Source organism: Odontesthes bonariensis, chromosome 2 (genome assembly GCF_027942865.1).
Source record: "Odontesthes bonariensis isolate fOdoBon6 chromosome 2, fOdoBon6.hap1, whole genome shotgun sequence".
Taxonomy (NCBI): Eukaryota; Metazoa; Chordata; class Actinopteri; order Atheriniformes; family Atherinopsidae; genus Odontesthes; species Odontesthes bonariensis.
The window spans coordinates 43,456,582-43,528,670 of NC_134507.1; the positions used below are offsets into that span (position 1 = coordinate 43,456,582).

At 41.2% G+C, this 72,089-nt stretch overlaps 2 protein-coding genes across 2 annotated transcripts in view; both read right to left on the reverse strand.

The window, feature by feature from the left end:
* Window positions 1-2,770: 2,770 nt before the first annotated feature.
* On the reverse strand, window positions 2,771-49,011 carry atp6v1ba (ATPase, H+ transporting, lysosomal, V1 subunit B, member a). The gene is made up of 14 exons (XM_075482055.1): window positions 48,789-49,011; window positions 27,526-27,581; window positions 27,186-27,284; window positions 25,319-25,412; window positions 24,641-24,718; window positions 23,769-23,908; window positions 17,023-17,124; window positions 15,337-15,434; window positions 14,822-14,945; window positions 10,128-10,278; window positions 7,211-7,293; window positions 6,961-7,065; window positions 6,745-6,874; window positions 2,771-3,756 (listed from the first exon to the last, which is right to left on the reverse strand). The coding sequence occupies exons 1-14, from the start codon at window positions 48,895-48,897 to the stop codon at window positions 3,614-3,616; spliced, it is 1,512 nt and encodes a 503-aa protein (XP_075338170.1). The 5' UTR covers window positions 48,898-49,011; the 3' UTR covers window positions 2,771-3,613.
* Window positions 49,012-66,128: 17,117 nt separating this feature from the next.
* Window positions 66,129-72,089, reverse strand: part of vax1 (ventral anterior homeobox 1) — a 9,155-nt gene continuing 3,194 nt past the window's right edge. Inside the window, exon 3 of the mRNA XM_075482067.1 lies at window positions 66,129-69,584. Coding sequence (XP_075338182.1) covers window positions 69,045-69,584 — 540 coding nt within the window. The 3' untranslated portion in view covers window positions 66,129-69,044. The remainder of the gene's footprint in view (window positions 69,585-72,089) is intronic.

Consider the following 72,089-nt stretch of genomic DNA (forward strand, 5'->3'; position numbering starts at 1 on the left):
CAACATCTGCATTAACATGTTAAATATCTTCTACAAGTGTGCGTTGGAAAGGCAATCTACTTTGCAGCCATCTGTTGGGGCAGCAACATCTGAACCAAAGAAACTCAACAAACTGATAAAGAAGGCTGGTTCTGTTCTTAACTCGTTATTATCGTGTTGATTATTTAACGTCGAATAACTATTTTATCGTGCATTAACGCAGTTTTTATTAATGGATAGGAAAGTTCAGAGAGACAGGAAGCAGGGGGCAGAGAGAGGGGGAACAACATGCAGCACAGGGCCGTCCGATACGGGGACTAGAACTGGGGCCACCTGCAGCGAGGACTATAGCCTCTTGTACGTGGGGTGCCTGCTCAACCCACTACGCCACGGACCACCCCTGTTTTATCATTTATTTTATTATTATAAAAAAAAATTATTTTGTAAAAGTCTGCTGCTGTCTGCTGCGAAACCGCAAAAGAAAGTAATCGGCGGATCCACCAAACATGGAGAAGGGTACGGAACTTTTACTCGGCCATTTTCATTTTAAAGTTCTTCCAGACGGCGGAGTCGACAGAACCAAAGTCATCTGTAAACACTGTCAAGTTGAATTGTCTTCTCAGCGTAGTAGTTCCAGTCTAAAATATCACTTAAAGGCAAAACACACAACTGATAGCAGCAAGTCATTCAAGGAAACAGACAGTGGAGCGAGGCTTCTACATAAAAACTACAGAAAGATGCTGATGTTAAAAGTGTGTTTGCACAACAAATGTTATGGCACTTTCATTCATATGGCAGCACATTTAAAATAAAGCTAAATGCTAAAAGCTATACACTACTTTTGAATTCATTTTTGGATTTTGCGTACAAATGCAATTAATCGTGATTAATCAGGGAAATCATGTGATTAATTAGATTAAAAAATTAATCACATGATTTCCCTGATGTAAAAAGATGGTTGTTGTGGTGTGAGGAGCAGATCTATATAGGGAGTATAGGGAATTACTCACTGAGTCTGGTCCTTTATTTTATTATTTATTTTTTCGTTAGCACAAGTTTCTTGTGTTTACCTTGAATAGGGATGGCTCAGGTAATCCTGAAACATCCCATAGTTAAGCTGCTATAGGCCTAGACTGCTGGGGGGCCTCATCTGTCACACCTTTCCTTACTTTACTCTCTTTATGTATATGTGATATTATTGTGGTCATTAACTCGTGTTTCCCTGTTCCAACAGATATCCTTTGAATGGTGTTACAGTGCCGCCGCTGCTGCGGTCCTCCCCCCCCCCCCCCCCCTTTCTGTCTTCTCAAACCCCAGCTGGTCGAGGCGGATGGCCACCCTTCCTGAGTCTGGTTCTGCCAGAGGTTTCTTCCTGTTAAAAGGGAGTCGTTTCTCTCCACAGTCGCCTCAGGCACGCTCAGGACGGGAGATTGGACCGAAAAACAAAAAGTTTTCAGTGCAATCTGTTGGTTTTCTTAGCTAGGAAATTGTTTTTGAATTGGCTCTATATGAACGAATTGGATTATTTTATGAATTATGATTATTAATTAATTGAATTCCAATTGGCTTGAATTGGACTTACTATCTAAGTGCCTTGAGATGACATTTGTTGTATTTGGCGCTATATAAATAAAAATGAATTGAATTGAATTGAATTAAAAATTTTAATCGTTGCCCAGCCCTCGTAACAAATTGTGCTGAAATTAAATGAGCACATAACGATGATTTATCTGGGGGATACTGCAAAGAAAATCTACAACTTATGTGAACTCAAACATGGTCAAACATGGATAAAGATACAAGAAAAATATCTAATGAGACAATATTTCAACCTGGAAACTGGATGTGTGACTGGATAATGTAGTGGTAAGATTGCTGCCCGGCGCTCATATCCTGACCCCCCCCCCCACATGAAAGGTACTAACTCCAGTTGGGTTCCTTGGGCAAGATCCCTTTACGCTGCCTGCCTACCTGGGATACGAGTGTAAATTGCTTTGGATGAAAAGTCTGCTAAACATTAACAACAAGGTGTGAAAGCCACGAGGCCCCGAATCGTTTAACTCGGTCTTTAAGCCTTCCTCCCCCCCCCCCCCCCCCCGTAGCCACGCCCCTGAAGGGATGTCATACAGCTTCATGTCAAAAGAGGCGAACTATCCCTTTAAGGTGAGTTTTCTGAGAGTCGTTCGTTTTAACTTTCGTTACGTCACCACGGCATCAATTCTAATTTGTGGAACAATAGTTTTAATACGTCTTAACCTTAAAACTATATCCTGGTTTTTGGTTAAATATCTAACTTGACTCCAGCTGAGCTCTTCAGGAAACAGCATTCCGGAAGCAGGGAAACATTTTCAGGGAGCAAACAAACACAACAGAGGATTTAGGAATTACCTTGGTTCGACAGGTCTGCAATGACATTCATTTTGCCCAGCTCTTCAGCAGCCATGGCGAGAAAATCTGGATCCAAAGTTCAACAGGAAGTGCCGTCTCGCGACACACCTGCCACATGCCGACTCCTTCGCGAGCGAGATAAGCCTACAGGTGTCTCATAAAGGCACCAAAATGTCAGCTGAAACCACATCCAGCTGGCCTACCGCTTATATTAGAGCAGCTAAATATATTGGAGTATTTGGACGAACTATAGAAAATCACCCCCGGACTGATGAAACTCGATCGAAGACGCTTTATTGCAATAACTTTGGGAACTCAAGCATATAAAGCATAAACACTGCAAAGTCAATCTGGAGGGGGATAAAGACTCCATCAAGTTATAATTAAGAAGAGAACAGAAACGTTTTCACATTTAATTTAATTTATTCATAGACACATACACCCCAAAACTACCATGGCTGCATGGAATGTTTAATACATATTCATCTTTTTTTTTTTCTTTAAATCAACAAAACACAAACACTGTAAACTTATGCTCTGAGAGGATGCAAGAGGGCCCAACTGAAAGAAGAAGAAAAATGAAGGAAGTACTCATGTCCTGTAAGAAAACACGAAGCAGCTTAAAAATCATTCGGAGGCCTCTGAGTTCAACAAAACATTGAGAATGAAAATTAAGAATAGATGAAAATAAAATCCCCTTCAGCTAATACCAGTATGGTAACATATGGGAAACTGTACTTTGTCTCATAATTTTGAAATTTGCTCAAATTGTTCTTTAAAATCTCCTTTACTGGGGATGGTATATTGAGTTTATTAAAAAGAAAAATAATAAAAAAAAAAAAAAGATGAGGGAGATCAATCAGTAACACACCCCAATAAATAAAGACTGGTCGTAAGTTATTATGTGTTCACTTTGTTTCAATCAAAAGTGGCTACTAGAACAACAGACAATTTCCATAAATGACTTCAGAACACAGATACACAACAGAACATCTATATAATGGGGGAGATGTTTGCCCTGTTCTACTTTAGGGTAGGGGGGAAATTGTACACTAATGTTGGGTGGGTGGATTGATGGGAAAGAGATGGAGAAAAGTTGCACAAGAAAACATGTCTGTGTTGGGTGAAAGCCCAATAACATCACCTTCCAAATCCTGCAAACGAAGGGCTATAGGGTGAGGTGCAAGGAAAAACATGAAGGGGTATGAAGGTGGCGGGTTAGAACAAGAACATCCCAAAGTTTGACTCAGTGGCGAGCAGCGGATTCCCTGGGGTAGAACTCTGCCAGGGTGCTCTGAGGAATCCTCTTGAGCATCTCCTTGGGGAAGATTCGCAGGAGCTGCCAGCCAATGTCCAGGGTTTCATACACTGTCCTGTTATCATATGGACCTGGGGGAGACAGAGGGGCCACAGAACATCCCATTAACTGTGGTGGTCTGGTGCACACATATCCTGTACATCACATCAAATCATGGAGAAATATTTTGAAAGAGGCAAGAGGGAGGGTAACTATGAAAGAATTATGCAAGCAACAGGCAATTCTAAACTCAGTTTAATCCAACACAGAAATAGAACTGTATCAATCATTTCCATCAGATAGGGGAAAATCTAACTGGAAAAATATTCATTTTTCAGAATAATAGAATAAGCACACAAGGTGAAACTAAGTAATGTCTTGATAAGTAAATCAACTTTTTGAATGGCAGAGATTCATCAATAAATTCATGTTTGATTCAGAAGTGCACAAACAGCTCCAAGTTAGACTAAAAGTAAAATGAGAACTTGACTACAAAGATTCAGACAAGGATGCTGCTTTTTACTTGAATTCTTTGCTATTCTTAATCGAGTCCTTGGCTCAGGCAGTCCATCAAAACAAAGAACTTCGAAGGTTCGGAATGGAATGCTTCGAGCACAAAATTGGACTTCTCGCTGATGGTGAGAAAACTTTCCTTGAACAACTAAATTTTCTGTACTAAATTATCAAAATAAATGTGCTCCCCCAGATTTCTCTATCAGTTGCAAGGATAACCTGTAAAGGTCCCTTAAAGCAAATTCAGTTGCCATTAGATGCCATCATACAAATGAACTCCAGCTGAATACTATTTAAGTTTATTCAGAAAAGCTCAGCTGCAGGAGCTGAACTCTGCAACACCAGTATTACTAAATGCTGCTGAACTTTAAAAATGATGTTTCAAACAGTTAATAAACTTAGTGACCCTGGCATTAGTTCAGACTTAGTGAAAAAAATAATTACTAAACATGACTAAAGTTTTACTAATCAAAACTGAAATTGTTGCAGCCTTTCATCGGATTCTGAATTTCTCAACGGAGGTCCGGGTTGCCCCTGCTCTGGGCCAGGCTTCGGCTCTAATTAAGGTCGCTCTATTTAAAGTCTGATGTGTTGGAAGGATCTCCAAATCCGAGACCATGGTCTTCGGCCGGAAAAGGGTGGAATGCCCTCTCCGGGTCGGGAATGAGATCCTTCCCCAAGTGGAGGAGTTCAAGTATCTCGGGGTCTTGTTCACGAGTGAGGGACGAATGGAGCAGGAGATTGACAGGTGGATCGGTGCGGCGTCTGCAGTGATGCGGGCTCTGGACCGGCCCGTCGTGGTGAAGAAGGAGCTGAGCCAGAAGGCCAAGCTCTCGATTTACCGCTCAATCTATGTTCCTACCCTCACCTATGGTCACAAGCTGTGGGTAGTGACCGAAAGAACGAGATCGCGAATACAAGCGGCCGAAATGAGTTTCCTCCGCAGGGTGTCTGGGCTCTCCCTTAGAGATAGGGTGAGAAGCTCGGTAATACGGGAGGGGCTCAGAGTAGAACCGCTGCTCCTCCGCATCCAGAGGAGTCAGATGAGGTGGCTCGGGCATCTGGTTAGGATGCCTCCTGGATGCCTCCCTGGTGAGGTGTTCCGGGCCCGTACCACTGGGAGGAGGCCCCGGGGAAGACCCAGGACACGTTAGAGAGACTATGTTTCTCGGCTGGCCTGGGAACGCCTCGGGGTCCCCCCAGAAGAGCTGGAGGAAGTGGCCGGGGACAGGGACGTCTGGGTTTCTCTGCTCAAGCTGCTGCCCCCGCGACCCGATCCCCGGACCAGCGGAAGATGATGGATGGATGGATGGGTGTTGGAAGGAAAAAGAAAATTATTTGTATTTTCATTTCCCATTTTGTCTCGCTGTGATGACTTTTTTTCCATGGAATCAAAAAGAGGAAATTCAACTTTGTATGTGTAATGTTTGTCAAGATTAAATGGTTTCGAGACTTTGTTTAGTCATTCAGAGGAAGAATAAAAAGAGACATATTTTCACAGACCAATAGTTTCCAGGGACAAGTTTAAACTCAAAAATACGACGTGAATTCCACCACAACCACGTTTTTATCAAAGCAATGTACTGTAATAGAGGCAACGACATGTTCAAAAGCTAAAGGGATTTCACACAGCATATATACTCACCTTATTTCTATAAGTTAATTAAAAAATGTGTGTCATGCACAACATTTGGTAAATGTTTGTTCTTTTTTTCCCCAACTCTGAGGGCTACAACATCCACAGAATTAACATGAGTTTCATAGAAGCTGCAGAGGTAGCAGATATGATCGCGTTGCTAAGCTAAACTTGTAGAAGACACAATTCAGCTGCTATATTTTTTGTGATTCAATACACTTAATTACAAAGATATCTGGCTATCCAAACAGATTTCTTTTTAAATCGAAAAGACAAATAACAACATGAAGGATTTTGATTTTGAAGTTGTTATTCTTCATAATCCCCCGCGTAAATTTACACATTCTAGTTTGACGAAATCCGTAGTAAACGCATTTCAAATTTCACGGGCTTCATGGCAGGGAGAGGAAAGCAGCTAACCGTTACATTTGAAGCTGCACTCAGGGACATTTTGCTACTTTTGCTTGAATCATCATCTTATAGAATAGAATAAAAAAATACTTTATTCATCCTCCAATGGGGGAAATTCAAATTAGTCAAGTCGCTCAAAAAAATTATTAATATTTACAAACAGCAATAATAATACCAATTGTAATAAAAAAATACTACTACTAACTAATAATAATAATAAATGACAAAAAAAACAAACAAACAAAAAATTTAAGAAGAACTCAGCAGTCCCTGTTAAAAGCCTTCTGGTTGTGGGGACAAAGGCCCTCCTGAACCTCTCAGTCCTGCCACGATGCTGTGGAGAGGATGTTTATTATTCTCCAAAACAGAATACAATTTCCTCCTCATCCGTTGCTCCACCATATGCAAAACAAGGAAGGAATGACGGTTTCGTGGAGAGGCAAAGCAAACTATGAACATCCCTTTATACCGTTATGGAGATATAGATGTTCAGAGAATTGTTGCTTTAGTTTCTTCTCACCCTGAGCAATGAAATTCTTCTCAAACTTCTGCAAGAACTCCAGGTAGAGCAGATCATCAGAAGTGAGGGCTTCTTCTCCCACAACAGCCTTCATGGCCTGGACATCCTTACCAATGGCGTAACAGGCATACTGAAGACAGGGACAGGCAGGCATGTTACTGACAATGATAGCTGGGGATCACGGCCTAAACCATTGCAGAGGGTGGGATCGGTTACCAGTTGGTTGGACACATCAGCGTGGTCCTTCCTGGTCATCCCTTCACCAATGGCAGATTTCATCAGACGGGACAGTGAGGGCAACACATTGATAGGTGGGTAGATCTGAAAACAACACAAAACAGAGTGATCGGTTTTCTTTCTCTTTTTGGTAAGCAAGCTGAAGAAGTACAAAACATGTTGAAAAGTAAGCCACAGAGAATGAGTTTGTTGTTTTAAAGGAGCACATTTAAGTGGAGATGAATAATACCTGTCTGTTGTGCAGCTGCCTGTCAACGTAGACCTGACCCTCTGTGATGTATCCAGTAAGATCAGGAATAGGGTGGGTGATGTCTGTTAGACACAAAAAACACTATTTCTGTATTTCTGTATTTACACAGCATCCCAACGTTTGTGGGATGATCCAAAATGAAGACAGCGTTCAGGTCGCTCGCTGATTTCTGAGTATTGAAACAATGTCACATGCAGAACTCAAGTAGAAGAGGGTCTGTGAGCGTTCCATTATAAAGACATTTCTTTTGAAATCAGTCAGCTGGGAACACGATCAATGTTCCCTCTACTTTTTCATGTGTCTGGGCATACACACCAGCCCTGAGCACACTGAGGACCACTGTGAGCAACATCAGATGTGCACGCTGTGGCCACACACCAGCATCACACCTGTTCAACACCTTGGATCAGAGCAAGTTACATGGCTTATTAAAAGAATCAAATCACAGCAGCAATTTTCATTAGTTTACTTTTAATATAAGTGATTTGGCCCACTTAAAATGAAAAAGACAAAAATCTTGTTGTTCATGAGATGTGTAGTGTGTTATCTGTGAGAGTCATGCATGCAGCCTGCATGTTTTGCAGAGTAGACCTTTGTCACTCGAAAAGGAAAAACTCTCCCCCAGTTTCAGCGCTTGTTCTTCTATTTGCACTCAGACAGCCATTCCATCCTAAAAGAACCGCATTTCTTTTTTACTTTGGCTTGTTGAGTGGATATGTCGCTGAGTCTCTTAACTCCTAACTCCGCCGCACTGTTGTAAGCTAGCTAGCTAACCTGTATGGGCAGGGCTCATATGAAAGCACTATCAATGCTCTGATGCTCAAGTAAACCGTATCGTATCATTGGCTGAACACCGGTCACTCACTGCGTTATATTGAAAAATGGTACAGAAAAACACATTATTGGTCTAATTAATTAGATTAGGTCTAGTATTAGATATTAATTAATACGTTTATGGTGATTTTTATTTTATGCGCCGCATAGATTTTCTTGTGCGCTGAGAATGTGCGGGCAGCTCAGAGGGAACATTGAACACAATAGCTTCCCTTTAACACAGTAATAGGAGAATATTGTTCAACGAGAGGGATAGTCATATATGTTGCCATGGCAACCGCAAACATTCAAAATTCCTTATACAGGTGCTGGTCAACGAATTAGAATAATTTGAAATAGTGCAATCATTAAATTCTTTGAATGCATTTTTTGTGCAGAAAGCAAATCAGGTGTTCACCGCACCTGTCCTACTCGTTAGACTAATCACAGAACTCGTTACCTGTAAAAAATTTGCTCAGCTGAGCTTTCCAAAAGGCCCATTTAGGCCATTTAACTGTGACACTGTTGTTTTATTGAATTAGAATAATGGAGAACCCGTTTCATTGAATTAGAATAAATGCTCGAATGTTTGTTTTCTGTGAAGAGTGTTCACTGTGCAGTATAAAGTCAGGGTTGAGTAGAATTTCTAAGTTGTAAAATAAATCATGGGTAAGCAGCGCGACCTCTCAACCGGAATAGTGGCTCAAATTCAAGCCCTTCGCCAACAAGGCTTGACCCAAACTAAAATTGCTGAGCAGCTCGGCATCAGCCAGTCTTCCGTCTGCAAAGCTCTCAAGAAAAACTGCAGCAAGCGCACCAACTGTTCCGGCGTCCGAAAAACTTCTGCTCGCGACAACAAGCAGCTGAGAAAGATCGCAGTCAGCAACCGGTTCAAGTCCACTTCCGAGCTCACCGACTTGTGGAACAAGCAGACCGGCGCTGACGTCTCCAGATCAACCACTTACCGTCGTCTGCGCGAACTCGGCTTCAAATCTCGCGTTCCAGCAGTAAAACCGATGCTGAACAAGAAACAAATGGTGAAACGGCTGAAGTGGGCCAAAGAACACGGCGAGTGGACTGCTGAAGACTGGCAGAAAGTGGTCTTCAGTGACGAATCACGCTTCTGCATCTCCTTCGGTGACCAAGGTCCTCGTGTCTGGCGTCGTGGTGGCGAAACCTACAACCACGAGTGCGTGAAAAGATCCGTCAAGTTTCCCCAGAGCGTTATGGTCTGGGGATGCATGTCCGCTCGAGGTGTAGGGAAACTCTGCTTCCTCAAGAAGACTGTCAATGCTGCCGTACTGTATATCAAGATGTTCTGGAAACGTTCCTGATTCCGACTGTTGAGGAACAGTTCGGCGAAGAAGACTTCATATTTCAACAGGATCTTGCACCGGCTCATGCGGCAAAGTCGACCAAAGATTGGTTCACTAAAAAACAGCTTGAAGTTTTGGCATGGCCGGCCAACTCGCCTGACCTCAATGTCATTGAAAACCTTTGGGCCATCGTCAAGCGGAAAATTCGCGACAGAAAGCCTACTACGCTGGACCAACTGAAGCAGAACATCGCCACTGCCTGGGAAGCTGTGAGTGCGGAAACTTGCGACAAGCTGGTCAAATCGATGCCGCGGAGACTTCAGGCAGTCATACAAGCCAAGGGGGCAGCCACAAAATACTGAGAAAGTGATGATTCTAATTATAATAAAAATTATTCTAATTCAATGAAACGGTTTCTCCATTATTCTAATTCAATAAAACAACAGTGTCACAGTTAAATGGCCTAAATGGGCCTTTTGGAAAGATCAGCTGAGCAAATTTTTTACAGGTAACGAGTTCTGTGATTAGTCTAACGAGTAGGACAGGTGCGGTGAACACCTGATTTGCTTTCTGCACAAAAAATGCATTCAAAGAATTTAATGATTGCACTATTTCAAATTATTCTAATTCGTTGACCAGCACCTGTACACATGCTCACAGATTATAGATGGAGCCTACAAGGATGACAGTTGTGAAATTGTCCTTTTAGTTTAGAACCAACTTAATGCTAAGAAAGCCGTTGGCTGTTTGGGTGCAGCTGTTCTCACCGTCATTGGGCATTGTGAGAATTGGAATCTGGGTGATGGAGCCGTTTCTGCCCTCCACTCGGCCGGCACGCTCGTAGATGGTGGCCAGATCAGTGTACATGTAGCCTGGAAAGCCTCGACGGCCGGGCACCTCCTCTCGGGCAGCAGAGACCTGGAGGGGTGGAGTTGATGGGTGGGGGGATGTAAGAGGGTAAGAAACAGCTTCACAACACAGGATCATGAACAGTGTTTCCATCCAAATCAAGTTTAGAGTTTCTGCAGGGTGAAAAATAAAAGACTTGGGTCAAGTTAAGTTTCCAAGCATTTCTGACACTTTTGAAAAGAAGCCCTTGACAGAGTGGGATAAAAGAGATAAAACATCATAAATTCTGTTTTCAGGGGAAGTCAGGGTTTTCAATCTTTTAAGTGTGCACGGTGTCATTTGAGTGAAGAACTGGCCTGAATTGTATTATCCTTGTTTTGTATGCAAAACTGAATCAAAAATTCAAGTGAAATATTAAAATGTATGAATGGCATTGCAAACAAACAATATTAAGTGCTAAATATTGTCAAACCTGGAGTGTAAAACATTTATTTTCCCTCTCTGGCCACTGAAGTACATTAACTCAGGTCACACCATGTTTAACGCTGGCTAATCCACATCACAAAAGGCCCTTTACTTAAATAAAAATATACATGATCGTGGGCTATTTTTTATGCTTTTTCTGTAATATTAACAATGCAGCTGATGTTACAGTATGTAGCCATTCATTTAAAACCTAGAAGCATTGATCTTTCCAAACAGACCCAAGGTACAGGGGTTGTAAAACGTAGAATGACCCCATGACTAAAACGTCAAACAACTGTTCATAAACAGAGAAAAATCTACAGAAATTTTTCCCCGTTTGAGAGTCAAGTGAGGCCAATTCCTTCATTATGCTTCAGAAGAGGAAAACAGATGGTTGGAAATGTGGCTATTCTGTTTTCAGATCCTTTATAGAAATTACCAAAAGTAAAAACCTCAGAGCAAGAGGAAAATAAAGTGTATTTAATTCATCTGTGGATTGAAAGGTTGGTGGGCAGGCCACATACTTGTGATCAACAGATTCAATGCATAACTCAACCTTCACATGTGAATGAGAACAGAAGAAAAATGGTAATGTCCTGGCTCTTTAGAAGGGCTGAATCCCATCAAGTTTCCTGGGTCTCGAACGACTTCAGTTGCAGTCACACATGTGCCAAGGTTATTGACAGAAAATACAGGCAGACTAACCCCACATGAACCATTGGAAAACTTGCACTGTGCTGCTAACATATTGAGAAGGCTAACTGTACAACATTAAAAGGATTGTTACAGAGACACAGTGGAGTGAGAGCAGACAGACTTTTCACCGCTAACGGTGCGTTCAGACCGTTACTCGCGCGAGTTTTGCCGCAGGTGTAGTTGAATTTACTCGCGTTATTCGCGCGAGTAAACAACGAGCGAATTTTCGCTCAAGGGGCTATCCATTTCATTCTCTCATCAACCATGGCTGATATAAGTACCATTGCGTCCTTGTACCTGCTGTGGCAGTCCGAGATTCGTCGGAAACGCACACGCCGTCGTGTCTGGGTCAGTGACATCATCCGGAGGCGCACTCAGCTCGGAGAATTTCACCGCCTTCTCCAGGAGTTGCGTCTGCATGACGGCCGCTTCCAGCGGTATTTCAGGCTCACCAGGACCCAGTTTGATGAACCCAGTTTGATCAGTGCCGTGATCTCTCGGCAGGACACCAACTACAGGCGCTCCATTTCAGCTGCGGAGCGCCTGTCCATCTGTCTCCGGTGAGAGGCAGATAAATCAATTAAAAAGATCCCGGGACGCATGACATCACTGTCGTCCGAATCTCAACGCTGATAGGCTGTCGTGACGCGAATATTTCGGCAAAGTTGGATTTTCTGAACGCGAATTCGCATCTTGACATTCGCGCGGCGGTATTCGCTTCATTCGCGCAGCCGGCTCGAATTCGCGTCTTTGCATTGACTTTGTATGTAATCACGTCACGCGAAAAATTCGCACCGCGCCCGGTCTGAACGCACCGTCAGAGAAAGGACAACAAGTGGGTGAGGGGCCGGATGACGGGCCATAACCTTTCCAAGTCAAGCAGACAAGAATAAAGTTAATAAACCCTTCGTAGAGAAATGAAAGACAGATTATCCTCTCTCTCGGCATGGTTCACGTTCTGGTGACAAACTCATGATCATATATGGTGTCTAAGCATTTCAGTTTGTACAAGCCATCCAACACACAGCTATCATGCACCAGCCAGGATTTAGGAACATGTTATTGGGATTAAAGGAAGTGTATTAGGCTGGTTTAAAAGTGAAATATTCTTGGAAAATCCCTTCTTTCTCTTCCTGGGAGCATATATCAGGGTGCCTGAAATCACCAGCAAGTGCAAAACTCCCAAAAACACAACCCTGGTATTTTTTTTGTTTTTTTTAGTTTCCCTTCGTTTTCAAATTCCTCACTTCAAGTACGTCATGCATCTTCCATCTACAAGCAGCCTCAGAGGATATCAGAGCCCAGTGGATAAATTATATCTGAGGCTAATGTTCCAGAGAGTTAGCTAAAGACTGGATCCAGTTCAACGCAGGACTGAAGAAACTGAGCCACAAAGAGAGTTGTAAAGGCCAATACCCGGCGTTTTGACGCAGGGAGATGGCCGTGTAAGGCTCAGGGTTAAGATCCATATCAAGCACTGTTGCAAGTGTGTCAAAAAATTTGGCGAAAAAAGCCAGTGAGGTTAACATTAAAGGATTCGTTGTAGGCATTAACCAAATATGTAGTGTTATTAGGTTTGAGTATGCTTTGTAGAATTCTACCACAAACCCATCTGGGCCGGGGGATTTGCCGTTCTGCAGCTGCCCAATCGCCTCCTGTACTTCCGCTACTGCGATCGGAGCGCCTAATTTATCAGCCAGATTACTATAAACTTTAGGATATGAGATCATCTCCAGGGGATTGTGGTTCTTCCAGATTTCAGGGGGCTACTCTGTGATGTACAGGTCGGAATAGAAATTCAAAATCATTTAACAATTTGGGGTCGGTGACCACTGACCCCAAATTGTGAGTTATGCGATGTACATCTCTGTCTTGGTCCATTAGAGCTGATCACATAGTGTTGTTTAGTAGCATTTATGGCTAACTTACAGTCACTCAGCTAAATTATTTCTTTCTCAAGTTGATGGGGAGTGCACATGCTAAGTCTCCACCCGGAAAACACTGTTCAAGATTCACTGTGCTTAAATCAACGAGTGCTTTGACCAAAACATGTCTTGTGTCTCAATGGGACCTCAGAAAATGTTTTCAATTGTTAAAAAGGGCATATTGTGATACCTTTAAGTCATATTCATCTGATAAATTTCAGTTTTTTCATGTAAACAAAGAATCTTCCTTGCACACCAGATTAAGTCATGGAGTTCCTCAGGGTTCTGTGCTTGGATCGATTCTTTTCACTTTATACATGCTTCCATAAGGTAACATTATTAGACAGCATGGCAAGAAATTTCGATTCCCATGTAAATGATACTCAGCTGTACTTTTCCATGAAGCCACATGACACCAATCAGTTGGTCAGACTACAAGCATGTCTTAAAGACATAAAGACCTGGATGACTCTGAATTTTCTGCTTCTAAATTCAAAGAAAATGGACGTTGTAGTATTTGGACTTGAGCACCTCCAGAAGACATTGGTTAGTCTTGTTGGCATTTCATTGACTTCCTGCACGAACATGAGAAATCTTGAAACTAATTTTGACTAGGATCTGTCTTTTCACTTGCATGCAAAACATTTTTCGAGAACTACCTTCTTTCACCTTGGTAATATTGCCAAAATGAGAAACATAGTGTCTCAGAGTGATGCAGAAAAACTGGTCCATGCGTTTGTTACTTCAAGATTAGACGATTGCAATTCTGCAATACAATATTTTCCAGACAAGAGCAATTCAGTCACAGAAAGCAGCTTTACAGGTGGTTTCTAAAAGCAGAGCCTTCAGTTATCAGGCCCCTCTCTGTGGAAACAGCTGCCAGTTTGGGAGGCAGAGCCTTCAGTTATCAGGCCCCTCTCTGTGGAACCAGTCTGGGAAGCAGACCAGCTCTCTATCTTTAAGACTAGGCTAAAAACTTTCCTCTTTGATAAAGCTTATAGTTAGGGATGGCTCAGGTGATCCTGAAACATCCCATAGTTAAGCTGCTATAGGCCTAGTCTGCTGGGGGGGGCTTCCCATGATGCACCTGTCCTCCCTTTGCTCTCTTTACTCCCCATGTACATATGACATTATTGTTGTTATTAACTTGTGTTTCTCTCTCTCAGCAGGTATCCCTGGCCTGGTGTTATGGTGCTTGTTGTCCCCTCTTTCCTGTCCTCTCAAACCCCAGCTGATTGAGGCAGAGATGATATGCAAAGCACAGTATGGAAGTGATCTCACCATAAGAAGACCATTACATCAGGTTCTGTTAACTGAGATATATATTAAAAAAAATAAAATAAAAACAAAAAGAATGTTGTCATTTCTGACAAGGGCTTCATTTACCAAATTACACAAACAACTGCAAAGTTTCTTTCCTGCTTTCAATTTCAGGCTCTGTCACCCAAAACAGACAAAGGTGTCGATGTTTCATGTGAAAATGCAAACAGTGAACACAAAATGCCAAAATCTGTAAGTAGTTGTACCTCTCTGAGAGCCTCAGCATATGAACTCATGTCAGTGAGGATGACAAGGACATGCTTCTCACACTGGTAGGCCAGGTACTCTGCTGTGGTCAGTGCCAGGCGAGGTGTAATGATACGCTCAATGCTGATTGGGCATAGAAAGGGAAAAAAAAAAAAAAAAAGAAAGAAGCGTTATAGTAGTGCACACATGAAAACCTTGAAATTAGAGTACCTAAAAGTACCAGCCAGTTACAAAATTAACAGAAATGATTCTTACGTCACATTAAAGATTTTCTTAATGAAGGCAAACTGAATGTATTTATTGCATTCAGAGATTTTACAGGGGCAAAATTCAAGTGTACATGGAGACTGTTTGCTCAAATCCTATGGTTCAACCATAAGTTTATTACTTGTTAAAGCAAACATTGCACTACTACCTTTTTGTTTGTATGTAGACTGGAACTCAAAATCAATGAGTAAACAAACAATACAATTACTATGGTTAATTGTTGAGATCATTTCCAAATGTATCTTACGTGGGGTCATTGGCCAGGTTCAGGAAAAGGCAGACGTTGTCCATGGAGCCATTTTCTTCAAAGTCGGACTTGAAGAAGCGAGCAGTTTCCATGTTGACCTGAAACACCAATGATACAACATCATGAAGCATTTTCAAACTTTTCAGACATTATCGCTCAAAATGGCTGGCTACAAAAAAACTGAGTGGACCTATAGCACCTATTTGTATAGAAACTATTTGTTACCAGTATATTAAAAGGAAAATTGAGTGTGTCAAACTTTGTGACTTAATCAAGAATTGTGTATAATTTCCAAAAAGTGCTTGGTGGATAGAGGCAGTGCTCAGAACAGTGGTAAATTGGTGCAGTGTTCCTTCTTCCTCATCGACTGCTTCACTGATGGATCTTAAAACTTTACAAAGCCTGAAATAATAACTAATACTATTTGGGACACTACCTTCCTCCAAGAGTGTTTTCACACCAGAGTTGCTTGGTCCACGTTCAATGGACCAGAGTTCGTTTGCTCGGACAGTTCGCTTCGTTTGGGAAGGTGTGAAAGCTCATCCAAATTCTGGTGCGGCCCAAACAAATACAGTAAATACAGAAACCCCAAGACTGTATAAATTTGGTGTTGCTTCAATGTTTGTTCTTGTGGCGAACAAGCATTTATTTTTCTTAGTCTAGCTGACTACCCAAATAGTCCTATTACAATACAGCGCTATTATAATACAAGAAACAATCCCCACGTATATACACCAATGGACACGCCGGTGGCAATGACGGGTTCAGTGTTTTGCCCAAGGACACTCAGGCAAAGCATGTCACCTGGGTAAGTCAGGGATTGAACCAGAAACCCTCTAAATGACAGATGACTGCCGTTTCCTCTGAGCTACTGCTGCCTCCCTGCTGTCATGCCTTTCAACTAAAACTGACTCAAATGTGTGGTAAAATGAAAATGTTTCAGGTGCCACTTCTACAAGGAGCAAAAATACCTCAAACAGTGGGATGTTTGCTATTTTTATTTTCAATGTGTAATGATTAATTGCTAAAATGTCCTTATTAATCAATTACATTTAAAAATCATTTGAAACACTCAACCTGACCAAAAGGAACACACAAAAAAAGAAAAACACTTTCAACATGCACTCTGCCGGGCTGCATAAAAACAGTGTGTATCAACCTTTTCCCCCATTAAGCAGATGCATTGCTCTTACTGCATGTGTTGTGCGCTTTTAAAAAAAATGCATATCCTTGTTTTTATCCCTATTCATACTACTGCTGAACTCTACAGCCAGATTAACCCCAAACGGGATGTAAACTGGTGGGAAGTGGAAGAGGGGTGGATTAGCATTTAGCAAGTGAAGCAAGTGGTGGTGTGTGTGTGTATATGTGTGTGTTTGGTGGAGTTCAAGCTGTCACAATCAAGGCATTACAGCAGACAGGAGGAGCAGCTGAGGAGCAGAGAACTTGATACTGCATGGCTGACAGTGTTAAAAGGTCTGTTGAATTAGTAACCTGTCAACATGGCTGGGGGATATGCTCACAAGTGCAGAAGTAACAAGGGGGACTTAAAGGTTAAATCACCTGGTGAATAACAGAAAGCAAGGCGGGAGAGAGGGGACACGGTGTCACCTCAGGGTTAAGAGGGCGATTAGCGCCACAAATGGGTGGGGGTTTGAAAAACTTCATGCTGTAGGATGCACTTACCCCCATAGCTGCAAAAACAATGGCAAAGTTCTCTGCGCTATAGTCCATTACGTCCTTGGACTTCTGCACGAGACCGGCCTGGCGACAGATCTGAGCGGCTATCTGGAAGCATTAAAACATAAACTGGATTTAGACAGTGAAGAGCTCTCCAAAAGATTGATAACCAGTGTTATCATTTATGAGTTAAGAAGTAAAACAAATTTAGGTATGGCTATGAAAGCAACTAGACCTGACCTGAGGTAGGATTAGCAGAAAAACGTAGAGATTCGTTTGGAAAATCTGGTTAATTGGCCAAAATCACAGAGGAGGGTATCCAAAATCCAACCCTATATGTATGAGGTCAATGACTAAAACTTCTTTAAATGATCCTCAAAACAATGGGCCTCATGCAAGAACATTTTCGTATTTTTATTCTACATTTCTCTCACTTTTTTCGTATGAAGGTCTCGTACGATCACGCCGCGTCAGATTCAACAAACGCTCTTAACTTCGGAAAAAGTGTGTAAACGATCTGCGTAAATGATGAATGCCACCTGTGCGTATTTAAGTGCACGTGCATGAGGATAGTAGATTTGTATACTCCACGCCCAAAATAATACCATATAAGAAGGAAGTCTTGAGTCATGAGAACGGCATCAAGGCGCAAAAAGAACAACTTTAGGGGCTCTGAGACTGAAGTTCTGCTTTCAGAGATCCAAAAAGGAAAATCTGTCATTTTTAGCAATGTCAGCAGTGGAATTACGGGACCTGCTAAAGCCAAGAAATGGGAAGTTATCACGAGTGCTGTTAATTCCGTGTCACCTGTAGTTCGTCAGCTCAGTGCGCTCCACAACAGCACGGGTGCTTTAATGCGTATATGTGTGCAGTCTATTGCTCCGATTATGATCGGCAGTCCAGCCACGGCATGAAAGTCCCTCTTAATTTGTACTTGTTGGACAGCGGTGTATGGGAATCTGATGTACCATGGGTGATAAACTGATGAGAGTTTTGATGACCAAGGGGAGCGCATGACTCCAATCTCACTCTGAAAGGTTCCCGTGGCCAAAAATCCAAGGGTGGTGAGGACCTGGACCTGTGGTGGAATTGGGTTTGATCGGCATGTTTCTCTCTGGAGTTGTGGCTCCAGCAAGCTGCATATTTGCAGCAGCACAGTCCTTGCCAATCTAAATCGCGATGTTAGCCATTTGTCTGTCTCCATAGGATATCTACACGGTCTCAGAACACACGCTCTCTTCCAAGAGCCTGACGCGCTAAGGCATCCAAAAGTAACAAGTCAGCCGCTGGTTACACTTCCCATTGACATTGTTATATACAGAATCAAATTAACCTCCAATGATATTGTGGGAAACTCATTGTCAGAGTAAATAGTCTCAATGCAGTAATAAGAATTACATCTCTGCTACACTTATCAGTCATAACATTATGACCACCTGCCTAATGTTGAGTGTTTCCCCTTCATGCAACCAAAAGAGATCTGACCATCCAGTCCAGAACAGAACATCTGAGGGTGTCCTTGGGTACCATGACATAAGCTATACATCCTTTGTGAATTGGACTTTCTTCCCACAAATGCCAACAGATCCCATCGAAACGGGGGAGTTTGGCGTTTCATGAAAAAATAGGAATCATACTGAAATTGTTGACGATACGTGGCTGCAGCACAGTTCAAGCTTCAGCTGAGATGTGTGTCACACAGCCAGCATAATCTATTCATATGGGAGCTGAATCGAACATCATAACACCGCACAACTGGTGTAATGCTGGTCAAACTATATCCACCTGCTGTCTGGTGCTGGGCAGCTACCATTCAATGGACTTTTTTTTTTTTTTTTTTAAATGGGAAACTGATAATTGCGGCCCAATAATCAAAACCATTTTATTAAATAAAACCAAAACATTCTGTAGTGTTGAAGGTACATTAGAGCTGACAACGCCAATTATGTGACGCTTTGACACAGTAAGTGACATTCCATACGGTCATTAGAGTCTAAATTATGAAAGCAGATCCAGTGAGATCCATGGAAGTGTGTCAAGTGGGATCCAAACATCAGCAGATGTGGTGAATGCAACAGGGGAAATGTTTCTCTCAGAGTCAAAAATGAAAACCAAGTGTATATTGCCGATGTTATCATTCACAACTTTCATGTGTTTTAACTTTGCCTCGTTAGATGTAAAAGTAGATTTGCAAAAGATACTTTTTACTCATTCCGAGGCTATTAAACATTAGCCTGGGCAAAAGCCGACTGTTGACTCCGTCAAACAGTCTGGGAAAACCCAAGAGGAATCCGTTTCCATGGAGGGTGGGACCTTACTCAGCAACTTAAATTCATTGGAGTTCCCTTAACCAATCAGTAATGTTTAGAAATGAGGTAGGTTATGCGCCGAGGTTCATGCTTGCTCGCGAATCACGCTTCCCATATCCGCTTTCATTATCAAACTTTTCCCAAAGCCAGTTGGAAGGAGAGCTACGACATCCTTGCCACTAACAAAGTTGACGAGGCATTCCTCTTGCTCTTGTTTTATTTGTGTAATAATGCTCTCCAGAGTTGAGACAACTTCATGGATAGCTTCTAGCGTATCTTCTTTTGTCGCCATGTTTATTTCCGCTGCGGTTGAACTACAATTACATGGACTACAATGGACTCCGCTCGTGAGTTCTGCGTCACCACTCAACTGTTTGCTGATTGGCAAAACACTGAGCGAACCGAGGTAGGGGGATTTGGCCAGACTATGTGCGGAGCCAAAATCTTTGGGCGGAAGTACGTAGGATGGCGTCGCCAGGCTAATTAAACATCTCCTCAAATAGACAAAGAAATACAGAGCTATTACCTTCTGACAATGGTTGTCTATTGTTCAATGAGAAGAGCATTACATTTTGTCCCTGAACACTGACGTGGAGGGTACTGAAGCAGTGAAGAGAAGAATATAGAGGTAAACTGTTTCTGGTTTCCAAATCTTTTTTTTTTTTCCCAGCTGAAGAGCATCAGGAACAGCCGTGGCCTGTCACTCAAGAAACTTCAGTTGTGCTGAAGAGATATCATAGACTGAATCAATCAATATTGTTTTGCAAACCACAATAGAATGGTTTCAGCGGCTATTGTTAATTGTTTTCTCCCCTCGTCCAGCTTTTAAATAGAGGTTTGAAGCATGAAGTATCTGTTCTATTAACAGAACTGGAATGGTTTATCTGAGGGATTTTTCTCTTTTTAATGTTGCTGTTATTTAATTCAATTTCAATTCAATTCATTTTTATTTATATAGCACCAAATACAACAAATGTCATCTCAAGGCACTTAGATAATAAAGTCCAATTCAAGCCAATTGGAATTCAATTAATTGTAATCATAATTATTCATAAAATAATCTAATTCGTTCATATAGAGCCAATTCAAAAACAATTTCCTAGCTAAGGAAACCAACAGATTGCACTGAAACTTTTTTTATTTCGGTCCAATCTCCCGTCAGATTTTTTTTTACAACAATAACAGTGAGCTTCTGTTAAATGTTTGACTTCAGATTAACTTAACATTATCATCAAATTACATTCAGGAATGTTAAAAACCTGAGAAATGCCTTAATCCTGTGGAAAACCTGAGTGACTAAGTTCCACAGTGAGGCACCATAAAGCTCTGGAAACAAAGCAAACCCATTCTCATGTGACATGGAAGAAAACAAATGAGTCTCACGAGTAACTTGACTCATTGGTGTTCAATTTTTCCATTGTGAGACAGCCACTGAAAGAAAACTTCCATTACTCTTACCTTCACTTTTTCTGTTCCAAGAGAGAATCTTTTTTTTGGTGAAAATATCAGACCATGAAGAAACAGCCTTATAAAGGTTGGATTGAGAATGCTGAGTTTTATGTAAAGATCATGAAGGGGGTGAGTCACCCTGGACAGGTCGCCAGTCCATCACACCGAGACATACTCACGCCTAAAGTTAATTTAGTATCACCAATTGAGCTAATTGGGGGGTGAGAGGAAGCCAGAGTCCCAGACAGATCCCTCACATGGGGAGACAAACGAGACACACAACCATCCATGCACACACCCACTCCTAGGGACAATTTAGAGTTAAGACCCCTGTTTTAGGGTGGTGGGAGGAAGCCGGAGTAACCGAGAGAACCCATGCATACCCGGGGAGAACATGCAAAGAACGGCCCCAGCCGAGATTTGAACCACGAACCCTTTTGCTGTGAGACGGTGCTAAAAATTAAAATACATTATACAATGAACCCAATAGGTTGGTCAGATTACAAGCATGTCTTAAAGACATAAAGACCTGGATGACTCAGAACTGTCTGCTTCTAAATTCAGACAAAACTGAAGTCGTTATCTTTGGACCTGAGCACTTCAGGGAGAAATTGTCTAGCTATATAGTTACTCTAGATGGTATTTCATTGGCTTCTAGTTCTACAGTGAGGAACCTTGGAGTTATTTTTGACCAGAATTGATCATTTGACTCGCATATAAAACAGGTTTTTTAGGACTGCCTTCTTTCACCTTCGTAATATTGTTAAAATCAGGAACATCTTGTCTCAGAGTGATGCAGAAAAACTAGTCCATGCATTTGTTACTTCAAGATTGGACTACTGTAATTCTTTATTATTGGGCTGTTAAATTAAGAATAGAATTTCAGATTCTTCTCCTTACATATAAAGCTCTTAATGACCGAGCTCCATCATATCTTAAAGATCTCATTATAAGATATTTTCCTAACAGAGCACTTCGCTCCCAAACTGCAGGTTTACTTGAGGTTCCCAGAGTTTCTAAAAGTAGAATGGGAGGCAGAGCCTTCAGTTATCAGGCCCCTCTATTGTGGAATAAGCTGCCAGTAAATGTCCGGGAAGCAGACACCCTTTCCACTTTTAAGACCAGGCTTAAAACTTTCCTTTTTGATAAAGCTTATAGTTAGGGATGGCTCAGGTAATCCTGAAACATCCCATAGTTAAGCTGCTATAGGCCTAGACTGCTGGGGGGCCTCATCTGTCACACCTTTCCTCACTTTACTCTCTTTATGTATATGTGACATTATTGTGGTCATTAACTCGTGTTTCCCTGTTCCAACAGGTATCCTTTGAATGGTGTCACAGTGTTTGTTGTCCCCTCTTTCTGTCTTCTCAAACCCCAGCTGGTGGAGGCGGATGGCCACCCTTCCTGGTTCTGGTTCTGCCAGAGGTTTCTTCCTGTTCAAAGGGAGTCGTTTCTCTCCACAGTCGCCTCAGGCACGCTCAGGCCGGGAGATTGGACCGAAAAAGAAAAAAGTTTCAGTGCCATCTGTTGGTTTCCTTAGCTAGGAAATTGTTTTTGGAATCGGCTCTATATGAACGAATTGGATTATTTTATGAATAACAATGATTACAATTAATTGAATTGGACTTTATTATCTAAGTGCCTTGAGATGACATTTGCTCTATTGGGCGCTATTTAAATAAAAATGAATTGGAAAAAAATAAATAAATAAATAAAATGAATTGAATGCCAAATCGTATTCCTATGGTTATGATGGTCATCATGTAAAATCAGAGAATATTTTTTGTCACAAAGGAATTTTGAGTCACTTCCTTGCAAGAGCATTAGTATGATGTTGACCAATGGCCAGTAAAGAAGTTTTTTTTTTTTCCTATACATTATCCTGCAACTTTAGGGATTTGACCTTTTGGGTAACCCATCATTTAATCAATTAAGACATTTTTTTGAGTATTAATCATATTTACTAATGAATTTTTTTAGTGATGCTCCGATCGATCGGCTGCCGATCGTGATCGGCCGATAATGCCCAAAAATAGCCTGATCGGCGATCGGAAAAATATGCCGATCAAAAAACCGATCACATGACATAAATTACTCTAATGTGGTACGTGACGTGTGTACAGAACCGAACAGGCAAAACCTCTACAGTGCATCTTGACAACATGACCTCTCCTGTCTGGAATTTCTTCAAAGTGTGTCAGAAAGATGTGAAACTTACTGCGGTCACGCCATCTGCGCTCCGGAGAGGCACGGTCGCGCTCGCGTCGTACGGTAAAGCGTGTGAGCGGATTTATGGTGCATTCAAGTGCACCCCGTAAACTCAGAAATCTATATCGAAGTTGATTTTTCATTTGTTGGAATACCTGTCATTACTTGGTTGTTTTTTTACTACATTCTTTTTAATGATTAAAAAAAAATAATAGAACAAAATTATTGAAGCATATTCAGAATCAAACTCATTTCTGCATAGTCAGATTTGAAAACTTCATTTAGAACCAAATCAAAATGTTCTCTGCCGACTCCACCAGATTCTTGTTCTACATGTCCCCAGCTACCTCTGTGGTGATTTTCAAGTCATTTCACTGCATCATTGTTTAATAATCTGATGCTGACATCATACCCAATGGATGATGTATATGGGTAGATTAAAATATTAATAGAAAATAAAAAAAACAATTGTTTTCTGCAAACTCCACCAGATTCTTGTTCTACATGTCCCCAGCTACCTCTGGCGGTTTAATTTCTATAAATAGTGCACTCTCTGCTAGATGAAAGGCATGGAAATGTCAGATTCCTTCCGTGATCGGCAATCGGGCAGATCATGATTTTGGTGATCGGTCCCAAAAATGCTGATCGGAGCATCACTAAATTTTTTATTTATGGCCTGAAACATGTATTGAGGTCAGACAGAACCTGTAACGGATCTGATGAAACTATACAGAGGCGTTCTTCAGATATTGCCTTTATGACAATGGGATAATGTGACCGACTCACCTCATTGTGGGGTAATCCAGCAGCAGAAAAAATTGGTATCTTCTGTCCTCTGGCGATGCTGTTCATGCCGTCAATGGCTGAAATGCCAGTCTGGATCATCTCCTCGGGGTAGATACGGCACTGAGGATTAATTGGTTGGCCTGTAAAGAACACAAACATGCTTTTAGCTCACTTACAGTTGGATCCTCCGGCCCTCTATTCAAAACCATTCTGGGCATACTTTACATTTTAGTTAGGAGTAAATACTGCCCCGAGTCAGTAACAATGACTTTCTATTAATCTTTCTCCATGCTCTCATGATTTGGAACAATTTCATAAATGTTCAAGGACTACAGCCTCATCAGATACGTGAATGTCAGGAATGCTGTCAGCTCGGTTCAACAACCTGGAATTGTCCCGGATCAACTTCTATGTTGCCTTTTTTCTAAAATAAAAAATGAAAATGAATCAACTGTGCTGCAAACACAAGCCCAACATTAATTGGCAATGTAGTCATACATCTCCAGGATCAAATATCTTTTTCATTCTTTGGCAGAAAAGACATGGCAAACAAATGCCAAATCACAATCCTAAAAGCCCCATTTTTAACCGTTTTACTTCTAGTGAATTTTATTCCTGGATGTTCTAACCAATCCGAAGACAAGGAAGGTAGTAGAAGTGCGATGCATGCTTGTTTAACTCTGAGGAAGTTGTAGTCCAATTTATTTTCCAGATTGTGTACATTAAACATATAACTAGCTGCCATTTAACATGTCGATGTTTTGAAAGTGCAGGTTTCTCTTCAAATATAGCATTTTGGAAAAAAAATCATCTATTAAGCATAGAAAATTTTCCACAAAACATCAAAAACAAAAGGGATAAAGAGGGTGTACCCATGATGTCCAAGTAATCCTCAGCCAGAACGGTGGGTCCACGGTCGATGGGTTTGCCTGATCCGTTGAACACACGCCCTGAAAGGAGGATTGTCTTCTTTAAGCCAAGCAAAGTAGAGTCTTTATGGCACAAATATCTGATTTATGTGGAAGCTAAATTCAAGGATAATAACTAAAAATGCCAATAAAATTCAATTCAATGGATGAAACTCATTAAATCTGATCTATTTTCTGTCAGACCCTTCAGTGATACTGTTAGCACAGCTGTGATGGCTCTTGTCGAGCCTACAAGTACAAATGATTATAAATTCAGGGACGTGATTAATGATACTTAAAAGACAAAAGCAAGTTTACTTTCTGCTTGTACTCAAATTATATGGGACCTTGTGTTGTACTGAGATAATCACATCAATGAGACATTCAAGAACATTCACATAAAAGCTCGGATCCTCACTTTTTATTTTTTGTACTGTCTACTAAGCAGACTGAAAACTCAAGTGAAATTAGCACAAATAGGGATTCATTTGAACTCCAAACGCTTTGAAATTGTATTAAATAGATTGTGAAAGGATAACTCTGCAACTGCAAACTAAGCCTAAACTGTGGAGTCTGAAGCTTTATTTGCATCATTCTTCAGTGAGTAAATAAGGACACGTCATGTTGATCAGCTGATCATACCCAGCATGTCCTCAGACACAGGGGTACGGAGAATATCCCCGGTGAACTCGCAGGCCGTCTTCTTTGCATCAATTCCTGATGTGCCCTCAAACACCTGAATTAACACAGACAAAAAGATAAAGCAGCTAATAAAAGACAAACACATCCACTCTCCACAGTTTATCTTCCCGCTCACAGAAGCAGTACATATATGTTAAAGCAGAAAACTTTTAGGAATCAAAATGCAGATTAGAGCAGAAGGAGTGGGTTTGAAGTCATTTCGTTTCATGCGTTGATATTTTTAGTGTTTCTAAAAACAATTCAGAAGATATAGAGGTGCAATCTCAAATCAATGAATGAAAATGCTGTTTTTCAATGTAATTAGATTTGTAACATTTGATAAGAAAAATATCACTTCTAAAGTAAAATAACAAATTGTGAATGTAAAATCCTGGTCATCTATGTTTTTAATAAAATCGCTCTTTTTACTAACTACCTCTGCCTCACCCCTGAGATGTTTTCCCCTTTAACAGACGTTTACAGTTTTTCATGCATCTATGAAATATTGCATTCAAAAAGCCTTGCAAAACAAATATTTTCAGTTCACTCAAGAGGTTTCTTCTTTTGCAGTTTTCCTTTAAAAAAAAAAAAAAAAAAAAAAGTTTAAAACAACTTAATTTCTGAAAAGGGACATTTTTGTCCCCTTTTAAAACGACCTAAAAACATCATATGTTAATATTTTTTATCATCTTTTATTCCACTTCAGTTCTGATCATAACTACCAAGTTTTCAATTATTTTCAAAAATTGAACCCTTTAAATACTGGTTTATATGATGTAAACGCCAATTTCTGTAAAAACAAACTCACAAAAACTGCTATATTTTCAATATATATAATGCAAAGTGGAATTGTTGAGGGGGGATAATTATGGTCTGGGATATGTCAATGATCAGCAACAACATTGATTTTTAGGGATTTTTAATTTTTTTGCTGTCTGATTAAAAAAAAAAACTTTTTTCTGAAAAGGGACATTTTTGTCCCCTTTTAAACAACCTAAAACATCATATATTAATATTTTTTTCCACTTTTTTTTTCATAAATCTTTTATTCCACTTCAGTTCTGATCATAACTACCAAGTTTTCAATTATTTTCAAATTTTCAAAATTAACGCTTTAGATGACAATTTGAACTTTTTAGCCCAAATTTTAAGCCTTTAGGCTTTTTCAGAAATGAAGGAGTTTTTTTTCTACACAATGAAAAATTGCATTGATGTGTGTTTGAAATTTGAAAAAAATAGTCAAAAATGCACAACTGGACCAAATATGATGAGTATCACTATCTACAGTGTAAAATCAGCGGAGAAAGTTCACCCAAGTGGACAAAAATGTCCCCTATCAGGGATTAGGGTTAAGGTCAAATGCTGCAAACATTTAACCCATGTGACTAATAAGTCATTTTGACTTTCAGAGAAGAAATATGGTCAGTCTAAGCAGACAATGAAATGATGAATTAAAACTATTTTTTTTTTTCTAAAAGTTCCTGAAGACACATTCCACAGTCGTAAACAGGAATGCTGAACAAAATGAAAGTGCTCTGTTAACTGTTGAGTTATTCCAGTCTGGGTCAAGTTGTAAAAGGCACAAGCATTTACTCATCTGTCTGTTAGCTGCTGAAGGTATGAGATAATGTTCTACTAAGGTGTCAAATATCCAACTGTAGCAGAACAGACTAAGCAGTCAAAAACTATGGTAAAAGAAAATGAGATAATTGTAACAAAAGACAAAGAAAACAGTAGGTGCAGAGTTCTGATGCTGTTTATGGCTGTGAGATTTGTCAGATGATATGTGCAGGTTCCAAACAGTCAGCCTGCCGCCTCCATTTCTTACCTGAACAACTGCTTTGCTGCCAATCACTTCCAGGACCTGCCCACTCCTCTTGGTGCCATCCGGCAGGGTCAAATGAACAATTTCAGCATATCTGGGGAACTAGTTAAAACATTTTTTTTTTAACACTTTTAGATAAGAGATGGTGTTTTAAAAAAAACAAAAACAAAGCAATGACATCACTAACCCAAGAGCATACCAGCAAACACAATATTAATATTGATTTACGCCAACTTCTGTGGTATGCCAAGTGACAGACTTACATCAAATAATCAATAGAAGCAGTCTGAGAACTAATTTCGGCACATAGAATTTGGAATAGAGAACCTCTTCAATCCCTCACCTTCACATTATCCAGGATGACCAAAGGTCCATTTACACCAGACACAGTGGAGTAGGCTGAAACAGAGGAGAAATACGTTAATTGAGGAGTCGAGACAGTAAAATGCAATGCAGACAATATTCCCATTTTCTTTAACAGCTGAAAGTCATCAGTCCTCACTGCAGTGAATACCTACAACCTAGACTGTTCATAAGGTTGTCCATTCAATCACAAGGTGACCTTTCACACACGCATGCGGGGCTGATCCCCCTCTATCTGGAACTTGTGAATTACCGAGGAGGAACAGCTGTGGGTTGATGAAGACATATTTTTACACCAATAAGCCACAACATACATGTGCAAGAGGCTGTAGAGAAAAGGCACTGCATAGGCTAAAGAAAACTGTAATGACTAAAAAGTGCTCTATGAGGATATAGGTGCATTTTGACCAATGACACCCAGAACATGAATGGCACAGGTCTTTTTTTCCCCAGAGCTAAAGCTTATTTCAGCCCTGGGTCTGTTGCTTCCCCACTGAGTTTTAATGTTATTGGTATATTAGGCAAATAAAGTCCACCCCAAAAGTTCTTGCAATTGCCACACTGAGCCTTCAGTAAAATCAGCGACTTCAGATGTAATAACTCAAAATCTGTCCATGTTAAACACTTTTATGGTATGTTTTCATTTGTGCCTTAGAGCAAGGAAGTGCACCTCAGCCATTTTAAGTACATTAAAACATTTTTTTTTAAAGTACAATCATTTTGCAGCTCAACTGTGCAATCACATGCACAGAAATAATCAGAAAAGTTCTAGAACACATCATGGCACAGAAACAGAACTGGTAAATGATCTTCTCTTGGCCTTTGGCCTTGTCCTGTTGGATCTGTGTTGTACTTGATGCGATCGATCACATCATTCTATTACAGAGGTCTGAACATGTTTTTGGGACTAAATAAACTGAATTAGGCTGCATGAGGTCATATTCATTAGAATTATGATCCATCTCAATAAATCTCTGAAAAGCCTTCAGCTGATCCAAAACGCTCTAGTGAGAGTTCTGATGGGAATTAGTTGGAGGTCGCTGGAGAGATCGAATATCTCCAATTTAAGCTTCTTTTTATTGGCTCCCTGGAAAATCCAGATTAGAATTTAAATTCTTCTTCTTACATATGAAACTCAATCATTTCTTAAATACCTCATAGTTCTGTATTTTCCCAACAGAGCACTTTAACTGCAGGTTTACTTGTGGTTCCCAGAGGCAGACACCCTCTGTACCTTTAAGATCAGGCTTAAAACTTTCCTTTTTGGTAAAGTTTATAGTTATGGATGATTGAAATGACTCTAAACATGGTTATCCCGTTCCCGACAGGTGTCCCTGGCCTGGTTATGTTGCTCACTGTCCCCTCTTTCCTGTCCTCTCAAACTCCAGCTGGTTGAGGCAGATGGCCGCACTTCCTGAGTCCGTTTCTATCCAGTGTTGCCTTGTGCACACTCAGGATGCGGAATTGAAAAAAAGAGAAGTTCTGATACGATGCATTGGTTTCCCCATCTGGGCAGCTTTTTATGAACTGGCATTATATGAATTGGACTCATTTGGAGTTCAATTAATTTCCCTAAATTTAAACTGCCCTGAGATTACTTTTGTTGTGAATAGGGGCTGTATTAATAGTAATTAAGTTCAATTATATCCTGACATGGTTACCTTCATGGGAAAAGAAAAATTTTTTTTTCACTATTTCTTATGTAACTGAGGTGGGAATTTTTCTATAGCGTGCTGTCGGAAAATGTTGGTATTAGACTGAGACTCTGTATGGCTGAATACTCCGGCCTAAAGGACTTGGATTAAAAAACAGGGATGAAAAACATGTTGTACAGTCATATCCGTTTGCTTTTAGGGACAGGCAATGATTTTACACATTTTGAATAATCATTAAAACTAAGAAATCAAATACTTTATGCCACTATTGTCTTGATATTGAGCCATTTTGTTTTCAGGAGCAGGTGGTCAAGATGCCTTCCTACCACGACAAGGTGGCAGTAGTGCACGGAGCCGTTTGCCGAGATACAAGAAACCTTAATGGAAGAGTGCTCCACTTCAACAGTTATGGTACAATATATCTGGCACTGTGAGCTTAGATGCTGATGATGTTCCAACAAGAGAAAAATGCAAAGGTAAAGACTGCAGCTGTCAAAAACGTAACTGCCTTAAAACAACACATTTCTAGGGTCAGATTAGAATCAATGATTAGTATAGCTGATATAATATAAAAGCTTCTGAAATTCATGGTGAACCCTGTTACAGCACTGCAACAAGGGCATCAAGACTGACGAAACGGAAGCTCAGTTTAATTATCTTGTTTTTTGTTAAGAGCCGTTACCGATATATGCTTCTTATAAATCAAGTTATTCAAGTTTCTTATGGGGGAGAGCAGTGTATTCAACGAACATTTTCTATCCAACTTTCAATTCGGTAAAAAAAAAAAAAAAAAAAAAAAAGAATTGTGATTTGAATTCAGATATATTAGTTGACTTCTGGTAGAGCATTATCAGCAAGTGTCCTGCTGTGTGCAACACTAGAGAAATTTGTGAACCCTAAAACTATGTGCTTCTGAGATACACTGACTTTTGTTCCGCACATTTCCAGGCCTGCAACGGCCACAGAGCGCCCCGACGCTGAGAAACCGCAGTTCCAGCCACGCACCACATCGTTTTCGCTTGCCATTTTTGTGGGCTTTTGATGGCATCTTTGTGGCTTCGTCAACATGACAAAAAATCATTTGTATGGCTACACATTTACAGTGCTCACACAGATTTGTTTTGATGACAGTAATGTTCAATCGTGGAACTTCAGGGGGAGCCAAAGAGCAAAACATTTGACAAATTCTCTAGTGTTACTGTAAGTAAACTGTTGGCTGCTGTTAGAGAATTTATAACAAGATAAACGCACAAGCAAAAGAGTTTCAACTTTCGAACAGCATGTAGCATGAACTACAGGTGAAGTTGGGAGGACATTAAGATGAGGAGGCTGGGCAATAATACTCTGAGTTGTGACATACTTTTCAAATGCAAATCTAAAGAACCCACTGAATGGTACATTCAGTCTGGGCCCAAACAAAGTGACAGGAAGTGACAGGGTTGTGTACACGAGTTTCTGAGTTGGCAGTGACTTTAGATTTAAAAAGAATAATAAAAAATTCATTTTCATAAAAAATTTTCTTTAAAAAAGTGCCCACAAAGCACAAGAACAGAAAAAGAGAGTCACGGAGCAACACAGCTACCTAAAGCCAGTATGGTTTGCCAAGACTTTGGAACTGTGGCTCCCCTCCTCTACAGATGTACAGAAAATGAGGTTTAACAACAAGAAAAAAAAAAAAAAAACATGAGACAGGAGAAAGGTAGTGGCGGGGATTCAAACATGGTGGCACGACTACACTCGACTTTCTATCATGATCTGGCGTTTCTCTTTATGTTGAGAACCATCAATCCTGGGGCTGATATCAAAGGCACAGGGAAATTAGAGCAGACTGGTACGAACATAAAGCTCTAAAGCTTTGTGGGGTGTATCCACTATACCGCTAATTAGCCATAGGCCAACAAAATAACATGTCAATGTGCTACAGTATTGCAGCCATGTCCCACACACACCTGCATTTCAGCCCCTAATAGCAAGACAGACCTTCTGTGTGTGTGTGTGTGTGTGTGTGTGTGTGTGTGTGTGTGTGTGTGTGTGTGTGTGTGTGTGTGTGTGTGTGTGTGTGTGTGTGTGCTGTGATGGGTTGTAGCCATGGGATTGGCAGGGCAGAGGCAGCTGAAGGGGCATAATAAAAGATGGCTCAAGTAGGATGATAAAAGCCAGGGGAAAATCACAGATACAAGGTGCAATAGTATTTTAAAATATAGACAATTACCAAACTAAATGTACACCTTTAATTTTTTGATTTGTGAAAAAGTTGATAATGCAACTCAATGTGTTCTAAATACTTAAATATTAAACATAAAGGGGTAAACTATATTATGAGCTCAACATATACTATGAGCTCGTTAACTAACTCAACAATCTAAATCAAATAGTTTAAAGGGTCCACAACAACTAAAAAATGTCAACCTCAGTTAAAGGTAATGGTTAATGGATTGCATTAGATTACAAAGCATAGGTACCAGGATTGAAAACTTTCAACAAGGTAAAAATGCCTACCTATCAAATAAAACCACTAAATCCTAAATTCAGATTTAGTTTAAAAATAAATAAATAAATGGAGTAAAATGCTGTATCATTTCAATATGTGAAACATGTAGATTGAAGAGTAAAACTTTCAGCTAACTGAAAAAGGGAAAGAATTGTTTGCAGGTCCAATGCCTAGCACTACATGTAGCAGTTCCTTTTTTATGCAGCATCAAAAAAGAAAATATAACCATATTATGTCATTGCCAATCAAAATCAGGAAGCAAAAAAAATAAATCTATTGTATATTACGGATTAAAACAACAAATTTAATAATAGTTAATAACATTTCACTGAATTTTTATTTTGCCGTTTTGACAATAGAATATATATATCTATATATATATAGATATATATATATAGAATATACAAAAAAAAAAAAAAAAAAAAAACTCTTTTCCCAGCACATTTTATTCATCATTTTTATTGTTGATCTTTATGTTTTCCTATGTGGTGTCATACAGCTATAAAACTACAATAGTATCCAACTATTACTGTTGGATAATATTGAATATATGTTTCGACTGGATTCCTACAGGAGCTCCTGAAAGCCCTGTCCCAAAGCAAAACCAATATTCTTGTTATCTTATTGGTAATAGCATTCTCAGGCAGGGGATCTGCTGAATTAATATAACAACTATTACATTAAGACTGGACTTCTGTCAAAATTATATTGGTAACCTCCAGCATTCACCTATTTAGAGACAGGGTTTAACTTAATGCTAGTCCTATATATTGAGAATGAGGAGTCACGTGACTCCTGTCGGCCGGTCGGCCATGTTGGCAGGAGACGCTATTGGTTGCCAGGGGCAACGCCATCTGAACTTAACGGAGGCGCGCCTATATATTCCAGATATCTTCCCGCATTTGTCATTTCGGCAGAACAGAGACGAATACAATAAAAAAAGAAAGAAAGCAAAGCAATGCAGAAAGATAAGGCGAAAGAAAAGGGACCTTACAGGGACAAGCTTATTACAAGCGCAAAGCAATCGAAAGGTCAGGTCAGACACCTGCTCTCCCTGATGCTGCATCCATTTAGGAAACCTAAAAAAATGTATTTCGTTTTTCCTGTTTCCCAAACGTATTATGTGAGGTACTGGAACAGTCCTTCACACAGCAGTGATTTCCAGGCGTGTTCTTGCAATTCCGCACTGTGTAAACTTACTGATTTAAAAACACACGCGTACAATGTAAACGAACGGAGAGAATGGCGTTTTCTCGCTAGCATCCTGCCAACATGGCGGATAGAGGCGGGGCTCTGTACTATGACGACAACTCCTCATTCTCAATAGCTAGCTCTTGTTTAACTTAAAGGGGGAAAAAAAGACAGGACAGTTCAAGGTAACCTCTTATAAACAAAGTGACAATTAAGTGCATGGTTTGCTCTCTAATTTCACAAGGTAACGACTGCTCAAAGGGCTATATGTTCATGAGGTGTGAAGGAGCAACATTTCCCATTAGGCTTGGAAAACTTTCCCCACCCCTCTTTTGCTACTTCAGCTCAAGTGCAGCAGTTCCCTGGCTTGGCATGCAACAGCAGTGTGGGTCACCCTGCAGCCTGTTCAGCTGCCAGAGCCCTTTGTGTACAAAGATGTTAATTGGTCCTAATCCACCACTAGAAGCTGTTTTGGTAGCCTGACCTCACACCCTGAAGGACACCTTGGTGTGAAATACTAAAGAGCCCATTCAAGTGCCAAAGAAAAGAAGCTCAGAGCATTCCAACACAATTCAATTTCCCAGTTGAAAGAGGGGGGGCTCAAAGGGAGGAGGGGGGATTCGAAGTTGGGATGGAAATAGGAGCGCATCATCATTCTGACAATCAATGAACGCTACAAAGCAGTAGCTGCTGTGATGTATAGCCCCACAGTAACATCTCATCCTCTACTTCAAGGCATTCCCACAGTCCTACCGGTCATGGGAAAGCAAACTGCCCAAAACCTACCAGCCCTCACCCCCACTAAAACACACCCAAAGTCATGATAAACCTCAGAAGATAATGTATGTTGCTCGGGTTGCAAAAGGGCGTAAAATTCCTGGTTAATTTCCAAAATGTTCCAAGTGAACTTTAGTTTACGAACTTTGGAAATATTCCAAATTGGATCATTTACACATAAACAAATACTTTCCATCAACATTGGCTGGTTGGAAATACCGCACATCAGATGGCCTACATTTTTCTATAGATTAAGATGATAATAAAAACATTAAGAAACACTAATGCAATGTAATGCACAGATATATAGTTAGCTGAAGAAATGGAATGGTCTTCTATATTCTACAACTTATCTTGTAAGACTACAAAAACTGTAGCAGGAGGCAATAAATAACAGCATCACATTTGAGGTAGCTAGCACCATGATAAGATGGCCTTGTTATAATTAGGGACCGAGCAGTAAAACTGCAAGGACCGTATTGCATCTGTAAGGATTCTTCTTCTTTTTTCTTATTCTTTGCAAAAGGTGCTCGAAAACTCATGAAATTTTGCAAGCAACACGTGCAAGTCGACGGCATGAAAGAATCTAAACTTTATATTTTTGGGAGTCGCTCATTGGCTCTGTAGCGCCCCCTACAATGCTTAAAAATGGTCCCCGCATTGGGCTTAGTTTTGCGTGGGACAACAAAATTCGGTACACTCATTCATCATGCCCAGACGCACAAAAAAGTCTCTTGCCGCCATGGACCAACGTCCACAGGAAGGCGGCCATTTTGGATGGAAAGTGAGTTTTTGTGCCATTTTTGACCGATTCCACGCCTTGCATATGATCGAACTTGTCCTACAGGTTTCATGCTACAGACTTCAAACTTGGCCAGGTTACTCTTAACCTGGGGGGGGGGGGGTCATTGGGCAACTTTTTCAAAACTTAAAGGGTGTGGCCGTGGCGACGCCTCAAAGTTGGATGACTCGCCATCACTCGCCCCAAAAAATGAAGTCGCTTATAACTCCCACATACATTATTCAATCTGTCCTAAACTTCATAGGTGAATGCTGGACCCAGCCTGAATGCGCACATATTATCATAGTGACCTCCACCTATAGCGCCACGTGCTGGGGGCTGGAACGTCTTGTTTTTTTTCCACACCTCACATTTGAACAAACTCATCCTACAGATTTAATGGTAACAGTTCCAAACTTGGCCAGGTTACTCTTAAGACATGGGGGAAAAAATTTGTTGAGAAACTTTTCCAAACTATGAACGGTGTGGGCGTGGCCAGGCGGTGAAAATCGTGTGATGCCGTTTATGATTTGAAAGCCTTATCATCATCACAAGGTCATGAAACTTGGCACACACGTCCACCCTGACGAAGGTGCGTTTTGGTGCCATTTTTGCCCGATTCCACGCCTTGCATGTGATCGAACTTGTCCTACAGATTTAATGCTACAGACTTCAAACTTGGCCAGGTTACTCTTAAGAAATGGGGGGAAAGCTTTTTCAAAACTTAAAGGGCGTGGTGACTTCTCAAAGTTCGATGACTCGCCATCATTTGCCACAAAAAATGAAGTCGCTTATAACTCCCACAAACATTATCCAATCTGTCCCAAACTTCATACGGTGAATGCTGGACCTAGCCTGAACGCGTACATATTATCATAGTGACATGCACCTTTATCGCCACCTGCTGGTGGTTGGAAACATCTTTTTTTTTTCCACACCTCGTATTTTATTGAACTCCTCCTACAGATTTAATGGTAACAGCTCCAAACTTGGCCAGGTTATTCTTAAGACATCGGTGGAAAAAGTCGGTGATACTGTCCCATGATTACCAAGGTTACAGGCAGCACATGTATGAACACAACATTATAAAGTAACAAATAAAGTAATAAATAACAAGCATTATATATATAGATAAACTAAATAAAGAATTTGACATAAATTTGAATACATACAAAAAAATTATAAGTTATACGTTCAAAATGTCCCGATATGCTCATCTTTCCAAGATATACATTTGTTTTTCAAGTCAGTTTAGACCACAAAATAATGACATCGGAACTTCATATTGAAATATCAAAATAATACATGGCTTTGACTTATAAACACAAAATAATGACAAATAAAAAGAACAATAGTTCGACTTCAAAGAATCACGAGACTGTGATGCATTACAAAAGAAAAATTAAAGCTAAAGACCGATTAATACATGTGTACTGTTGCTAAATTATTAGTCAGGAACAACCAGGCTGAACCAGACAGACATTTCCCTTCATCGGTCTCAGATCAATTTTACTGAGGGAATCAATTAACAGTAGCATAATTCTTCAGTCAAGAGCCCAGAATCAGTAAAGTTAAACAGTTCAAGTGGGAATTACTTGTGTTACACAATACACTCTTACTTCTCCAAAATGTAAAATGACCCGCCAATCGCTGTGATGAAGAATGTCAGGAACTTAATATGAGCAGTTTGTGAGACTCATGAGCCATTCACAAGTTCTGGTTTCTCTTCACTCAACAGACCGAAATTGTGTCAAATCCTTAGCCTACATTTTAATGTCTTTTCATGAAAAGAATGGCAAACACCCACGGGAGTCTTTTTTTTTTCTAGTGACAAGCTAGCTGCTTAAGCCTAATTAGTATGTGGATTATAGAAGCGTTTCAAAAATAACATTGATTTTATAGAAATTACTTTCATAGTGACAGATGAGGCATTTGTTTATCGTGACTACATTATTACCAATAATTAAATCTTCACAAAGAAGTATAGTGCCTTGCTCCTTGTCTTTTCATAGCACTAAATGACAGAATGCACCACTAAAACAAAGACAAGCCATTTCATGGGCTAATAGCTTTTGTCGCATTTGACATGAGAGAGACAAAGGCCTCTTAAAAGAAAAAAAAAAAAAAAAAACTAGTTCTGATGCGAAATCTCTTTATTTGTTTATTTTCCTGCTCTGTTCAGCATGGCTCTTCAATAGCTGCTTCTCTCAGAGTTCTATCAAATCAATACAGTAGTGAAAATCACCTTAACACAGTGATCTTACAGACCGATGCCTGGCAACTGGCCATACTAAACAAAGTCTTTGTGATTTCCTGCATTTTGAAGTCAGGCTATGGTTTGTTATCTAAAAGGATATAGCAAGTTCAAAGCAAAATACTAACTGTAATCTACAGTTCAAGAGTCTAACAGAGGATACATTCCATCTCGTGAAAAGGTACACAATCTACTGTAGTTTGTCCATAACCCTTGATCAAAAAGGGACACCACACGGTCAATATGAGAGACATAACCTTCCTTTTCTTTTTGAAGATTTTTTTCAGCTCGCTGCCTGACAAAAGAGGGGAAACAGGAAGAAAAAGGGGGAGTGATGGGCAGTAAATAGCCTGGGGAGTTAAACATGAGCTTGCTGTGGTGAGGACTCAGCCTCTCAGAGACCTCTTGATGTATTCACATTTAACATACACTAGATAAAAGGACAAGTACAATACAGGAACATGAACTTGCTTGAATTATATTTTCAATAATGATTTTAGCTACATTTCTCAATAGTAAGATGTCATCATGACTGCTGAAACTGAAGGTAGCTTATAATGATTGTCTCAGGATTCTCCTAAAGAAACCAAGGAGTACTAGAGCAAGTGGTTTATTCTGCAATCTAGGTCTTACTACTTTCATGGCACTGCTGAGAAATCTTACTTTTAAGTTCATGAGCAGGCTTGACCGTGCAACAAATGAGCTTATTGCACAATTAGTTGATCCGAGTCGTAGCTCTGTAAGGTACATGTCTATGATCTGGGAACACTGGTATGAGTGCCTTCATTAGCTCCCCTTTTTTAGTATATGTATATATGAATGTGTAATGTATTGTATTAATGATGTATGTACTGTTATCTTTCCATTGTGGGCTTTGAGCCTGTAATAAAGTTTATAAGTTTATAAATTCAGTCTGATTTACGTGTGGGTGTTATGGTTGACTTAAATTTGACCAAATGTTGCAATGGAAGTGCAACAGATTCTATTCTAAGGACTTCAATCTGACAATTGCAATTCGACCAATGGACAAGTTTTAGTTTTATGGATAAATGCCGAAATGGGAGGAAAGGTGGTGGTGAAGCTGCCTTATTTAAAGATACATTCCAGTGTAAAGAGATCTCATTTGGCAATTTCACTTCTATTGAATATCTTAGTTTTATTTTAAAGGGTGTTCCTAAAATCCTGTTCTTAATCATTTACAGATCTCCAGGATACCGTGCAAGTTTTATTGATGAATTTTCTGAATTATTGTCTGTTATCTCAACTGATTTTAACCATTTTATCTTGACCAGGGATTTTAACATTCACATAGATAATATGACGGATGGTTTAGCCAAAGAATTTTCTTCTGTGCTGGACATGTTTGGTTTGTGGCAACATGTAACAGAACCTACCCACCTTCGAGGTCACATTCTGGACCTGCTCATTTCTAAAGGTGTTGATATTTCTTCTGTTGGGGTTATTGATTTGGCCTTGTCTGACCATTTTTGTATTTCATTCGATTTATTGATCACTCAGAATGTTCAAACAACCAGCGTCTCAGTTAAGAAGAGGTACATTAATGAGAACACAAGTGCACAGTTTAGGGAGGCCATAGCTATGTTACCAACAATCAGCGCAGTCGGTTGACGGACTGCTGGATCATTTCAACTTGAAAATTTTGAATGTAATGGAAGCTGTTGCACCGATAAGAAACTTGAGCAAGCAGAAAACACCATGGAGAAACACCACCTGAAAAGAGAATGCAGGAAAGCTGAACGTAAGTGGAGGAAAACAAAGCTTCAGATTCACTACAAGCTGTACAAAGAAAGCCTGCGTAGTTATAACAATGAGCTGTGCAAGGCCAGACAGCTGCATTTCAACAATTCTCCAACTCTGTTTGCTATGGTTGAAAAACTCACAAATCCTCCTAAACAGTCAAACCCAGACCTCCTCTCCACTGAGAAATGCAACGAATTTGCCAACTTTTTTAGCCAAAAAAAAATCAAAACAATTAGACAAAACATTCACGCCACACAGACAAACAAGAAAACTAATCTGTGTCTAAAACCAAGAAATAACTCTGACGTTATGTTACAATTTAATATTGTTAATTTAAAAATCCTAGAGGAAACAGTTCGGCAGCTGAAATCAACCACTTGTACTCTGGACATAATACCATCCGACTTTTGAAAAACTGTTTTTACCTCAGTAGAAAGTGATCTCCTACGAATAGTTAACAGCTCACTGGCATCAGGCATTTTTCCCAAGTCACTAAAGACAGCTGCCATTAAGCCACTCCAAAAGAAGAGAACTCTAGACGCCTCTATGATGAACAACTACAGACCTGTCTCTAATCTCTCTTTTATATCTAAGATTATTGAGAAAGTTGTATTTAACCAGCTCAACAACTTTCTGAATGAAAGTGGAAGTCTTGATAACTTTCAATCAGGTTTCAGACGTCATCACAGCACTGAAACAGCTCTGGTAAAAGTGTTAAACGACATCAGGTTGAATACTGATTCTGGTAATGTTTCAGTCCTGGTTCTGTTGGACCTCAGCGCTGCGTTTGATACTGTAGATCACAGAATCCTGTTGCACAGGCTGGAAAACTGGGTTGGACTTTCTGGAGCGGTCCTTAACTGGTTCAGGTCCTACTTAGAAGGCCGGAGTTATTTTGTTACAATTGGCAGCTATGAATTTGAGCGAGTGGCCATGATTTGTGGAGTCCCCCAGGGGTCAATTCTTGGACCTCTTCTGTTTAACTTGTATATGCTCCCTTTGGGTCAGATATTGCAGAATTTTAACATCAATTATCACAGTTATGCAGACGATACACAACTTTATGTGTCTCTGTCACCGGACGACTGCAGCCCAGCAGACGTACTGTGTCAGTGTCTGGAGGAAGTAAACACCTGGATGAGAGAGAATTTTCTACAATTAAATGAAGACAAAACTGAGATCATTCTGTTTGGTAGCAAAGAGAAGAGGGTCAGCGTTGGTAAATATCTTGAGACTCAGGACCTTACAATCACTGACCAAGTTGGTAACCTCGGAGTGTTGATAGACTCAGATCTGACTTTCAGCAGCCACATCAAAGCTGTCACCAAGGCAGCTTTTTACCACCTCAGAAACATCAACAGAATTAAAGGTTTCCTCTCCCAAAAACACCAGGAGAAACTCATCCATGCATTCATCTCCAGCAGACTCCATTACTGTAACGCTCTTTTAACTGGACTTCCCAAAGAGAGCATTAAACATCTGCAGCTCATTCAGAACGCTGCTGCTAGAGTTTTAACCAGGACAAAGAGATCTGAACACATCACAGCAGCTTTAAAATCTTTACACTGGCTTCCAGTCAGTCACAGAATAGATTTTAAAAGTCTGCTGATGGTTTACAAATCCCAGAACGGTTTAGGGCCAAAATACATCTGTGATATGTTCAGAGAATATAAACCCAGCAGAGCTCTTAGATCCAAGGACTCAGGTCAGCTAGTCCAGTCCAGAGTCCAGACTAAACATGGAGAAGCAGCATTTAGCTGTTATGCTGCAAACAAGTGGAACAAACTGCCAGTGGAGATTAAACTTTCACCAAATGGAGACATTTTTAAATCCAGGTTAAAAACATTTCTTTTCTCATGTGTCTATGCATGAAATCTGCACGGTATCTTTTAATTTATCTGGACTGTTTTAATCATTTTAATTATTTTATTTGTTTCCCTTTATATTCTTTTACGCATTTTCAATGCTTCTTCCACTCCCCGCTGCAATGCTTTTATTTTATGAAAGGCACTTTGAATTGTTTTTTTTACATGAAATGTGTGAAACAAATAAAATTGACTTGAAAATACTATTTAACCACTTCCTTGAAGAAGGTCACCATAGGTGTATGCTAAATGACAGAAAGTGACATTCCTAAAATCAGTTGTTAGACTATTAATGTAGTTTGGCATAAAATCAGAGTCACAGACCTATCAAAAGAGAAGTGAATTTCATAATGGTTTTGCAATTCAACTCAAATGGGCAAAACACATCTCACGTGACCCAGCTTCTCAACAATTTTTCTGCAGTAGATTATATTGTGTGTGTGTATGTATATATATATATATACACATACATATACACACACACAGACACACAAATTATATATATACATCTATGTTTTTTGGTTCAAAAGTCTGTCCAACTACAGCTGTAACTTACCTGCTGTAAATGTTTCTTTCCTAGAAAAGCTGTAAATAAAAAAGGGGGGAAAACACAAGCCACCAGCAGAGTGTAACACATAAGTAGCACAAAAAATGTTTGAGAAGCTCATCAAAAGTTTTTTCAGTAGTTCCCAGAGATTATTATTTGCCTCTAAATTGTTGCCTCATCATCAGGATGGACCACTGCTTCTTGATAATGTGTTTGATCAAAGAAAAAGGCGAACTACTCTGCAACAACAAAATTAGAGAACTGGGTGGTTAGATGTTTTTAGGACAAGGGTTTTATCACATGTTGCATGCACTCTGCTTATTTCTCCAATGGCCTGAGCTCCATTAAGTCATTTCCTTCGCGTTTTCTGAGAGGCTTTTAGTCCAAGCTTACCTCTCTGACACTTGCAAAAAGAAAAAAATATCACCTTTTTGGCTTTACAGCTCAGGCTTTGTGCAAAAACTGAGTCATAGTAAAGGTTTAACATCAGGCTTCCTCAACAAAATGCCAAAAAACAGAGATGCTTTTGAAATTCTCTATAATCAGAACAGCTAACAGATGTAATCAACTTAATTCAGGAATTAATTACAGCTAACTAATCTTTATATAGAAAGATAAAAAGGAAATCCCAGACTAGCAGTTACCAACGATTCCATTTATATGCTGCAATAAAACCAACGGAGGCCTATAAACACCACATTTAACCATTTTCCATTTCAAGATAACAATCCGTGACAATACATAGCAAGTGCCTAAATATTTGTCAAAAGACTGAAAATAAATCGGAATGAACAGTGAGAATAGCCTGTTATTTGTCTATCATGAGTCACCGTTTTCAACTTTTGGTCTTAACTTTATTTGTGGTAACTTTAATGTATTGGGTTTTGGACTGCTGTGACAAAACATTTGTAACTTGAGCTTTGAAAATATGCTACGGAAAATTCTGCCGTTTCCTTTAAAGGTCCCATGGCATGAAATTTTCACTTTTTAAGGTTGTTTAACATTAATATGAGTTCCTCTAGCCTGCCTGCGGTCCCCCAGTGGCTAAAAATGACGATAGACCTAAACCATGCACTGGAAATTATTCTCTGCCTTTGGAAATGTGACCATGCAGATGGCCTGATCGGGAAAGCCGCCGCTTATGACGTGGAGGTTGTTTCCCCCCAGAGCCCATAAACTGCCTTTCCCCGCCCACCAGTGGTTCCGCTAGACTTTTTCCATTGTCCGTCATTTTGACGGACAGGGTCGTAAAAATTCCGTCATTGTCCATTATTATCCGTCATTTTATTTTAAATGGTAATATAGGCTACAGGCTTTTAAATGGTAGGCTAATATACAGGCTATGTCCTAATGCTTATAATAACTCGTGTTTTATTGACTTATTTTCATTTGAAAAATAATTCACAGAACAAGTGTGTATTATCTAATATTTTTTTTATTTATGCATTTCTTCAGAGATTGACGTTCGGTCACTTGTGAACTCGTTTTTTTCGCTGCTAAAAACATTGCGGCTGTTGGGCATATGAACATGTTATTTTATAACGTAGTCGAACGAAGAAAATTGTAGTGAAAATACGAACAGTCCACTTAGAACAATTGAAGTGAAATATGAACAGTCCACTTAGAATGGTTGCAGTGGTAATCTGCAATTGACCTGTTGTAGCTCAAACCTTCCTTCTGGCCCGCATTGATTTGAATAGGGAGCTCGCTTGTGTGTAATCGAACGCATCAATTAAGACTGCTGCCGAGGCGATTGTCATTAAATTTTGCGTCCTTGCCTCCGACAGACGACTTCTCATTGAGGTTTTAGTTTTATTCTGAAGGGTGAACCCACGCTCAGCTGCAACGCTGGAGACTGGAATGACCAGCGCCACTTCAGCCAAAGCTCTGAAGTCGGGAAACATGTCTCCCAATGAAACGATAAGAAGCCGACAAGAGCTTCTGAACGTGATGACAGCAAATCAATCGCTAATAAATTGCTAATTAATATGCACGAGCTCGCCACCACCAGGTCGGGTGTGAGGTTACCGGTAGGCTACTTTTATGATTCATCATCTGTCAAAGCACATGGCTGTGGTCAAAGTTACAGACGGGCGGCTATCAGAACATCCTCGCGCAGCTGGCTACAATGTATCGGCCCACTGAACACCAAAGCTGCAGCTCAGATTGAAAGTTGGTGACGGCAATGAAACTTATGTAGAGTAAGAAAAATGTCATAACTTGCCTATGATTTCAATTGTGTGTTTTATTGTTGTTTTTTTTTAATTATTGGTAATGGTAATGGTCAAATCCGTCAAAATGACGGACGGCCTTCAAATTTTTTCGTCATAGCTGAAAAAAATCCGTCAATGACGGACAATTGTCGGTTAACGCGAACTCTGCCGCCCACAGCTCTTTGGCCAGCTCATCGCTCTGTACGTAAAAAATCTGTTTAGAGCTCCTGCATCAGAACCTCTAAAGAGCCAGTGGACAGATTTTGTTTTTTTCTGGGAAAGTGACGACAGAACCCAAGAGATTTGTGTATGTGTGCCCCAAATATTTAACAGACGAATGTTTCCAGAACTTGGGCTAATACCGAGCCCAAGGGAGAGCCCAGACACCCTGCGGAGGAAACTCATTTCAGCCGCTTGTATTCGCGATCTCGTTCTCTCGGTCACTACCCACAGCTCGTGACCATAGGTGAGGGTAGGAACATAGATTGACCGGTAAATCGAGAGCTTCGCCTTCTGGCTCAGCTGATTTTTCACTACGACGGGACCACTGCAGACACCGCACCGATCCGCCTGTCAATCTCCTGCTCCATTCGTCTCTCACTTGGGGAAGGATCTCATTCCCGAGTAAGTAATTTAACGCTCTATTATTGTGTTGCTTTCCTGTATGTACAGTATAGTTACATACAGGGGCGTCTGTAGCTTGAGCAAACATTCGGGGCTGAAGCCCAGACATGAAAATAATTTTTAACAGGGGTCAGGGGGGTTTTCCCCCGGGATTTTTTTTAAAAAAAGGGGGTGTTAAAATGAAAATTTAACACAGTTCATGACCAGCTGCTTAACATGTTGAATGCCGAACTGTGAATGTTGGCATTCATGTTTTGATAAAATGCCGAGATCCATATATCCAAATGCTGACATTGTGTCTTTGTTAGCCTAACGGTGCGTTCACACCAAACGCAATGCGAATATTCGCACCGCCTTCATCGCGTGATCGTTGCCGCAGGTGTAAATTAAATTCCATCGCCTCAAACATCTCTTTCGCGCGAGTAAAAAACGAGTAAATAGCTCAAGGGGCTATCCATGGCTGATCGCGTCCTTGTACCTGCTGTGGCAGTCGAGATTCGTCTGAAACGCACACGCCGTCGTGTCTGGATCAGTGACATCATCCGGTGGTGCATTCAGCTCGGATAATTTCATCGCCTTCTCCAGGAGTTGCGTCTGGATGACGGCCGCCTCCAGCGGCACCCCAGGCCCACCAGGACCCAGCCCGACGACCCGCTCGGGAGGACCGGCGCCTGCAGCCGGCGTCCCGCCGAGAGATCACGGCACCGATCCTCCCGAGCAGGCCACCAAACTGGGTCCCGGCGAGCCCGAAACACCGCTGGGAGCGGCCGCCACGGGAGGATCGGTGCCGTGATCTCTCGGCGGGACGCCGGCTGCAGGCGCTCCGCAGCTGGGCCGAGAGATCGCGGCGCCGGTCCTCCATGAGTTCCGTCTGGATGATGGCCGCCTCCAGCGGCACCCCAGGCCCACCAGGATCCAGCCCGACGACCCGCTCGGGAGGACCGGCGCCGCGATCTCTGGGCAGGACACCATGCCACAGGCGCCCCGCAGCTGAAACGGAGCCGCGGCCCAGCTGCGGAGCGCCTGCAGCCGGCGTCCCGCCGAGAGATCACGGTACCGATCCTCCCGTGGCGGCCGCTTCCAGCGGTGTTTCGGGCTCGCCGGGACCCAGTTTGGTGGCCTGCTCGGGAGGATCGGTACCGTGATCTCTCGGCGGGACGCCGGCTGCAGGCGCTCCGCAGCTGGGCCGCGGCTCCGTTTCAGCTGCGGGGCGCCTGTGGCATGGTGTCCTGCCAAGAGATCGCGGCGCCGGTCCTCCCGAGCGGGTCGTCGGGCTGGGTCCTGGTGGGCCTGGGGTGCTCCTGGAGAAGGCGGTGATTTAATTTTTTTATTTTATTTTGTCAGGGACCATGTGCAAAGTACATTAATTACAAAGTAAAGAGATGACCTGCACCAGATTGTAGCTTTGAAGCTAATTTCCATGTGCAGTCTCATCTGCATGGTTCAGACAGCGCCTGTCCATCTGTTTCCACGTCACTGTCGTCCAGAATCTCAACGCTGATAGGCTGTCTGGCACGAATATTTCACCAAAGTTGGATTTTTTGAACTCGCACGAATCGCATATTTTCACTTGCGCGGCGGCCACCGCACCGCCTCACCGCTCCTCACCGCTCCTCAGAATCCTGCGGTCTGAGCTGGTTACAAAGTTGCATGATGACAGCAGCGCCGCGGTAGTCTGGTCCCGTGACGGAGCTCTCCTTCTTTTTCTTCTTCTTCGTTCTTCTTCTTCTTATTATTATACATATTTTTCTTTATGTCAGTCCAGAGAGATTCGGGGCTGAAGCCCGGAGATTCGGGGCTGAAGCCCCGAATGACCAGGTCTCTCGACGCGCATGGTTACATAGCTTGTTAACACAGGAAAGGGTTTGTATCGTTAGCAGCTAACGTTAGCTAACGGTTAGCTATGCAGCTAATAGCATCTGCAAGCTCTTATCTCTGCCAACTGCTGTTGGAGGTGTTTGCATGCCCATGAGATGGTTAGTTCGCTCATTTTAGACCAAAACTTCAAGCTTCCTGAAGAAGAATGAATCCGCAAATTCAGTGCATTTCATCAGGATAATGATTCATTCATGGTTCCAGAGTCAAAACGGTCAGTCTGTCTGTGTCGTTAGCTCTGCAGCTAATAGCTCGGTCACTGTCGCTAATGTAACGGTAAATAGCATGAGGTATGCGAGTGGACACCTCATTTACTGTAACGCGAGTGTTGTGTACTTATTTGTTGTTTTGATAGCCGTCCTGCTGTTGGTGTTATGGCGCGCACGATATCTGCCTTTCCCCTGATTGAAATGACTAGCGCTACGTGCATCTTCGCAAACCAGAGCAATCAGCTGAGAATGTCAAAATCCTCACTCCTGCTTTCCCCTTCACGCACGCCTTTTTTGCTGTGTCTTGTGTAGCACTTTCTTGATGTTTGACTGTGTTAGGAGAGTTGTTCAGTAACTAGTTCGTCATATTGTCAAAGTAAGCTCATTTCAACAGGTTTCGCTAGTTTTACGGCATAGGGCTGCCGTGCCATCTACGTGCCATAGCGATTCACAAAACATTTGCGCAAGGTACCACGAGCGTAAGTAAGGCCACACCCCCACTAAACAGCTCATTCTGAGGATCCTAAGGAAAGCTCATTTTTGGGACTGGCTGTAATTCTGCACCAAGGCAGAATTTTGGGAAAAAAAACTCAGATACAGTATTAGGGGTCCACTAAAGCCTATAAAAATACATAAAAGCCTCCATTTATTTTCATGCCATAGGATCTTTTACATTTCAAAAACCTACACAAACACATAGCCGCACAAATTACAAAATTTTACTTTACTTTACACAGCAGCGTGGCTCTTCCATCATCACTGAATGGATGATAAAAATGGCTAAAAATGTTATTTATGTAACTCTGAATGGAAATAAATACTGTGACCTTGCATAAGCTTATCGAAACCATGCCATGGTGAATCAGTGCTGTAATATTAAAGAAAAAAGTAGAGGTGCTCCAACAAAAACGTTAATGTGTGACTATATTTTTTAAAGTTACATTAGTCTGACATGCAAAAATGTATTATATTAACAAATTAAACCCACAAAACTTTTCATAGATGTCATCTATAACTTGTGTTTTACTTCATACTAATTGTGAGTGACAAAGTGATTAAGACTGCATTCATACTTCCACTAAACAAACATATAAATGATCATATGACATGTCATAGACCGTCCATTGATGATGTCAACAAAACAGCACATCCTCACCCCAGGTTAATGCTGCATAACAGTTTGAAAGTCATCTCTAGCTGCAGGGTTGTTCTTCAGTTCTTCATTAAATTTGATGAAATTCATCTATGTGACCCTGCGATGGACTGGCAACCTGTCCAGGGCGTGCCCCGCCTTGGGAAGACAGAACTTTACTCACTTTGCCATTTCAGTATAGAATAGACTGCTACTTTCTGCCTTTGGGTTGGAATTGTAATAGAAAGATGTAAAACTCCTGTGTCTTTTAATATGTGACAACTTTAATGACAAATATTTTCCTGATTCACTGACAATTCTGGATAAACTACAAACAACTAAACTTGAAGACAGACGGTATCAAAAGAAAATAACGTGTTTTTCCCCCTTACATCAGACCATCTTGCCTGGTGCCAGGGGCGAGGCTAGGGTATTTTTAGTGGTGCCAAGGCACCACCGTGAGATAGCTCGGCACCCCCTGGCTCAGCACATTTTTAAAATATTATATTATGCAAAAACACTTTTTTTTTTGCTCAAGGATGCATTATTTTAGTGACCATTTTATTTATTTTCTAGCATTTGTTTTTGTTTTAACTCTTTACTCCCAAAATAAATGTTGAGTTATCTACAATATTTGTCTCAGGCTCTGTTATCCCTGTCGAGCCACAGTCTTTTGAAATGAAGAGGTCAAAATTGAATGTTGTAGGGGAAAACACTACTCAAAGCAAAACTAATACGGCTCCAAAATTTAAAAATGTACTAGTTCGCCTCAATTAGTGAGAAATAATGTGCCTCTGTGAGCACTGGGGGCTGGGCACCCTTAAAGACCAGATCCTAAAATCGCCCCTGCCTGGTACTCTACGCCACCTCGGCTTGCAGCAGAACTCATGTGATTAAGTCACATGATCGCTCATCCATCTGTCACCAGTCAACGACTTCTACGTTCACAAGTTAGAACTATAATAATCAACTAACAGAACGCCAAATAGTAGCATCGTGACAATATAGACACTCAAAGGCCCGTAGAAGCAAACATTAAAGATTAAGTCTCAACTCATCACATCAGAACGACGCCACTGTGGTGCTTCATTCGTTCGTGTAGCTCCAATAAGGTCAGCTGATACCAAAGCTAGCTAATCCATTGCTCCATACATTTAAACTGTGCTTGTATACAGTCGTACCCACAGTTAAAAATGATGCACAACTCTCGTAACAGCTTTCATATACTACTTAAATCCACACCACGCCTCGTAATACCAATAAATGTAGATAAACCATTAAACAGAACTTAACAATTGTAGCTACTGAAAGCTACAGCTAGCATGCTAGCTTAGCTGGGCTGCGATTTGAAACCAATGACAAAAGGTTAATTATAATAAACGTAGAATTTAAGACAAATTCTAATTTCATATGATAGGTAAAACGAATGCCACGGACTCAAATTTCACTACCAACGAAAACATGTTTTTTTTTTTCCATCATCGTGACTCAAGATATTTTGCTGCATAGCCTGGTAACGTCAATGCCTTTATGTCATGCCTTCGTGTTCTACGAGAATACACAGACTGATCGGAGTAACACGTATTATTATGTAGTATATTTTATACATGTGTAACGTTACAGGGTTAGGATTTAATATTATACGTAATTAACGCATCATTTCTACCATTTGAACTGAAGACATAATATAGCGACTACACCTTGTTCTCCTAAAACCTTTTATTGACTGTGTATCATATTAAACAGTCCCGGTTATCCCCCCCAAAAAGGCCAGATGTATACATGAATGCAACTACCACAACCTTGTAAGCCACAAGGAAGCTTCAGGTGCAGCTACCTCTAGCAGGCAGCTAACGGTAGCAACATACTCAGCCTGGGTTGGGAGATGTAATTCCTGGTCACAGCCTGGGTGTGTGTCCTGGCAGCTCCTGCCAAGCCGTTGACATCCATAGCTCTGTTCGCCACCAGTGTTGCCATTGTCGACCCAAAGTCCGAAAAAACTGTCGATGCTCGGTGTGCTTTGCTAACTTGCTACAGGACTAAGATAAATGTCAGCAGTGCTCAGGTCATATGATACTGAGGAACCGGAAGTGTGCACGCGACCGAGCAGCGCGCTGCGCGTGAACAAATATGTGCGCTTACATGAGCAAAAAATGGGTAATGGCATCTGGCATCAGGAATTTTATGGAAGTTTTTCTGTGCCATCAGAGTTTGAATACGAATTTCTAATATCGAATTTTTACAGCATCAAAATCAGACTTTGAATTTGAAAAACCAACAGTGTAAAAAAAAAATTTCAGTGATAAAAAATTCAGTGTAAAAAAATTCAACTTCCAAAAATTGAGTGGAAAAAAATTCAACTTAAAAAAATTGAGTGGAAAAAATTCAACTTCCAAAAATTCAGTGGAAAAAAATTCAACTTCCAAAAATTCAGTGGAAAAAAAATTCAACTTCAAAAAATTCAGTGGAAAAAGAACCAGACCCAACATCCGGGTAAACAGGGAGAAGCAATCGATCCCTGTCTCAATTCATCCAACGGCAGCCAATCAAGTTACGCTCCATTGGACAGATCAGCCATGTCCACCAACGCGGATGATGGTGCTTCGGTGAGTGAGTTTACTTTATTTGCCATTTGTGTTAGTAAAATTGAGTAATAGATGTTACTCAATGTCTATTGAACTGATCTGATGAATTGAGACAGGGTTTGATTGCTTCTCCCTGTTTACCCGGATGTTGAGTCTGGTTCTTTTTCCACTGAATTTTTTGAAGTTGAATTTTTTTCCACTGTTGGTTTTTCAAATTCAAAGTCTGATTTTGATGCTGTAAAAATTCAATATTAGAAATTCGTATTCAAACTCTGATGGCACAGAAAAACTTCCATAGAATTTATTGGAAATCGACATTGCTCTGTAATTATATATGTAATCAAATGTGTTTTTCTTTTTGTGCCTTCTTTTTTTCTTCCCATATTTTCAGCCTTTTTTTTTAGGTCAAACATTTAATCTTTTTATAGTGGGAATAGTCACAGTATCTGACACACATAATGCAAAAAGGCCGACTGACACTTTCATATTTTTTATCTTAAACAGGCAAACAAATGCCTGCATCATGCCATCATCCACTTCAGTCATAATATCACTGTCCTTAGGATGTTTACAGTTCTTAAGAACTTGGAGATTGTGGAACAGCTATATTAATGTACATAATCTTCTACCCCAGTGTGTATCCCTCACTCTCTTTCTTGCTCTTGCACACACAGACACACACATTTTCAACAGCACAATATCCAGCTGAGTGTGCTGTGGAGTGACAGGTAAAATGACATGATTGCACACATTTTCCCTTAAAAACTCTTGGTTTGCCGTTTTCTCATTTTTGAAGCCCTGATCCATTCTCATTTGATGCAGCGTGTCCTGCACAATAGCTAGTAAGCGACTGTTTGAAGATGATTTTGAACAATACCCTCTGCACAACCCAACACACTGGAAGCCGCAGATTACACACAGACATACAGTTCTCTGACAGTAGAAAAGCACTACAGACTGAAGTGGTACGCACTGTCATGTTGAGGCTGACGGCGGCCCCTGGAGAGCTCATCCAAATGTTTCAGGCCCCATGAAAAAAATAGCAAATTAATGCAAGTGAAGGGCCTCTGCCTACAGGAGCAGTGCCCTCATTTTAGAAATACCATTTTCTCCCTGAGTCTTTTAACGATGAGTTCAAAGGGTTATAGTTTCCCGCAAACTCCTCATATATACCCATCTAGAGAAATAGGTGTCATAATGTTCAGTCATTAAGCATGTTTGCTGCTGCAGTGTACTGATGCACACGCTGAATGTTAATTTCAGCGTAGGCCTTCCTCTGTGATTAAAATTGTTTTGATAAATCTAAAAACGGTTGATTAAAGGAATAAACACAGTATTATTATGCAGCTCTGCAGAGCTTAGTACTCTTTTTATCTTTTTGGTTAGCTTTGCCAATCAAAGAGCTATATTTGGTCAGATTCACCACTCTTATCAGCCTGCTTTTAGCAGGAGCAGACAGCTGTCTGCAGTGAAAAAGCTAATGTTGGTGCTTCAGTTTATCTTGATTTAAGTCCAAATGGTTTGCTGTTGACAAACTTTGATTGTTAGATGACTTTCCTCGACAAATACTGAATATATTTTTATCTACTTTTAGGACTTCCGAATTCTACACGTGTTCTATATGTGTTCTATGCATTTTGACTTACATGTGTCTCTTTTGTCAGTGGTAAGGTTGGTCAAGAACTACTTATTCATTTGTTCATACACAAGGCAAGCTGCTTTGGGCAGTTCAAATTAGTGAGAGGCCCAGTCCAGTAAAAGCATGATGTGTTACGTTGGTTATTTCTGTTTTGTTTTTTTCCGTTATGTTTCTGTTCCATGAAGGCGACTGGGGAGGTGTGTTCTCATTAAGAGCTCACACGTGCAGACTATCTTGGGTGCTTTAAAAGTCTGCTCCACTTGCCTGTTCTTTGCCAGATAATTCCGCTTGTTCGGTCTGAGCCTGTGACATAGAAAATATTCTGCACAGTTCTCTAAGAACGTTTTTCTCAGTAACCTGACTGCCGCCTCGTTCCGAGTGCTTTCCCCAGTCGCCTGCTTATGCAGGGTTTTTTGTTGTTGCACAAATGTGGTTAGGCTTCAGTCTTCAACTAAAGAAAATTTTAAATTAATATGGGTTTTAGTGGTTCAAGACCGTGGACAGTGCATGACAATGAAGCAATTATTTAGCCATTAATGGCTAATCAGAACCTTCTACAAATGTATCTAAAATAAGGCAGGTATCAAAACTTGGTGACGCGAGCAGTAAGAGGTATTGCATCACTTCGGCTGTGTTCGAAACCGCATACTTCTCCTACTACTCATACTAACTTTTTTAAGTTCCCGGATGTATACTAGATGCATACTAGATTCGCCGAAATGTTGAGTATTCATCACAAACTACCCAAGATGCAACATAACGTGACGTCGCCGATCGTCATCTCCTTTCAAAACGGCAGTTTCAAGCTAGCTACAACGAGGGTAGGTTCACTTCCTGTTTTCAAAACAAAAGCACCAATTGTATCGTAATGGCTTTCCCTATGATAAAAGGCAACGGGTATTTTATTTTTTGAAATTAACTGGAAGTGCGTTACTCACTGCGGCTAGCTTTAGTAGTGCCGAATTCGTGGGAAGAAAATTGTAAATAGCCGGTATTTTGTCAGATTTTCAACACGTTGGGGATCTAAACGACTACTTTCTCACCTGAAAATGTTTCAAATGTTGCTAAAGTTATATATTTACAGAGTTTATAGCTTAAGCAAAATTAGCTTCAGGCCGGCTGATTTCGGCTCAGGCAGGAGCGAAGTGCACTGTGTGTAAACGCTCTGCATACTGTCTGATCGAATGAGTATGCCGTTTGCAAGTATGTAGTATGTAGTAGGCGGTTTCGAACACAGCCTTCCTGTTACCTTGTTTGTGTCCTGGAGAACAGCGGTCCCCAACCCTCGGGCCACGGACCGGATCGTTTGCTACCGGGCCGCACAGAAAGAATAAATAACTTACATTATTTCCGTTTTATTTATTATCCGAGTCTGAACAATGTTTTATTTTGAAAAATAACCGAATTCTCTCCGTTACGTCCATCTATGACTCACTGTTGACACGTGTCAAGATGCTTGTCTCGGTCATGTGATACGCTAATATTAAACCCACAAGCTAGCAAAATGAGTAAAAAACAGTCTTTGAAAAGTTTCTTTGCAAAAGGGAAAAGGCCCAGTGAGGAGACAGAAGAAGAGCCTATGGCCACTAAGAAAAAGAAAGCTGCATTTAACAGACAATACCAGGAGACTTTGAAATTTATCGTGACAGGTGATTCCCACGCACCAAGCCTGCATCATATGCGGCGACCGGCTCTCCAATGAGGCAATGAAGCCTTCAAAACTAAAAGTTACATAGAAGTACACAGTGGATTCAGGGTTTATTATTATATTTACAAAATACCAGTGTTGTATAAAGTACTGAAATCTCATACTCAAGTAAAAGTATAGGTTCCCCTCCAAAATATGACTTTGGTAAAAGTTCATGTCACTGACTGAAATGTTACTTGAGTTAAAGTCTTAAAGTATCCGAAACGTCTTGTACTTAAGTATGAGAATTACTGTAAAAATAGATGTACTTAAGTAATGTAATGAAAAGTATAAGTAAAAAGCAAACAAGGCAAATGCAGTTTGAATGACATTTTTTATATTTTGGTAAACTTTGAAGGTCAAATACACTTAAAATCTACACACAACCAAGTGCAGGCAAAATTTAGACCAGGTTTAGACAGAAAATACAAACTTTGTGAACCTTTAAGTTTTTCTTCTTCAAGTAAAAAAATGAGGCGTACATTACACCATTAAGAAAAAAATTAAACAAAAGAGGCTGCTACTGTTATTGCCATCATTATAAACAAAATTTAAAGAAAAAAATAAGAGAAAACTGAAGCTTATCTGGCATCTGAAGAGGGAGTCCAGTTTGAAACCCCTTTTGTAAACCTTTCTAAAAAATAAATAAAATAACTCAGTACAGAAAATGCGGCCAACATCACCAAGAAAAAAAGCTGTTACGATTACTGTACTTCACAAGCTATAGGAGGTGCACACACAACCGCTCATTATACAAAAGAAAAAAAGAGTTGGGAGGGAACTGCAGCTTATCTGGCATCTGAAGAGGAAGACCTTTTTTGTAAAACTACCGTAAAACCTAAAAAAGGGGAGTTTCTGTAAGATAGAATTTCCACGTCTTTGGGCAGGCATAACATGCATGGGGTCAAAACACTGTTGTGTTTTTTTTTTCTCTCTCTCTCTCTCTTTTTTTTTGTAACGAGTAACTAAACCGAACAATGAAAACGTATTGGAGTAAAAGTATGCAATTAAGTTCGGAAATATAGTGAAGTAAAAGTGAGAGTTGTCAAAAAATTTTAAACTCGAGGAAAGTACAAAGTATTCCAAAATATACTTAAGGACAGTAGTGAAGTATTTTTACTTCGTTTCTATACAACACTGCAAAATACCACAGTTTTTGTGTTGGTCGTATCATTTTACTTTGTTGTATTTATCCAGCACAACTTAAAGGCCGGTCCATGAAAATATTGTCTGGCAATAAACAAAAAACGGTTGGGGACCGCTGCTGTAGAATTTCTTGCTCCTCTTGTACTATTAATAATCACTTTATTGCTCCTTATAATTTAAACATTTCTGCATTGTTAACCCCATTGCATACTTATTCTATTCTAACACTCACACCTACAGATCTTTAGTCTTTATTTTCTGATTTTTAGCAGTGTGTCTGGTTCTCTAGCTTAGCATGGCTACCAGTTATCTCCCTCCATCTACTTTCACCTGATCCGTGTGTCAGATAATCAGTTACTCGTCTGCCTCCTTTAGCGATAATCGTATATGTAACAAATGTAGTCTTTTTGTAGTTTTGTAGGCGAGGTTATCTGAATTGGAAGCTCGGCTCTGCACTGTTGAAAACCACCCGATAGCGAGCCAGGTCCCTTTAGCCGGTGCAGAGCCACCTAGCGTAGCTAGTAGGGCTGGGCGATATGGGATAAAGTCATATCACAATATGTTTTTTTTTATATCAGTCGATATCGATATATATATCACGATATAAAACAAATCACTATTTTGGGAATTCTAAATGTTCCCTGTTACTCTTAATTGAGATTTGATAATATCAGAAGGTTAATTTTTAATTAAATATTTATTTTCTGTCAAAGTTGAACATGACATGTGACACTATACACCTGTTTCAGATAAATACAGAACAGATATTTTAAATTAAAATCCTATACCTGACCGGTCAACTGTTGCTCTCCAGCAGCGGTTGTCACTCTCGCTGTTCGTGTTCTCTCTCCCGACGTCTCAGCTGATGTAGACATCCATCCCTCACACACTAGTAGTAAACTCACTCAGCTACTTGTATCAGAAACACACAGGAAACTTGTTGCTCTGAACTCGGTGCGCTGCACTCGCTTGCTTCAGTGAGGAGGTGCTGCTCTCTTTATTAAACATTAACCGGGAACACAACTATGACGCATCTGTGTGTGTAAAGATTGAGTGAGCAGTGATACTCACTATTTTTTTCACAAGAGCCACATTGGCAGAGCCACTTTAACGACAACTTAATAAGTCCCCTTTTGCAAATATGCATTTCTACATATAAAACATCCCACAAAAAAGAAACAACACAGCCAATACATTTTCAATTAAGACCACATTTACCTTAATACTGGACTCAGCGGAAGCTGGCATGCATGTCCTTGACTTTCTTCATGTTGTATTTGTAGTCCTTGTATTTGCCCTTTTTTAGTTAAAAACTGATCCATTGTGCCTGCATCTCGCGCTGGCTAAAGGAGCTAGCGTGCTCTGCGGTCAAGTGTGAGGTGGTTTAAGCGGGCTGCGTTGCCAGGTTTAGCAGTGCCCCCTTTAGGAAACACTATTAAGCCTTAATTAATACTTAATACTACAAAAATGCGAACTTAATACAAATATTTAATACTGTGCAGTATTCGCTGTATGTTATTTGAAAAAAATTATTGTTATTGTTACCATATTGTTATAAGGTACTATGCGAGTGCGAGCCACCAATTAAAGCTTGAGGAGCCGCGCAATGAGCATCTCTGGTCTATAGTAACAGACATCGCACTCAAATAGAGCATTTCCACTAGCTCGGCACGGCTCGGTACGGCTCGGTTTGGTTGTGTTTCCATATACAACCGAGTATCACTTTGTGCCTCCTCGACGTGGGCGGGGTCGTCGTAACACTGCTGCGCGACCAGAACAACAACAACAACATACGAGGAGGAGGATAGCATGGAGGCGCTCGTGTTGCTGCTCATCCTGTGGCTTTTTGTCGCACAGAAGGCAAGAAAAGAGAGCCAGAGAAGACTACTGGCCGCCAGACAAAACAGTATTGAAAAGTGACGACACTCATCGGCCGAACTATAAAACGAATAGGTTCAAATTTTCAATGGTCCCTTGGTCAATTAGGCTACTAAATAATATGTCTTAATGGTTGTGTGTGTGTGTGTGTGTGTGTTTGTGTGTGTGTGTGTGTGTGTGTGTGTGTGTGTGTGTGTGTGTGTGGGGGGGGTTGTATTTTTATTTTAGCATCATATGTATAATATTTATTTATACATTTAGGAGGTATGTGCAATGGATATTTATTGTAATCTTAGGTGCATGTGTAAGGTTCTTTATTGTAATCTTAGTATTTTATGTGCGTGTGTGTGTGTGGGGGGGGGGGGGTTGTATTTTCTATTTAGCATCATATGTATAATATTTATTTATATATTTGGTATGTGCAATGGATATCCAAATGGGGTAGAATTACTGATGATGGGATGATAGGATCAAGAGGTGGGGTTGTGTGCACTAAATGGTTGTCTGCTGCGGGGCTATGGCTGTAGGCAAACTAGGCTACAGTGTATCAATAGCCCCTTTCACACTGCCGAATAACCCGCGTTTAATTCGCGAATTTAGCGTGTCCGCTGTTGCGTTCACACTGCCGACCCGGGCTGCCGCGTCAACTCGACTGGCCTTTCGACCCGCGTCGGACCCTAGTCTTTTTGCCGAGCCGAGTTTGATGTGAACGCAATCGACGCGGGTCGGACGTGGGCGTGACGTGAGGAGTTTAAAAGACAGAATGGACAACTGATTCAGAACAACAGCGACAGGTGAGGACAAGTTTCACTCTGTTTTAGCCTACATCAAGTTCGAGACATTTTTGAAGATGGCCAACTAGGGAGACAAGGAGGTCCGCGAGCTCCTCAGCCTCCGAGCAGAGGACGTTATTTACCGCCACAAGTCGGGGACGGTGAAGGATGGACCTCTGCTGGAAGGGCTGGCGAGAAAGATGGGAGAGCGCGGTTTCCCACGCAGCAAGACGCACCGTAAAGTAACATCTCCATGAACTGCATATACAATTGCAAAAACGAGTTCTCAAGGTGTCCCGCCATCGTTTGTTTGAAAAATTTGATGCAGACAGGTGTATTTAACCCTACCTCCGACGCATGGCTTGTGCCTACGTCATTGTACACGCCCACCATTTTATGTGTTTCGTGTGACGCTCTGCCACTAGGCAACGCCCCCTGAACTTGGCTTCAGGCGACACGGGTCACCCTGACACGCCAAGCGTTCACATTGCTCGACGCGGGTCGAAGGTGCAATTTGGACCCGCTAAGGTAGCGGGTCGCAGTGTGAAAGGGGCTTATGTTTACATGTTTCCTTGTCCAGCATATATTGTATGTTTCTTGTGTGTTCCCTCTGTGGTACCTAAGTCGTGTCTAAAGCCGGAGTTATAGTTGACACGTCTGTCACGGTGGTGGCGGACCGTGACGTCAAAATGACGTTTCAGGCCTGGCGCTTCCCTTAAAAAGACAGCCCAGCGCGGTGTCGTGCACCAGTCGGTTTTTGTAACTTGGCTGCGCCGAGAACAACGAACCGGATGGACCGATGTGAGACCGGCTCAGTCAGGAGGTCCGTTTGTACAGGCACCTGTACGAAACTGCAGTGAAACAGCACAGGGAGCACGTAAACTCCCAGAACTGGTGCACAGAGATTGGCAGAACTTTGGGGAAAGAGGGAGAGTTCTGTAAGAATGTGTGGAAGAAGCTACGGGACATATACGTGAAGGAAAGAAGAGGGCAGAGACTCCAAGTGGTGATGCCGGGGGCTTCAGACCTTCACCTCTATTAACTGAATTAAAAAATTAAAATGATCCGAATACTGCAGCAGTATCATACAGTGTTCTTGCTCTTGACAGGGGCATTGTTTTCTTCTCCACTTTCGTGGTTGTAGAGTAGCGGTAACCGTCACGTAGCAGCGACACCTCTGTGACGGAGAAAATTGCAACTACTACCGCCACTATATATGGCGGGCACGAAATCGTGACGTCATCAACACCGCTCGCGCGAGCAGACGCAGCAACCATGCTAGAGCCTTAAGTCTCGTTCATTGTAAATCACACCTTCTCATGCCCACTTAAAATTTATCTCCTGTAGAGACAATAAAAGTGAATCTTATCTTATCTCTTATCAATCAGTGGAAGGCAGTCGGCTGACGTCACGTTTTAGTAATGCTTCGGCCCGCTTGGAACCAAGGCTGAGGTGATACGGAAAATCTACCCGGTTGCAGGTACTGCGTGCTAGTAGAAACACGCTATAGCGCGCCGTGCCGAAGCGAGCTAGTGGAAAAGCGCCATAACATCAACTAATCAAAAAAAGTTTGCATTCTCTGTGCTCAAACGGGTGGCGCTGCTTCAGGTGATGAAACAGATAAGCGGTCTTCCCCGTCTTTGTCGGAACATGTGCTCGACATAATTCGCAGTGCACGTTGCTCTGTTTCGTGTCGGACTCCCTGCTCACGGCTTAAGCTGGATTTACAGTTGACGCGTCACTCACGGCGCAGCCGACCCCTGACGTCAACATGACGTTTCAGGCCTGGCGCTTGCCTTGAAAAGTGTGTTGTCGTGCACCAGTTGATTTTTGTAACTTGGCTGCGCCGAGAACGACAAACCAGATGGACCAATTTGAGACCAGACTCAGTCAGGAGGTGCGTTTGTACAGGCACCTGTACAAACTGCAGTGAAACAGCACAGGGAGCACGTAAACTCCCAAAACTGTGAACAGAGATGGGCAGAACTTTGGGGAAAGAGGGAGAGTTCTGTAAGAATGTGTGGAAGAAGCTACGGGACCAGTGGTGTAGTCCAGGGTATACGCGGGTATACGCGGTTATACGGCGTATACCTACTTATTTATCAGTCAGCATTGCATATGCCCACTTCTACATCCCCCCTGATGCGGCTAGTACTACTTGCTGCCAGTGCCTTCACTGATTACACCGGTTCATTTTAGGAACGAGGACTAGTGAGATAATCAGAGGCAGTGGGGCGAGAGATGCGCTGGCCACCTCTGGAACACGATTGGACAACTCAGGTGCCACTCCAGTTGATTGACAGGCATGTCTTAGAAAGATGCGCGATATGAAGGAGAAACACGGCATCTTTGAAATGAGTGACAGGCCTGTCATGTTGAAGCTACTGTCGGAGTGAACCTACTTTCGTGGAATACATCATTTTGAGTTAAGTTTTAATGGGATTTCCAAATGAGTCATTGTTTTTAAAGACACTGCACATTTAGAGAAGAGATTTTGTTACCAATTGTTACACTGTATGAGTAGGCTAAAGTTATGAAAGGCTAACGTCACGTTAGCATGAAGCTATGTAGCACTACAGGGCTCTCAAGTCTCACGCAATGAGCGTGAGACACACGCATTTCAACAAGTTCACGCGCCACACATGCCATTTCTCACGCTGAGAAATGATCAACTTCATCGCACAGAAATTCTAATGGCCGATACCATAAACGAGTCACTGGCAGGTTACTGTGCGCTCGCACGGCTCAGAACCCAGCTCTGGTACAGCTGTCTTGATTTAGAACCCCCCCCCCCAAAAAAAAAAAACGAAAGAAACCCCGCCGCGCACACGGCCCGGCCCCTGCCCCGCCCGAATCTCACTCCAAGCAAACTTGAAAACTTGAGAGCCCTGAGCACTATGAAGTGGTACCTTGAGTTACGAGTGTCCCGACATACGAGGTTTTTTTAGTTACGAGCCGTTATTCCGTCAATTTCTTTTTTTTATGCTTTGGTTTGTGAGCACAAATTTAAGTTACTTGTTATGAAGCTTCAGGAACACCGCCGCTAGTTGGCTTGGTGAGTGAATCCGGCTAGCATCCCGCCTCCTACTCGTTCACATGGAAGCATCTCGTGTTTTGGGCTCGCATTTGTGCAGTTGTTTGGCCAAACTTTCAAAGTCCATTGAAAAGAAACACCCGGAAAAAATGCAACTGGCTGCGCTATATAACGACACAGAAACAGAAACATTCTGAAAGGCAGGATTAACCAAACCTCCTTGGACAGGTTTTTATTAAAACGCGCTGCAGCTACATTTTTTTGCAAGCGGGGAGGATGAGTGTCTCTGCTATTGTGTGAGGTTTCTTCTGCTTTGCAATGAATTCCGCTAGTATGTAACTTTTCAGACACTCTGCTAAATTACTAAATGTGAATAATGCATTTTGAATGACAGCCCTAACATTTTTGCAGAAATGCAAACCAAAATAATTTGTAAAAAAAAGTAGGGTGAACGATATAGAGGAAAATTATCCATAATTAATAATTCATTGATTTCTTTTACATTTATTTTTTATTGAACTGATCTGAATCTGAATCAGTTCAGCAAAGCACATGCTGCAGTCAGACAACACTCCCAAATGTGCGTTGATTTGGGCATGTTGCTGCAAACATGGAAGCAGAATGTTTCTTGGGCATCTCAGAATGTACATTTCCCTGTATTCAGCCTCTTGTCCATCAAAGATAAACCCAACAACTGCAGAGTTATCAGAGTATTTTGATAACAAGGACGTGGCGGCTCTGAGCTCTTAGATTTGGTGTTTAGTTTTTGTTTTATGACATGGATGTTTTTGTGTGTACGTGTGTGTTTGAGTGAGATAAAATACATCTACACCTAAGCTTTGCTGAGGAAGTTGAAATTCTCGCTTTGTGTGGACATTATGACAGACAACCAGCGGCTCCACAACATACCGCTGGACATAGCGAGATCACACACCCTGGGTTGTTGTCGGGCCAAAGAGACGCCAGAGACAGCGCAGAAAGTTGCTATGTATATCCCACCAGATGCGATCTCTCAGCTGTACGCCACCATTAACAAACAAATGCAGACTCATCCAGAGGGAGCTCTCATTGCTGCTCGGGACTTTAACCAAACTTGCAAGACTGTGCACCCTAACTTTGTACAGTATGTACAATGCTCCACCAAAGGGAAGAACACATTAGACCATATTCATTCCAACCTGAAGCAAGCCTACAGAACAGTACCCCTCCCTCACCTGGGCATGTTAGACCATCTCTCACTACTCCTGGTCCCTGCATACACTCCCCTCAGAAAGAAGTCCAAACCTGTCACAAAGAAACATTCAAATCTGGCTTGATTGCTTTGAGCGCACTGAGTGGAGCATGTTTGAACATCTTGTCCTACAGGAGCACACAAAGACTGCCTGTTCTACATAACGAACTGCACTGACAATGTTACAGTGGAGAAGGGCATCCAGATCTACCACAATCAAACCATGGATGACCACGGATGTCCGGACACTCCTTAGAACCTGGAATTCTGCCTTCAAGTCAGGTGACAGAGAAAAGTATAGTGTGGCGAGGGCAGAGCTGCAGAGAGGCATCAAAGCTGCTAAGGCAGCTCATAAGAGGAAAGTGGAGGACCATTTCGCCAACAACAACCCGTGGTTGGTGTGGCAGGGGTTACAGAGCATCAACAACTACAAAGGCTCCGCACCCGTCACTACCATCGCTGATACATTGCCTGCTGAGGATTTTAATAATTTCTTTTCCAACCATGAGTCTCCACACACAGCTGCATGGTCACCACAAGCCTCCAGTCACAGCACACTCACACTCTTAGGAACACCAGGTGCTGAACACCAGGAAAGCAGCTGGACCGGATGGTGTACTCGGAAAAGTACTCTGTGCCTGTGCTGACCAGCTATTGGGATTTCTGGGCAGGTTGTTCATCCTCTCACTGTCACAGGCTATCATCCCCCTTGGCCTGAAATCAGCTACCATCATCCCTGTCCCAAAGTGTCCCAATGACTACAGACCTATTGCCTTAACATCGGTTGTCATGAAATGCTTTAAGAGACTCATACTGCACTACTTCAACGCCTATCTCCCCGCAAACCTGGACCCACATCAGTTTGCCTACAGAGCTAATAGATAAACGGAGCACACCATCGCTACAGCTCTTCACACAGCACTCAGCCACCTCGAGCAGCCAGGGAGATACATCTGGATGCTGTTCATAGACTTCAGCTTAGCATTTAACACCATTATTCCTGACATCCAGGTGGACAAGCATACTGACATCACTCTCCTCACCTCCACCCATGCATGGATCAAGGAATTCCTGACTGACCACCCTCAAATAGTTATGGTAGGCCCCACCTGCTCCCCCACCGTGACACTCAGCACAGGCTCTCCTCAGGGCTGTGTGCTGATCCCTCTCCTGTATTCCCTGTACACACATTACTGCTCACCTATTCATCCCTCCAATACCATCATTAAATTTGTGGATGACACCACTCAGATGATGGCATCATCAACCTCAATCTCAGAACAATGAAAACTTTAATGGGTCCTAAAAGGTGTTTGCTTGCTTGTCAGTGTGAGCCAAAAACAGACTCTCCAGGACTTTCGTGATTTCAGATGTCAGAGAAACCGTTTAGTAGTCACTGAGGACATATGGATATGATTTTTTTTGGTACAGGAACCAGGCAGGATGTTTTCCACAGCACTGGAATTTTCTCTTGACTGAAGCTAGGGTGGAAGAGGTACTGTAGAATTCTACATAACTGTTCTGCGCAGGCGTCCAGAACTCTGGGGCTGACACCATCTGGATCTGCAGACTTATTCTGGCTCAATCTTTCTAACTGCCTCTTCACCTGGAGGCTGAAGACAGACAGGCTGGGGGGTAGTGGCAAAGGAGATGTCATTGCATCCTGATGAGGAGGAAGTTTTGGTGAGTCTTTGTTTGGATAATGTTAGTTTTTAGAGTACAGATAGCTCAATGCCCCTCCCAAGTAAAATTTCTCCCCTCAATTCACTTGTAAGGACTACTAAATAGCTGTAGTAGAAATGTTATTCCCAGACAGAGTGGTACCACCAGACAGAGACCAGAGTACCAGGCAGAGTACTGAAGACATTTACTTACCAGCTTGCTGCTGTATTTACTGACACTTAGAACCTGTCTCTACAATATGCTGCTGTTCCCACATCCCTGAAAACATCTCCTACGATCATCTCTGTGCCGAAGAAATCTGCTGTAAAAGACCTGAATGACTATGCCTGTGGCATTAACATCAATACCCATTAAGTGTTTTGAGTGACTTGTTCTCTCACACATGAGAGAGCATTACCCCTCGTGACCTAGACAAACACCAGCTTGCCTACCAAGCAAACCGTTGCACCGAAGATGCCATCTCTACAGCCCTACACATTGCTGTCACACACAAAGAGGAACTAAAAAGCCAGGACGTTATTGTAGATTTCAGCTCTGGATTTAAAGCTGCGGTCGGCAACTTTTTTTTAGTCATATTAGCTTGAACTGTCATGGGATTCTGGAAGTAGAATATTAAATAGGCTGTTTAGGAAAAATAACGAAATCTGTAGCTCCCTCTGAAGCCTGTAAGGCCTATTTCAGACCAGGGCGGCAAAGCGTGGCGGAACGGAAGCGATTTTCACCGGCGGAGGTGAAAATACATGGAAACAGATCTGTCCTTGCACACCGACGCGGCGGTAGTCGGGCGGTAGCGGCGCGGAGACGCCTCCGTCCCGCGCTGTTTTTGGAAAATAGAACTCGAGCGGAATTTGGACGGCAGCGGCCGGCGGCGGCCGGCGGTGTCCCGTTGAAATGAATGGGGAATGCAGACAGGGCTGGAGCAGAACTACCGCGGCCGCGGACTGTCCAGTGTGAAAAGCCAAGTTGAACACACCGCCTGATAACCGGCGTAAGACTGCCGTCGTTTCGCTGCCGCCACGCCACGCTCTGGTCTGAAATCGGCCTAATCATGCTTGCAAAAACCGAGCGCTCCCGGCTGTTTTTAACCAATCAAGTTAGGGTGGAGGAATCCTACCTGTCAATCACAGCTTGTGCACACGCTGCTGAGCGTGAGTCTGCCCCAGCTTGTGTGCGCTCACACTGGTGTGAACTCACGTGCACAACCTCGTCCACAGAGGGGGAGGGGTTTGGGGGGCGATTCGGAGCTTGTTAGAGGTTGGGGGAGGGACCTGAAAGTTGTATCAGTTCGAATTTTCTGACTTTAGACTCGCAATTTTGAAAACCTGCCGACTGCAGCTTTAAAACAGACATCCAACATAAACTGGTTAGTGTCATGTCTATTAGTTTTATCTTGTTTTATGTTCCTGGTTAGTCTTTAGTTTTTGCCATGTTTTCCTCAGTTTTTTCTGCCCTGCCATCAGCTTCACCCACGTCACCTGTGTTTTTCCCCATTAGCTGCACTCAATCACCCTCCTCAGTTCCGACCCGACCCGTACCGGACTGCATAGTGAAAACGAGGCTATAGTCAGGTTTTTGTTTTGTCAAGTTTTTTCATAGTCACAGTTTAGGGTTTTTGTATTCCGGCTCAGCCACGCCTTTTGTTAGTATTTGTTTGTCTGGATTTAAATAAAATCAAGTTTTTCATTTGGAATATCTGCATCTGGGTCCTCCTTCACCACCACGCCACCACAACCTACATGACAGTTAATAAGCTGAACACCCTGGGGTTTCCATCCTCTCTGTGTACATGGATTTCTGACGGGCCGATCACAGCATGTCAGCATGCATATCTCCTCCACACTCATCTTGAACACCAGAACCTCACAGGGGGTACACGCTGTTCACCTCTGATTGAACCCCCCTCTTAATTTTAAACTCCATCATTAAGTTCACAGACAACACCACAGCTGTCTGCCTGATTTCCCATGAGGATGCAGCTGCCTATTGGCTGGAAGTGAACCATCTGATCGAGTGGTGCAAGGACAACTACCTGATCCTTAACACCTCAAAGGAAAAAAAAGATGATCATCATCTTCATGACGACAAATGTCAGAAAACATGTCCTACTCCATATCCAGGAGGAAGCTGTGGAAATTGTGGAAAACCTTAAGTTCCTTGGGGTCACCATCCCTCATCAGTTAACATTTTCGATTAACATCCCACAGCTTGTCAAAAAAGCTATTTCTCTTGCTCTATTTCCTTAGGAAACTGAAACAAGCCAAACACCCCCGAAAACTGCTGCTATTCTCTTCCCATCCTGAACCCATCCCAATGCACTGTATGACAGTGTGTTTTACCAGCTGTAATGCTGCAAATTGGAAATACCTCCAAAGGTCTGAAGGAAGCTCAGTGCATTGTTGGGATGGAGCTTTAACAACTGGACTTTGTTTACACCAGCGGGATGAAGAGGAGGGCAGTCAGCATATTCGAGGACAGTAAACACCCCAGGCACTCTCTGTTTGAACTGTTGCCTTCTGGTAAGCAGTTTACAACAATAAAAAATGAAACCAACAGACTCAGGAACAGTTTTTAACTCCGAGATGAGGTCTCCCTCACACCCTCCCTCACTGAACACTAAATATATTGGTTTAAAGACTGAAGAAAATTTTAACTTACATGTTTATATGGCACTTCAGTCACTTTATTTGCCCTGGAATTTGTTGTTTTTTAAAACATACAGCTGGGGCCTCTTTAAGTTTTAAGTTTTTATTTTTTTATTTTCTTGTTTATAGGAATACATTTTTTTCTGCGCTTCTACTTTTCTACTTTTATTCTATTTTACCATGAGAGAAGTCCTTTAGAAATTCACAGTACCGTGTGTATAATGACAATAAAGTTAGCTAATTAATCAATTCATACATTCATTCATTAAATTTTTGTTAGTCATATGCAATTATTAGTAATACTGGTGATATGTTAGATAAACAGAGAAATCATTTAGCAATTTTAAGGTAAAACATTCATACCTTCAACATACCAGAAAGGATGCTACAAATGAAAAATAAACATTGTAGTATTTAAAAAAAATATTAAATTACACGTATTTATTGGTTTAACAGAAAACTCAAATTAAACACTTGCCTTTTCCACCTTTATACTCATTTGTTTCCTTAATGGGATTAATCATTCTTTCAAGAAGAGTGATGAAGCTTTGTTGCTTTTTGAAGGACCTGGGGTGTCTTGAAAGAAATCCAATAGATTTGTTGCACTGCAGTGCTCAAAGTTGTTGAATCAGTGTGTTACAAGAGGGTCACTTGTTTGGTAAGACTTGTTAGCAGGTTAATCCCTAGACCCACTGTATGTTGAAGAAAGGACAAGACCAGCAAAGCACATGGCAAGTACAAGACAGGATGTACCCTTTCATTTACCTTCTAAGATCCTGGCTTAAAGAAGAGACCATGTGATAATATAAAATGTGTTGGTGGTCTTCAGCGATGACCGCCCTGTGCGCACATACACACATGGGTAGACACATTCAAGCTCCTACCCCCAACCCCACACCACCCACCCCCAACCTCCCTCTAATTGGACTAAGGGTAAAGGAAGAAAAAGGGTGGGGGTAGCTATCTGAGGTGGAGAGGAGGCGTGAATGTAATGGTTTCTTTTTTTTTTTCCATTGCTCCAGGGATGTTCCCAAGATGTAGTGGGGAGGATTGGTTTGGCTCTGCACATAAAAGAGCCTCTGTATTTCTGTTCGTAGACTGCGGCTGTCTGTGTGTCTGATTTCTCTGGCAAAGGAGGTACAATGAAACTGAATGAAATTTTTACAAAGAACTACTCTCCCAGTATTTCCCATAACATGCCCATAATGAATAATGCCATAATGCTATAATGAATTGGGCAAACACAAAAGAAACTCCAATATATCAGCACTGTACTGATGCTCTATACTTCAGTTCTCACTATAGGCCCATCAAGCACATTCTTGATCAGTTGCTGTTTTGATCATCAAAATTTGTTTGATTTGTTTTTTTCCTATTGTATACCATTTGTATTAGAATCTGATGGACTTCAGTGATTTGGAGATCTTAAACAGATGTGTTGTCTCTGATGCCTTAACCAGCAAAGGTTACACAACACACCAACGCTGTAGTGTCACATATTCTGATAGTTCAGTGGAAAAAGTCAGCTTATAACCTTGTAGTTCTGTATTAATACATTACAGATTATGAGTATGACCGGTGCTTAAAATTGCAGTTGAGCCTCATTGTTGTGAGTTTACGGTAACTGAGGAAGATTAGGTTAACATAGATATTCTGTTATCGTCTTTGTGAATGCTGAACTGAGAGATTTTATTTTTCCCAGTTGCACATGGAATTCCACTTTAGCTAGCGTACTGTGAATAATCAAGAATTATAACAAGTAACTGACCATTTTATTTGTTGGTCAACAGATATCTCACTGTTGAGCACTGTTCTATGAGGAAAGACAAAGGCAGAGGGTGCCTCTGACTGCCACAGCTTTGGAAACAGAGAGGTTCCTGATCGATGGTAAAGCGACCCATGGATTTTTTTATTTTTTTATTTTCTTATTTCTAATTAATAAAAACATATTATTCACTGATTCCTGGGTCTTTCCAATGTGCGAATTTGCTGCTTTGCCCAAAATTGAATCTCTAGGAACTCTCAGTACAGGTTGGAGACTACAATTTGCATTTTTCACTGTTTTGTGAGATTTTAAAGACAGAAAATAATTCATTGCTATAGTAAAATCTACCTTTGTTTTCTATTAATCACAGTGTGTTGTCTCTACTATTTCTTTGTGGAACCTCTTAATCCAATATGTTATTTTTCTATTCTGAAAAGTTGGCCAATCAAGCTCAATGTGTGCAAATGTTGCAATATTAATTAAAGTATGAATGCAATCTCATCAGCGGGCCACATAAGGAATAAACATATAAAGCTGGTTTATAAGAGTTGTAACAGTCATGAAATTTATCACAACTTCATTTGTATCAACACGTATGAAACAAAATGAAAAACACACTTATCTTTGTAGTAATATACATAATACATGTGCACATTTGTACCACACGTTTCACAAATTTCAAGATATTTCACAACAACAGCACCACAGAGCTTTTGATTGATTCCTCAACCCAACTAATACATTCACTCATTCGTTATTTTCCAAATATACTAATAATCTATTAATTACAGAGTTGAATAATTTACAATAAAATAACAACTTTAAGGTACAATTCTCAATTCGGTATTTTTATACAACAATAATGCAATCCATTCTTCTCATGCATCAGTCTGCTCACATATCTCATGAAACTTGTGGATATTGATCATTTTTCACAGGAAAGGCAATTGAATCGTCTTGATGATTAAAAAACTTTTCATTTTGTACTGTTCAGCAAAGTAAGTTGCTCACTGATGCTGTAATGTCTTTTTTTCCCTTAGCAACTCATTCATGCACGTAGCTCCTGCACAGAAAAGAAACTGTACACCAAAACTCTGAGAGCTCACAGCAGTACTAAATCCACAGAAGGAAAACAAACAAAAAAGCCAGGTACTGCATCTTGAAGACAAAAACACCACCAAGTGAAGACTTTTGCTGTAAAATGTTTATAATCCTCACCAAATCATAGGTCAACCAAACAGCACTGAACAATATCACTATCATACTGTATGACAACACTTTTTCTGGAATATCCTTTGGTTTGGTCCAAACTTAAAACAAATTCAATTATAAAAGATCGTTTTATAAGTTGAGCTTTGAGAAGCATTTGCATATGCAAATTGATCACACATCAAAAGCACAGGGTTTTGAGCTAACACTGGCCTTGCAGTGACCTTCACAGAGAGGCATTTTTCCCCTCTCTCAATTATACATCAAGAAATCAACCTTTCTCGTTCATTTATATTGCTGCGTTCTAATTTTTGTATGCATCGATTTACTAATTTGATTTGAGAGACTGCTGCTCAGGAGTTTGATATTTTGCTTTCTTTCTCTACATCTGCTCAATGCATGTATTTACCCAACACAATGACAAGTAAAAACATGGTTCAGAAAGGTACAATCCCTCTGCCACCATTTCAAGACATCCTGATTAGCAACAATGTAGCACTGCTTCTGCTGCGGTGGAGCTTTTCTAGTTTTTATCCTAAGGGCATATGTGTGTGTAGTTATTTTGGAATAATAGACAAAATATTTCTTTAACAGAAATCCTGAAAGATTCCTCATTACTTTCCACACCCTTTGTAATTATTTGTCATGAAATCCTGAAAGAGCATTATGTGCAAAAACCTTTTAAATAAGCTTGTGTTGGTGTTTGTTTGTCAGGAATACTGAGCTGCTACTGAACATGACACCGACAGATGACAGACAGACACTGGGCAAAACCAAACAAACACAATAACAGCCGAACAACCAAATCATCCAGAGGAAAAGGGAATCCATACTGTGATAAAAAAAAAAACATTATTCCAGAATTTTTTTGTCTATGATTTCTTTGCCATTGGTCCGTGAGTAAGGCTCAAAGGCAGAGGAGCTCAGGTAACGTGCGGAAAGTTCCTGCAGGTTGCCAGCCAGTGAGCCAGCCATGGACAGGGGGTTGGAGGAAATTCGGGTGGCAACACCACTTAGAATGGACGGCATGGGGAAGCTGAAAAGGCTGTGAGCCGCTGGTGAGGTTTGCAGGCCTGCCACTGTTCCTGAGCTGGTAACAGCAGGTAGCGGGGGGCTGCCGCCCGCTGTACCAGTGCTGCCACCACTGCTGCTGCTACTGCTTCCGTTGCTGCTCATGCTCATGGGTGGTGGGCGCAGGGCAGAGCTCAGAGAGCCACCACCACAGTGGGGCAGGAGGCCTGGTATACCTGGAGGCGTCAGCAGCCGCCCCTGCTCCAGCAGTCTTAGCACACTGCAGGTCGCAGCCGTTTCAGAAACCACTGAACGCAGTTCAGAGTCCTTTCCCTGGTCCTTCTTCTGCTTAGTGCGGCGATTCTGAAACCACACTTTCACCTGAAGAGGAACACAGATAACAGAAATAAAAAGAGTCATTTCATATGATATAGTTCAGGTGTTTGTGTCACAGATATAAAAATAAGTAACTCTATGCATAATGGTAAAATAGGAGGAAGTTGATCTGCAATAATTAATATTCAGTAAAGCTGCCGATAATAGTTTAACAATACTCTCAGTACGGGGAGCTAATTGTACAATGAACTATGTGACAGTCTGTTTTCACAGAATAAGATAATGGCTCTTTACAAAGGCTTTTCCTGTAAAATCAAAGGTAGTGAACTGTCCCCTCCTAATTATAACACATTCCTTTAAATATTCACTAATGTATGGCAGCTATTTATGCAGGGATGTTTACGCAAAGAAATGAGTGCATACACATGCATCAGATAATGACTGTAGGCAGTGAGTGATCAGAAGATGCAGTGATTTCATTTTGAGTCAAACTTTGCTTAAAGATAGCCAGAAATGAACCACCTCTTAACGTAATCAGCCTCAGATACAACAAAAGGCTCATGCATGAATTGAGATCCGATTATTCCATCAGTTTCTATAGAATTGTCAGTGTACATGTACATGTACAGTGATTATGTTGTTAATCAGATTTGTCGCATCCTTGGCTGGCGGGGGGGGGGGGGGGGGGGGGGCGGGGGCTGAAGCCTATCCCAGCCACCATCGAGCCAGAGGCGTAGAACAACCATGACATGTCAGCAGTCCATCCACAGGGTCAACACAGAGACAAACAGCCACACACACTCACTCTTAAGGTCAATTTGGAATCACCATTTAACCGCGCATGCATGTTTTAGGGCTGTGGGAGGTAGCTAAAGTATTTGTAGAGAATACACAAATACACGGAGAGAAGAAGCAAACTCTGCATATGTATGATTTTCATTTGAATTTGCAATAATAAGTGGAGATTGACAGAAAAGTAATTCTAGTAATTTGACAATAATTTCATTGTCAGACCCTGTCATCACGCTCTCATATATGAAAAGACCTGCGACTTGTAGCTATTTGAAATCATTGTAAATTGAACACATTAAAATCACAGATTTTTTGGTTGGACAAAGCAACTTGAGATTGGGATATTTTAGTATTTTTTTCACTGTTCTATGACATTTTCTTGACAAACAATTCACTAGAAAAGTAAAGGTTAAAAAAAGATGACTACACTTTTTAAAGTTACACATTTACACAAAGTTAGGTTTGCTGCAAATCTTCATTTTGTGAACATTCACAATCAATCTCTTAACTATCCCCCTGGCATTCACTGCAACCTGTAATGAGGATATAACCCCAATAATTCAAAATACTGTTGTTAAAAAAGCTATTCCAAAAAAACACCAATTTATTACTTCCTTTTAAAAATTTATTTCAGAGACCCTTTAGAGAAAAGAACATCTGATTAACTGTTCACCACCTACTGTTCCTGTTTTACTTTTTAATCTATAAATGATAAAACTCATTAAACACAACCCCTGTACTTTCAGATTCCACCAGGTCATTTAACAGGCTTACTAAATCAAAATCACATTTTACATAGTTGTCATAACAGGATACAAACTGTTCTGTGGATCCTGGCTGCAATAAAGTCCTGTTAACACACCTGACTGTTTTCATATGGAAAAGAAAATATACCAATCAGCAGCAAGCCTCCAGCTCAGTTCTGCTGCTGGTCCAATCACATTACAATCATTTTTCTCTTCTCTTCAGTTTGGTGGTTTAACACATCACAAGCTGTCAGGAGCCATCTCACATCAAGAGAAGAAGCCCAGCCATTGCACGTCTTTGTGACTTAAAGACTGCTTTAAAGAAACATCTTTCATTTAGAGGTACCATTCTCTGGCCAAAGTATAGAATAAGCTGGAGCTGGTAGTTCAAACAAAGATGATTAGGCGTTGACGGCAAATGGCTGTCATTATTTATTTAATGTAACGATCTCTTAGTGCCAGCGAACAAAACCTTCATTTCACCACAATGCTATTAAAAATCTTTTCGAAGCTTTTGTCCCGTCTGAGGAAGGAGGTCGTGAAGGTTGTGTTCTGTATTATCGAACATTTTCAGTCTCAAAACTTTAGGATTTATCTGGTATAAAGTAACAATTTCAAGAAAAAGAGAAACATTAAGATGGAAAAACAAGTGAACACAAATCATTAGAATATTGACATAACCTGACATGGCTGCTAATGAAAGGAACAGTATGTTTGCTGTTGTTTGTCATTTTGTTGGAATAGGTTGACCTCTTGCAGACCTCCTCTCAAGGTCAGCCTCATTCAGCTGTGTTGAAAGCCACAACACATTAACAACAAAGACCAAGACGATGTCGCTGATTGTGGCGCCATTAGGTGCTTTGCACGGTTGTTAAAATAAAGTAAGTGAAACAGAAACTGAAAATGCACCATAGCTTTAAAGCAGTGGCAAACAGGTAGCACATGCCACAAAGATGGACTGGATCAAATGTTGTGGACTGGTGTCAGGCATTAAGCAAATGCACGTTAACCA

Bases quoted from the DNA above. Each gene is read 5' to 3' on its own strand.
- atp6v1ba (XM_075482055.1), bottom strand. From the start codon at position 48,897: ATGGCAACACTGGTGGCGAACAGAGCTATGGATGTCAACGGCTTGGCA. The intron at 15,435-17,022 runs GTAAGTGCATCC...TTGGTGTTTCAG, and splicing joins TTGTTTTTGCAGCTATGGGG to GTCAACATGGAAACTGCTCG. The intron at 14,946-15,336 runs GTAAGATACATT...ATGCCCAATCAG, and splicing joins AACCTGGCCAATGACCCCAC to CATTGAGCGTATCATTACAC.